The 72,089-nt window shown below is 39.1% G+C and overlaps 1 protein-coding gene, 2 long non-coding RNA genes and 2 other non-coding genes across 7 annotated transcripts; 2 read left to right on the top strand and 3 right to left on the bottom strand.

The window, feature by feature from the left end:
• Nucleotides 1-7,197: 7,197 nt before the first annotated feature.
• Nucleotides 7,198-7,303, bottom strand: LOC141615754 (small nucleolar RNA R71). The gene has a single exon (XR_012530157.1). It is a non-coding gene; the product is annotated as a small nucleolar RNA R71 (small nucleolar RNA).
• Nucleotides 7,304-8,421: 1,118 nt separating this feature from the next.
• Nucleotides 8,422-9,794, top strand: LOC141613791 (uncharacterized). The gene is made up of 3 exons (XM_074432536.1): nt 8,422-8,689; nt 8,732-9,076; nt 9,217-9,794. Exons 1-3 carry the CDS (start codon nt 8,422-8,424, stop codon nt 9,792-9,794), a joined length of 1,191 nt encoding a protein of 396 aa, XP_074288637.1.
• A 20,250-nt stretch (nt 9,795-30,044) lies between these two features.
• On the top strand, nt 30,045-37,584 carry LOC141615020 (uncharacterized). Its single transcript, XR_012529553.1, has 2 exons — nt 30,045-30,356; nt 37,403-37,584. It is a non-coding gene; the product is annotated as an uncharacterized LOC141615020 (long non-coding RNA).
• On the bottom strand, nt 32,630-35,655 carry LOC141611858 (uncharacterized). 3 transcript variants are annotated; one of them, XR_012528840.1, is made up of 4 exons: nt 35,117-35,655; nt 34,252-34,358; nt 33,377-33,556; nt 32,630-32,984 (listed from the first exon to the last, which is right to left on the bottom strand). It is a non-coding gene; the product is annotated as an uncharacterized LOC141611858 (long non-coding RNA). The 3 variants fall into 3 exon arrangements; XR_012528841.1 differs by having other exon boundaries at nt 34,279-34,358; XR_012528842.1 differs by having other exon boundaries at nt 33,478-33,556; nt 35,117-35,654.
• A 4,600-nt stretch (nt 37,585-42,184) lies between the features above and the next one.
• LOC141616653 (small nucleolar RNA R71) lies at nt 42,185-42,291 on the bottom strand. Its single transcript, XR_012530985.1, has one exon. It is a non-coding gene; the product is annotated as a small nucleolar RNA R71 (small nucleolar RNA).
• Between the last annotated feature and the right edge of the window lie 29,798 nt (nt 42,292-72,089).

Raw genomic sequence — 72,089 nt, 5'->3', positions numbered from 1 at the left:
AGCTATGAGGATAAAGAGTGCTAATAATGTGTGATGAGTGAGTGTTGCATCTTGAGAGTTATGAATGGGAAACACGTGTTTTATTTGGATTAAGGCAAATTTGATTAATTGAGTTAAGTTTGAGTCAAGTAGAGAGGTACATATATGATGCCGTGAGAAGTAAGTCACGTGATGAATGAGATTCTATTGGTTGAAACCTTGAATGATGTGTTAGGGATTGAATTGGGTTTGTTTAAGTAGTAGTGTAAGTATTATGAGTGAAAGAATAGTGAATAGAAATGAGTTGTTTACGAGTATAGGTTAACAATGTAGAGTATAAAACTTAGAGTATAAGGACGTGACGTGGTTATTGGCTCTAGAGGAAGGAACCTTTCATGCTAGGGAATGGGATTATACGACCAAAGAAGTATTAGTTCGGTGATCCAAAGTTATTGGTGTGTTTTGTGGATTGAAGAGAAAAGTTGGGGTGTGACTTTGTGCATAATTTGTATTGGAAATTGGGAGTACAAGAAGGTGACTTTAGCTTGCATGAGGTGTCTTGAATTGAGTAAGAGGATTGCGCGAGATAATTTGTGGTTAGTGAGCGATGTGTGATCTAGGTCGAACGTTTGTTGATTGATTGAACTTATGAATAGTGAGTGAGCTTTGGGTTGCATATTGGGGGATATTGTTGTTGGAAATAACTTGGAATATTGGGTGGTAAATAAATGAGATTTGAATTGTGGAATAGTGAGAAACTAATTGAGGTACCTAAGGGTAGAATAAAGTGATAACTTGGGTTGTTCATAGTTGTGGGAATATGTAAATTTAATTCAAGGATTGATGAGAATTGAAAGATGGTAACAAGAATTTATGAAATAGGCATATAAGAGAGTATTATATGGAACTTGAGGTGATTAATGAGATTTGAGGGTACAAGGTGTCTAGTAAAAGTCGTTGTAAGAAACGAATGGCGAAACTAACCGAAAGTTATTGTACACGTGTTACATGGTAATTGATGGTTATACTACTATACCGATGTCGGTTGTTCGGGGGATGTTATCTTGTGAGATAAAGAGACGAGGTTGCCCTTTGAAAGTCGAGTTTTCCAAAAATGTTATTTTGTGATATAAAGTTGTAGATGTAGTATCACCAAGTTGATCTCCACGGGTATGAGTGTGAAAATTTTAGGGTGAAATTTTGGCATATGAGCGGTAGTATAAATATTGTTTGTAAAGTTGCCTCCCACTCATCACATGGAACGCCAACGGTGTACATCGTGACTTTGTTGTAGTGCCTAATTGAGTGATGAAATAGGAAAGCTTGAAAACGAGTTTGAGAATTAAAACATTCTGCCCAGGTGACACTCGACCGAGTGCACTATGCAATCGACCGAGTGGTCACCTGCTCGGTCGAGTGGCCTCCTATACTCGACCGAGTGATCTACTTTGACCCTTGTTTTGTCAATACTCGACCTAATATTAGGTGTACCCTTATCTCGCGGTTGATGTTAGTTGAGTTGTGTTTAGATTAACATGTTGACCTTACATGAGTGATATTTTGGAATTGTTTATGTTTGACCAGATTGGGTAGCTTTTGCTATTTAAGAGCGAAATTCAAATGAAAGTTGTGAATTGACATATGTAATTGGATTACAAGAATGATGTGATAACCTTGTTTGATGTGTGTTAATTGAGGTTATTTTATTTTATTTTGTACAAGTACGATGAAAATGCAAGTTATGTGTCGCATAGTGGTCATTACATGATAGTGATTGTGGCCTTATTTATGAGCGGAAGTATTGATGATGAATGGGGAAGGATATGGAAACACATGTATGATCATGTGGTGGATTGGACGCGGTATATGCGTGGCATGATGTCCGGAAATGGGAATGTGGAATATGGCCGAGTCACACAATGAGAAATTTTACATTAATTGATTATTTTCTAGAGTCCGCATAATTGGTGTTTTGATGTGCATACATGTGAAGGTATGAGATTTGACGTGACATAGATACTTAGTAATAATCGAGTTATACCCCGTGATGGATACACATTCCTATAACCAACACGAGTTGGGAGTTATTTGTGGGATTTGAGTTTCGAACTGTGGGTTGGACCTTGTGCTTTGACGTTTGGGAGGCTTCTAGAGTGGGATTATGGCAATGGCATAAGACGATATGGGATTTGATAATGGAATCGCAATAGGTAAGAGAGAGTGTTGAACCTGGAACATAAGCATTTTTGGAATTTAGTAGTGAACGTATAAGAGCACACAATGAGGATTGATAGTTGAACTTTGGGACGAAGTTCTCTTTTAGGGGGAGTGAATGTAACAATTCGGAATTAAGGAAAGAGGAAGTACGGAATGTGAGAAACCAATGAGAATGGAACAAAAAACTTTGATGTGAGAATGATAATAAGAAAGAGCGTATACAGTTGACAAGCACGTGAGGCGAGAGAGAGTGCATGAGAATCAGTGATGAGATTTGAGGAAAGGAGAGAGTGGGGCGAACTTCGGGGACGAAGTTCATTTTAAGGGGGAAGATTGTAATACCCCATATTTTATAATTATATAAATAATATTATTGTATTTTATACGAATCATGTATGAGACGAAATAAGAAAATAATAATAATAAAAATTATAGGATGGTAATTAATGATAATAATAATAACAAGTTGTAATAATAATAATAATATGTGATACGATACATGTATACATATTCGTATACTACCTTATATATATATATATATATATATATATATATATATATATATATATATATATATATATATATATATATATATATATATATATATATATATATATATATATATATATATATATATATACCGTCACCTTATCTACTCAACCCTTATCCAAACACAATCTCACAACATTATAATTTCCACCACACAAAAGAGAGAAGAGAGAAAGAGAGGAAAAGGAGATTCCGTCACCTCGCCTCGAGATCACAAGGTAATACCGTCTTTCATCTTAATTAATTTATACCATAAACCCGCCTTGACCTTGTCCCACCGAGTGACCACTTTGACTGACCCTGAACCCACCGTTGACCACCATAGGGGCGGTTTGACCGAGTTTATTAAAGGGATTTTGGGGCGTTTTGGTGAGTCGGGTTAGGGCTGCGAGTTTCACCTTATTGTGGGTCGACTTAGACCGGGTGTGGGGTGGTTTGGGTCGAGGGTTGAGGGGTGGTTATGGGTGGTGGTTAGGGCGGTCGTGGTGGTGGGAAATAGGTGGTAAAAGAGGGTGTAAGGATAGATAGTCGAGGTTGTTGTTGTTGTATGTTGTTGTACGGTGTTGTTGTTGGTCATTGTGGCTGCCGACGAGGGAGACGTGTGGTTGTCGGCAGGAGGCTGTGAATATCGTGGCCAGGTGGGGCAACGGTGGTGCGGTGGTGGTGGATAAGAAATTGTTCAAGTGTGGAGTCGGGTGTGTGTTGTTGTTGAGGGTGTTGTTGGTCGTGTGTCGGGGTCGTGCTGTCGTGGTTGTGGGCTGCTGGACGTGGGCCACCATGGACGATGGTGTTGGTCCATGATGGCAGCGGAGGCGGTGGTTGTCGGGGCTAGGAGGAGTTCGAGTGTGGGTAATGAAGACGGGATTTGAATAGCTTTAAGACGGGTTTATATTTAATTTATTAATTCGTATTTAATTTAATTAGATTAGATTAGTTAGTAATTAAATATATTTGATTATCGTATTTAGGTGACGGTTTTATCGAGCGGTGTTTGTTGTTATGGGATCGCTTATGGAGCTTGCTAAAAGGTAGGTTTATCCTACTCAGTTTAATATTATGTCTACTTGTTAAATGAGTCATTTGTCGTTCATTTGCATTGAATGAGTCGATAATTGGCATGTTATACGGTATCTTGCATTTATTGTATTGTCTTGTATGTCAGAGGACTTGGTTGATTACTTTTTGTTATGCAGATGTGAGACGGTTAGGAGACTGTCTCACGCTCGGGTTGCCTCTTGGAGTTTCCCACTCCAAGAGGGATGTGCACATTAATGGCTTGAGTTATAGAGGGACTCGTGTGGTTGAGACACGATGTTTGGCAGGGGATCCGATTGGCTTTTGGAACCTGTATGTTTGGGCGTGTCCCGGTACCTGTTTGTGGTTGTTGGTATGTCTGGGCGTGTCCCGGTACTAGTGTGGTTGTCGGTATATCTGGGCGTGTCCCGGTACCATGGTGGTGGTTGTTTGATAGCATGTCATTCATATCGTAGTCATTAATGTGACTCATATTTACTCACATTTAGTCCCCTAACTAGCCTAGTTCCTATGCCTTTTTGTGTGTATTAGGGTCGTTTTTTGTCTTTAGCTTCCTATTATGCATGTTCTATGAGGTTGGGAGTCCTTGGTAGGAGAGGAACACTAACCTTGCCTAAACGGAGTAAAACGGAGCTAAATTGATAAACATATAACGACCAAGCACCAAAGAGGAGACTAGCATTAAAGGCCTAAGTCAATAAAGCAACGAATGGCCAATAACAAAGAAACCCCACGACCCCTTGATGATCCCCACGGATCACAAGGCAGCAAAGCAAAGACAAGAAGAGAAGCCCTTTATGACGGGCGTCCCAAGGTCGGCCCAGACCAGGACGGGCGTCCCCAAGCCAGGACGAGCGAATTGTTATGCAGCAAGCTTTTCTTTGCAATGGGAAGGCGTGCATGGCCTTGCGGGACTTGCAAGACACCAATCTTCTCCTAAGGACTTGATATGTGGTTAGTTTATGCCATTTCACTTCCCGTTTCTCATGCATTTTTTCCTTCTTTAGCACGTTTTTAGCTCACTCTCGCTCATGTTTTGCCCTTTGTTCCATGCACCTCGATATTATGACTCCCCGTACTCTTTTGTAGGGAATTGGCCTTGAAAAAGGCAAGATGGAATGAAGACCGAGTGAAGGAGCTAGCTCGTGTTAGCTTGAGAAGAAAAGGAGTTGAAAAAGGCTGAGAAGTGTGTTCTGCCGGCATACCGGCAGCCGGTCCTGCCACCGGCAGAACACTCCCACTGACATTGCCAAGAGGAACGAAAAGAAGCTGAAGACTGTGTTCTGCCGGTAGCCCGGCAGCCGGTCCATCGGCAGAGCACAACATCACACTTGGAATTAGAATTGAAGAAGAATTAATCAATTGGTCTCGCTAGCGGCAGAAGAGCCGGCAGCCGGCCAACCGGTAGAAGACTCAATCACGAAGACTTGAAAGTACTGAAGAATGTGTTCTGCCGGCAGGCCGGCAGCCAGTCCACCGGCAGAACACACATGCTAGTTATTTTCCCAAAATTCCATCAAGTTTTCAATGGCCTCGCTACCGGTAGGCTAACCGGTAGCCGGTCCACCGGTAGAACGCAGCTGCTGCGGATTTGGGCTTCATTTTCTCTTCTTTTCTAAATCCAATGAAAGACTATAAATACCCCCTCCCTTAACCATTTGTACACACAACCCTAGATCTGAAAACTTTCCCTAATTTATGCAATCTTTCCTTAATCAAAGCACTAATCTTTCGATAATTAATATTAATCATTTAGTAAAATTAGCTTAGTAGTAGTTATTGTCAATTGTTTACATTTTGTTTTTGGGTTGTATTGGAAGATATTGAAGGATTCTCTTCATTTCTTCAATCAAAGCAACCATCTTTACTCATAGTTGGTATATTTCTCCTCTTATTTACTTGTTTAACCAATTGTTTACATTTCGAGTTGCCTTTTATAGTTGTTTGAATCTATATCATGTCATCTCTTTTGATTACTTGTTTTTATACCTTTGTTTGTATGAACAATTTGAACATGAGTGAGTATAAATCCTTCTAGGGTTTAGGAGGAGTCTAAATGGAATTAATGGGCATGATTTTATGATTATTTGGGTCTTGGGTGAATTGTTTGTCTTTCTTATTCATGCACACAAGGTGTTTGATGAATTGTGTGAGTGAAAGCTTATGCTTTTTTTCATTATTGCTTATATTCCCTCATTGAATGAAAGTTTGTGGTGGTCTTGTTGTATGTTTAAGAGAAGTGTGATGCTTAATGAAAGTTAGTGGTCATCTTTAGGATAATCAAGACATTGATTTTTCATCCTAGGATAACCTCTCATCATAGACTCCTTAAATCATCATGTTTGCCCTTAAACCATTTAGATGAACCCCAAATCCCTAGCCTTTAGTCAATCGTATACATTTCCTCTCAATTTTTTGTTTTAGTTACATCTAGTAGTTAAAATCAACTCCTTTCCTTTCATTTTTGACTAGACTAGACTCCCAATTAAGCTAAGTAGAAACCCCTCCATCCTCGTGGTTCAACCCCGATTTATACTACTAAATTGGGTTAAAATTATTGTTGGTGATAAGAGACTCGACCCTACCTACATCTTACTCATCAAATGGCGCCGTTGCCGGGGATGGCATTAGGTTATATTTAGTTTATTAAGAGTCTTTGATTTAGTTATATCTCACTTGTTAGTTTGTTTTAGTAGTTGTGTGCTTCATTGTAGAGTGTGTGATTTCTTGCCCTCCCCTAGTGTGTAAAGACACTAGGAGACTAACAGTTTTTCGAGTGCAAGCCTAGAAGGAACCATCAAGCTCTACTCTTCAATTCCGACCCCGAAAGGCTTTTTAAGACGTTGAGGACAAGGACCCTTGATAGAGTTCGGAACCTTACTCAAGTAAACATAGACCAACCAAACCCACACACCCTACCAATCATTGATACCACAACCCCACTTCAACCAAACAACGCAATTGAGATCCCTATAGAAAATCCCTTTCACAACTTTCCACTTCCAAGTCCACCTCAATCACCACCCCCTCATATACCAAATCCACCACCACAAATGGCTCTATGAGATCACAACCGGCCTAACCATAATGATTCATGTAACCCTATTAATTTTAGCACTTTGGCTCCCAACAACTTTGAGATGCATCCCGCCCAAGTTGGGTTACTCGAGAAGGATTTGTTTTGGGGGCATATTGAAGAAGATGCGCATGCTCACCTACGAAAGTTCAAGAGAAAGGTCTCAATGATGAAGAAGAACGGGGTATCCGAGGACACTCTAAGGATGATGTTGTTCCCATTCTCTTTGACGGGTAAGGCGGACCGGTGGTTGAATATTCACCCTGCAAATACATTCACAACATGGGATGCTTTGGCTAAGGCGTTCAGGGCCAAGTACTATCCGTCATCCAAGACCGCCATGCTTCATAATGAAATTCATACTTTCTAACAAGAAGATGGGGAATCCTTGGGTGAAGCTTGGGATCGATATCAAGACCTTATTGCAAGTTGTCCTCACCATGAGATCCCGGAGTGGTACATCACCCAAACCTCCTTTCAAACATTGTTGCCTAGAACTAAAGAGATGGTAAATGCCTCCGCTGGGGGAGAATTTGATCATTTAGGTGATGAAGAAGGGACGGCACTAATCAAGAAGATGGTAGACTCGGAAGCAAATTATGGCTCAAGAGGAAACATGCTTAGGAGAAATGGCAAATTCCCTAAGGAGAACTCTTCTAATGCAAATGTCGAGACAAATGCCAAGCTTGATTTTCTCACCAAGCAACTCGAGAAATTGCAAAGAAACCAAGTTCACCAAAGCCACCACCTCACATGGTCCACCCATGGAAGAGGTAGCTCAAGTTTTACCTTGCGAGCTTTGTGGAGGGAATGGTCACACTTTTGACATGTGTACCAACAACTATAATGGTGGGTATGAGGAGAATGTCCAAGATGTTAATGCTTTCCAAAGCTATAACAACTATACAAGACCACCAAGACCACCCTACAACAATCCCAATGTCTACAACCCAAACACTAACTTCTACCATCCGGGTTTGAAGAACCATCCCAATTTTAGCTACAAGAGTACCAATGTTCGAAACCCACAACATCTCCAACCTCAAGCCCCAAATAATCCACCCGGATTCTCTCAACCAAGGGGAGGATACTCCAACCAAATAAATAAGCCCAGAAATCTAAACCAATTGCCAAACAACAATCAAAACCAAAACTACGGCAACCAACCTCAAGGTTACCAAGATTTTGGAGGCAATCAAAACAACCAAGGGTTCTATCAAGGGAATTAAGTGAATCAAGCTAATCAAGGATTTGGGCAAGGGTATACTCAAGGGTTTCAAGATCAAGGGCAAGGGCCAAATTTCAACAACAATGGTCCTAGAGAAAATTTTCAAGGGGGGCAAAACAACAACCAAGGTCCCAACACTCGGTATGACTATGGGTTCCCTTTACCCATAGCCAACCAACCTTATCAAGAACCCCAAAGTGAACCCTCCCAAAATGAACTTTTGAAGATGATAAAGAACATGCAAATGCAACATAGCCAAGAGATGGCTAATCTAGAAAAGGCAAACCAACAAGAACAAGCAAACTTAAGGGCTACCTTCCTTAAAGATATGAGGTAAATGGAATCTAGGATGGCCTCTCATGCTATGGCTAACCCTCAAAGGCTGACCGGTGGTCTATTAGCCCAAGGACAAAGTTCCAAGGACGCCTCAAATAGCCACCATGCTCATGTGGTAGTTTTGAGTAGCGGTGTAGAGCTTGAGGACCCCTACAAAGATCTTGAGGTAGAAGTTGATGGGGATCCCAAGAGGGATAGGATGGAAATGAGTGGTGAAAAAGATAACCCGTCCATAACATCGTCGACTAGAGTGAGTGAAGCCAAGAAGGGTAAGAAAGCTTGTGAAGAGTCTTCAAGTGGGGGAATTTAAGTGGAAAAAGATGTTGATGGATATGTGGAAGACCTTCCTTATGAGGAAGAAGCAATTGAAGAAGTACCTTTGCAACACACCAAAAAGGTAACAAAGAATTCGGTTCCTCCAAAGATATCTTCTAAATCTCAACTTGTGTCTAATATTCCTTATCCCTCAAGAGCCATTAAGAGTAGGGAAAACTTTAAGTATGCCAAGTTTTGTGACATGCTTGAAAAACTTGAAGTCACCCTACCCTTTACGGAAGTGATTAGGAACATGCCAACCTACTCAAAAGTTTTAAAAGACATCTTGACCAAGAAAAGGGTCTTGGGTGACCAAGATATAGTGGCTATGGAAGAGTCATGTAGTGCTCATATCCTAACAAAATGCCCACTAAACTTGGTGACCCGGGAAGCTTTTCAATTCCATGTGTAGTTGGTGGTGTTCCTATATCAAGAGCTCTTTGTGACTTGGGAGCAAGTGTGAGTGTCATTCCTTTAAAAGTTGCAAAGAAAATTGGCATTCAAAATCTTGCTCCTACTACCATGACTCTTCAATTGGCGAATAGGACCATCAAGCGTCCTTTGGGGGTGCTTGAAGACGTACCCATCAAAGTTGGAAAGCTTTTAATCCGCGCCGATTTTGTTGTCCTTGATATCCTAGAGGATAGCCATACCCCCATCATCCTAGGGAGGCCATTTTTGGCTACCGGAGGAGTTCTTATTGATGTCAAGAATGGGCGGCTAACCTTCCAAATTGAGGGCAACAATGTCAAATTTAACCTCCCACATTTGATGAAAGGGCCAAGAGTTGAGAGGTTAAGCACTACTGAGGTGATTGATGAGGTAGTGCATGAAGTAGCCCGACAAGAGGCGGAAATGGAAGAGGTTTTTCAAATCTCCTTGCATGATGAAGCTATGAAAGAAGATCATGATGTGGATGAAGAACTTTTGAAGAAAGTGGAGGGCTTTCTCCCTTCAAAGGTACAACTCAAACCTTTACCTCCCTCACTCATGTATGCTTTCCTTGGTGAGGGGGAGACTTACCCCGTGATCATAAATACTAATCTAAGTGAGTTGTAAGAAATGAAACTTTTGTAAACCTTGAGAACTCATAGAAGCTCACTTGGGTATAGCATTGATGACATCAAGGGGTTAAGCCCGAGTTTGTGCATGCATATAATTGTCTTAGAAGAGGGGAGTCAACCCAAGGTAGATGGTCTTAGGAGGATAAACCCTAAAATGGCCGAGGTAGTTAAAAATGAAGTTTTGAAATTACTTGAGGCCGGGATTATCTATCAAAAAATGGATAGCAAATGGGTAAGTCCGGTTCATGTGGTACCAAAGAAGGGAGGGGTGACCATGGTTGAGCAAGAAGACAGGACCACCCAACCCACTAGACCGGTGACGGGATGGCAAATGTGTATCGACTATAGGAAACTTAATGCCGCCACCCTTAAAGACCATTTCCCAATCCCCTTTATAGACCAAATGCTCGAGAGACTTGCGGGTCATGCATATTATTGCTTTCTAGATTGCTACTCCGGGTTCTTCCAAATCCCCATTCACGCGGAGGACCAAGAAAAGACAACCTTCACTTGTCCCATATGGGTCTATGCATATCGTACGATGCCATTCGGGCTTTGCAATGCGCCCGGCACCTTCCAAAGGTGCATGATGGCAATCTTTTCGGATTTTTAGAGAAAAGCATGGAGGTTTTCATGGACGATTTTAGCGTCCATGGAGACTCATTTGATCATGGTCTAGTTAATTTGACTAATGTGTTGAAGAGATGTAAGGAGCACAACCTTGTCCTAAATTGGGAAAAATGCCATTTTATGGTAGAGGAGGGGGTTGTACTCGGTCACATTGTCTCTAGAAGGGGTATTGAGGTTGATGGTGCTAAGGTTGCCATCATAGAAAACTTGTCACCTCCTTCCAATGTGAAGGGAGTGAGGAGTTTTCTAGGCCACGCCGGATTCTATAGGCGTTTTATTAAAGATTTTTCAAAGATAGCAAAACCATTAACTTCATTACTCCTCCAAGATGCCCCTTTTGTATTTGATGAACCTTGTCTTGAGGCTTTCCATAGGTTGAAGGAAGCATTGGTCACGGGTCCAATAATCCGGGCTCCGGATTGGAACCTCCCTTTCGTGATCATGTGCGATGCATCGGATTTCGCGGTTGGTGCAGTCCTTCGGCAAGTGGTTGACAAGAAGCATCATGCCATTTATTACACAAGCAAGACCCTTGACCAAACGCAATGTGGCTATTCTACGACCGAAAAGGAAATGTTGGCAATTGTGCATGCCGTTGAAAAGTTTCGGCAATATCTAGTTGGGTCTAAGGTGGTGGTTTACTCCGATCACACCGCCTTGAGAAAATTAATGATGAAGAAGGATGCAAAGCCCCGACTCTTGAGGTGGGTCTTATTACTCCAAGAATTCGATTTGGAGATTAGGGATAAGGCCGGGTCGGAAAACGTTGTGACCGACCATTTATCAAGATTGACCATTGAGGATCATGGAATTCAAGACAAGAGTGGACCAATGAATGAGTGGCTAAAGGATGATGGGCTCAAAGTTAGCTCCAAAACTCCTTGGTTTGCGGATCTTGCAAATTACATTGTGAGTGGTTTCATACCGGATGAGATGGAACCAAGGGAAAGGAGGAAATTGCGACATGATGGCAAGCGGTAATTTTGGAATGATCCCCACTTGTTTTGCAAGTGTGGGGATGGAATGTTCCGAAGATGTGTTTCTAGAGAGGAGGGCTTGGAGATTGTTGACCGGGTTCACAATTTCGCTTATGGGGGACACTTGGCCACCTCAAGAACCATTGCCAAGATCCTCCAAGGTGGATTTTATTGGCCCTCCATATTCAAGGACATCCACTATTTGGTGAAATCGTGCGATGCATGCCAAAGGGTTGGGAACATTGGGAAAAGAAATGAAATGCCCCTCACCAACATATTGGAGATTGAGCTCTTTGATTGTTGGGGAATCGACTTAATGGGACCGTTTCCCAACTCTTGTGGGAATGAATACATCTTGGTAGCAGTGGACTACGTGTCCAAATGGATTGAAGCGGTGGCCTCTCCCACATTGGGAAAAGAAATGAAATGCCCCTCACCAACATATTGGAGATTGAGCTCTTTGATTGTTGGGGAATCGACTTAATGGGACCGTTTCCCAACTCTTGTGGGAATGAATACATCTTGGTAGCAGTGGACTACGTGTCCAAATGGATTGAAGCGGTGGCCTCTCCCACCAATGATAAAGTTGTGATGAAGCTTTTAAAGGGCACGATCTTTCCAAGGTTTGGGACCCCAAGAGTGGTCATAAGTGATGGCGGATCACACTTCCACAAAAGTACTTTCAAAGCTCTACTTGAATCACATGGAGTGCGGCATAAAACCGCCCTTGCCTACCACCCTCAAACTAGTGGGCAAGTGGAGGTTTCTAACCGTCAAATCAAGGCCATATTGGAAAAAGTCACAAACAAGAGCCGGAAGGATTGGTCACAAAAGCTTCCGGATGTGCTATGGGCATTGAGAACCGCCTACAAAACACCCCTTGGTACCACACCCTATAAGCTTGTGTACGGGAAAGCTTATCATTTGCCCGTTGAACTAGAACACAAGGCTTGGTGGGCTCTCAAGGAGATGAACTTTGACTTTGATGCCGCCGGAGAGGTGCGATTTCTCCAAATGAGTGAGCTTGAAGAATTAAGGATGGAAGCTTATGAGAGTTCTAAAATCTATAAGGACCAAACGAAGAAATGGCATGATGGCAAGATCATGAAGAAAGATATTAGTGTGGGAGACCTTGTTCTCCTTTTCAACTCCAATGTTAAGGTGTTCCCGGGCAAGCTTAAATCAAGGTGTCAAGGTGGTCGGGACCCTTCAAGGTGATGCAAAGTTTCCCTTATGGCGCATTTGAACTTTGGAGTGAAGAAGGTGGAACCTTTAGGGTCAATGGTCAACGCGTCAAGCGTTATTATGATGGTGACAACAAAGGACCGATTGAGGTGCTCTACCTCGGGGAACCCCTCCCCGAGGAGAGGGAAAATTGAAATTTTTGAACAAGAATTGGTTTGGTGGAGTTCCACAAGAACCACTATTTGTAAATAGCATGCATTATTAGGTAGATAATGAGAGATTTGGGAAGCACATTTTGTCGGCTTTGGATTGGTGATGGAAGTCATTTTTGAGGAAAACAAGTCTTAATTTCGTTTGGCCCGAAATCCCGACATGATGCGTTGGCTTGATAGTGGAAAACACGAGTCCCGATAAACGGTTAAAACAAAATCAACCACAATTTTTTTCCATCATACGACACTTTCTTCTTCGTTCTTCTTCATTTCTCCATCATTTCCCCTCAAAACTCCCCCTAACTCCCTTAAATCTCAACCAATCTTCAATCAAACATCACCAAATCCCCTTTAACCTTCAATATGGCGGAAAGGAGAACACGAGCTGATGTTACACGGGCACAAGCGTAGCTTATTGCACGCGCCGCCAACGACACCAACCCGGATCCGGATTTCCCATCGGTGGAATTTGCCACCCAAACTCAGAAAGGTAAGTTTATCCTTTTCAAGAATCGTCCCCTTACCCCTACCAAGTTTTTACATCTTCCGTCTTTATCGGCCCTCGGGTTAGCTAGGGAGACGGAAGCTCTTTTCACCGGAGTCGGGATGAGGGGGATGTACCATATGCATGAGTATACTTACCCAGTATACTTACCCTCGGCTTACATGGGAATTTATGAGTAGCTTGAGAATTAGGAAACACCGTCAGACGAATTTGGTGGCTACCCTCAGCTTTCGTCTTATGAACCGGGACTACACCATTTCTTTGGGCCGGTTAGCTAATATTTTTTGGTTAGAAAATGCCCCCTCCCACAACCCTCCCGATACAATTCATTACTCCCGGGTTTGGAAGGCCATATCCGGTCTTGATGATGCCGTTGGGGTCAAACGGGCAGCAATTTCTTGCCACAACCCCGTCATTCGGGTTTGGCATAGGTGTATGGGGTGCACTCTTCTTGCGGTGGATGAGCCGTGGGTTTTTAGGACCAATGAACTCGAAATTTTGGGGTCCTACTTGTTTACTAAACCCACCGCCTACAAGATAAATGTGGCTCACCACCTTGACACTCACTTGTCCAAAATTGCTAACTCTCCGGGACAAAGGGTCCCAATTTATGTGGGTGGCATCATCACCCGAATTGATCGATCAATGGACCGTCCGGTGGACCTTTACACCATGAATTGGGTACCCAGGGAAACCTTTTTGACCAAACATTACATGACTACCAAGCTTGAATGGCTTAAGGTTAACCCCCTTGACGGGCGTGAGTATTGGCAAATCAATCACCGAAATTCGATCCCGCTCCCCAATGCCACCGCCATAAAAATTGAACAAGACAAAGATGACTAACTCCTCCCGCTTGAAGCGGAGGTATCCGCCGATCACCTCCCCCTATCCCTTCACGTGTGTATTCGAGGGATAGTCGAGCGGCCACTGCTTCCTCACTCCAATACACTATGCCGCAGACCCACCAACCCCCACCATGGCAATTCCAACCCGGTGAGGGGTCTTCTTCTGGTCAACCTTCCTACCCTCCCTTACCACCTACCCTTACCGAGTGCATGGAGAGGATGGACATTGCGACGGCTAAGGCCGCGAGTGAGAGAGATGTGTTGGGGCGGAATTTGGACCGCATCTACTACGACCAGTCCACCAGCTCCTACCCGATCTACGACGATTTTTGTAGGCGGGATTACGTCCCCTATGATGCCCCGCACCCTTCCTACTTTTCATGGCCCGACGGGAACTACCAGAGTGCGGACGGGAAGATCGTTCACGGGGGTCTTAACCTCCAACCGGACTACTTCTCCGCCTCCATTTTTCCTCCTAGGCCTGAGTATCGACCGGAGGGGCATGACGCCCATTGGGTGGGGGGCATCCGCCCTTACTTTGCTGGTGACGTGGGAGCTTCGAGGCCTGGTGGCCCTTTTATGGGGGATCCTTTGACGGGAGGTGGCGGCGGAGCGATGATGATGAGTGGAGACTTCACGGGAGGTCTCATGGCTACCGGCGGAAGTGGAGGTGACTACACCTTCAACCCCGATTATTTGATTCAAGGCTCCGAGTATGGAACCGGAGAGAATGATGATGATGATATGGACTCCGAGTCTTGAGGGCCGAGTTGGTGGCCCACCTTACTCCCGATTCAATCCAAAAGACAAGTATGTCTCCCTCATATCCAAACTCTCATTCATATTTCATTTCCGCATGCATTTAGTGTACTTGTATCATATGTAGATTAGCCATGTTAGATGCATTCATATACTTTGCATTAGATTTTATTTCTTGTACAAATCGTCACATGTAGCTTGCATTCATATAATTTTGTTGCATTGTTATTTATTTCTTGCATTTAGATTAACTCATGCATTACATCCCCATTTAAAACACAAAAAAAAATCGAAAAATTGAAAAATCACAAAAACACGCACTTTAATTTCCGAATCTCCTCCACACATTATGTACATAGATAAGTATGGGGAGGAGATTCCTTAAAAAAAAATCTTTAAAAACATGTTCTTTTATTTCTCCACTTGCCCTCCCACGTTTATAAATAAGTGTGGGGAGGGCCTAAAAAAAACAAAGCAAAAACTTTCAAAATTCCCAAAAACATGCATTTTAATTTTTATTTTCCTCGACACATTTATTTCCATTTGGAAGTAATGTAAATAAATAAGTGTGAGGAGGAAATTCATATACTGCAAAATACCAAAAACATGTCCTTTTCATTTTCAAAAACAAAAAAAACCAAAAATATGTTATTTTCTTTTCAAAAAAAAAAAAAATACAAAAATATGTTCATTTCTTTTCTCTAATTCACTCCCTATGCTGTTGTCCATTGAGGACAATGTACATTTCAAGTGTGGGGAGGGAAATATCCACTCTTGTGAATATTTGTATATATTTGTAAATACTTGTAAATTTGATAAAATTTCAAGAAAATGCCTAAAAATTGAAAAATTTCAGAAAAATGACAAAAATATTTGCATTGTATATATATGTTTTGTCTAACCTTTGGCATAGCGCATTGACCACTTGAGGCAAAAAGGAGCTAGAAGACCGCTTGGTATAATCCTTCATATCTCTTATTCCTTTTACTATTCTTTCTTTTTGGTATCTTGGATATTTTGAAGGAGAATGGGAATTTTGTTGCCTTGGGTGTCTTCTTGGGAGACCTGTGGATTGTTTGGTGTTGATGTGTGCTGCTAGGATTAGACATTGGTTGCACGTTTATTTTCATGTTCTTTTGATTTCCGCATGCATTTTGTCACATGTGCATATGTGTTGTTGTTAGACTTAGTTGCACTTAGTTTGTAAATGTTTTGCATAAGCATGGTCGAGGAAGGGAACCAAGTACCCCCATGATGAGCTATATTTCCAATTGTGCCTTTCCCCTCCTCGTGACTTGCACCCGTGACCTCTTAGTTAGCCGGGGGAGGTGGGCTTGACCAATGAGTTTAAACCGATCTTGTGAGACCTAGGACCGTAGACTAGACCTATGGCTCGACTTAGCCACTCAAAGGTAAAGGTAGAGCCTCCTAGGGTGGGTACATTCATACCCCACCGTCATCTAGGTTTGAGAGTAGGCCTCCTCCCGAGGCGTGTCACATCAAGACGCATAAGTGTGTCATTTCGTCCTTAGACCGTGAATTGCATTTCTTTTTGTGCACATGTAATGAAACAAAATTTGTTCGTATGAACCTCACATAGCCAAATTAGCTTAGTTTCGTCCCTTGTATTGATTTCCTCTATTGATTCACCCCTCTGAGCCTTAGCCTATTCCTTTTGGCATACCCACTAAAAGAGCTACATCCCAAAAACACCCCTCCTTGATCAAGAATGGGTCATGATTTGTAGAAGTGTCTAGGTGGTGAAGTCGGAATTTGGTGATGGATGAAGTACAAGTCCATTGGGTCAAAATTTAGTCTACATTTGGTGTTATATATAAATAAGAGGTTGAAGAATTGTAATGAAAAACGAAAGAGAAAAATGAAAAAGTTCGGAAAAATCCAAAAACTGAGTTACTTGTGTTGTGCATATATATTGTCAAGAAAAGAAAAAGGCAAGCAACACCCCTCCTCATCATTAAAATGGGTAGAAAAAGCCGTTGCTAAATAAAGGGGCAATTTGATGTTTTTCCAAAATGAGTCGGGTTTACACAATTTTTGCATGACTTGGGAAACCGAGTCTTTGTTAGGGTGTAGACGTTACCATTTGTTGAAATAAGAGGAGTACTTTCAAATTTTTCCAATTTGAGTTGGGTTTATGCAATTTTTGCATAGCTTTGTTGATCCATGCTATGTTAGGGCATAGACGTGTCTCATGTGTTGCAATAATAGATGGGTTACGATGTGTCGGGAGTTCTTGATTTGAACTCCACATATCCAAACGGTGCTTGCACCAATCCCGTTTTGTCCTACTCCCTAGCCCCGTTACAACCCCTATTTCATATTTTGTGCATTGTACCATTGTTTGCATTTCATTGGACATAGGACGGTCTTACACATTAGATTGCGGGCACGTTTTCGCTAGTCGAGTTAGGAGAGTGACTTTGGTTACTATTTGTCACAAAAATCACCTTGTTCTTTCATTGAGTGACGAGTGAAAACCGTGAGGATGTCGTTGCCTAGGTCCCCTTAGTCATGGGTCTTTTGGTTGAATCTCGTGTCGGTTTTGTAATTCTCGGCGGACTTGCCTATTTTCCCTTACCCCGCTCTTGAATGTGTTTCTTGAGTATTGGTCACGCTAGGGTCGCTTGAGCCATGCTTAGGGGGTTGGCACTTCCGTTGGAACTTCTGAGACGGTACTCCCGATGAAGACCATGTTTGGTTGCATGAAAATCCGGCCACTTAGATGAGGAAAGTGGACCATTTTTTGATGCATTCTATAGCTTGATTATGTGCTTTCATGATGGATGCATCGCAATTTTGTAGCAAGACCCAACTTGCCTTGCAATAGGGCACTTTTCCCTCATGAGTGTCAAATTGTGAGTTGAAGGGGCGTTGAGTGCGCTAATACTCGATCGGCTATTAATTTAGAATAATTGAGTGATGCTTATATTGTGCACACACTCTAGATGGTTATAATAGTAGTCTCTTGTGCATTGGTTTTGGACTTACTCGAGGACGAGTAAGGCTTTAGTGTGGGGAGATTTGATATGTGGTTACTTTACGCCATTTCACTTCCCGTTTCTCATGCATTTTTGCCTTCTTTAGCGCGTTTTTAGCTCACTCTTGCTCATGTTTTGCCCTTTGTTCAATGTACCTCGATATTATGACTCCCCGTACTCTTTTGTAGGGAATTGGCCTTGAAAAAGGCAAGATGGAATGAAGACCGAGTGAAGGAGCTAGCTCGTGTTAGCTTGAGAAGAAAATGAGTCGAAAAAGGCTGAGAAGTATGTTCTGTCGGCACACCGGCAGCCGGTCCTGCCACCGGCAGAACACTCCCACTGACATTGCCAAGAGAAAAGAAAAGAAGCTGAAGACTGTGTTCTGCCGGTAGGCCGGCAGCCGGTCCACCGGCAGAGCACAACACCACACTTTGAATTAGAATTGAAGAAGAATTAATCAATTGGTCTCGCTACCGGCAGACGAGCCGGCAGCCGGCCAACCGGTGGAAGACTCAATCACGAAGACTTGGAAGTACTGAAGATTGTGTTCTGCCGGCAGGCCGGCAGCCGGTCCACCGGCAGAACACACATGCCAATTATTTTCCCAAAATTCCATCAAGTTTTCAGTGGCCTCGCTACCGGTAGGCTGACCGGTAGCCGGTCCACGGTAGAACGCAGCTGCGGATTTGGGCTTCATTTTCTCTTCTTTTCTAAATCCAATGAAAGACTATAAATACCCCCTCCCTTAACCATTTGTACACACAATCCTAGATCTGAAAACTTTCCCTAATTTATGCAATCTTTCCTTAATTAAAGCATTAATCTTTTGATAATTAATATTAATCACTTAGTAAAATTAGCTTAGTAGTAGTTATTGTCAATTGTTTACATTTTGTTTTTGGGTTGTATTGGAAGATATTGAAGGATTATCTTCATTTATTCAATCAAAGCAACCATCTTTACTCATTGTTGGTACATTTCTCCTCTTATTTACTTGTTTAATCAATTGTTTACATTTCGAGTTGCCTTTTATAGTTGTTTGAATCTATATCATGTCATCTCTTTTGATTACTTGTTTTTATACCATTGTTTGTATGAACAATTTGAACATGAGTGAGTAGAAATCCTTCTAAGGTTTAGGGGGAGTCTAAATGGAATTTAAGGGCATGATTGTATGATTATTTGGGTATTGGGTGAATTGTTTGTCTTTCTTATTCATGCACACAAGGTGTTTGATGAATTATGTGAGTGAAAGCTTATGCTTTTTTTCATTATTGCTTAAATTCCCCCATTGAATGAAAGTTTGTGGTGGTCTTGTTGTATGTTTAAGAGAAGTGTAATGCTTAATGAAAGTTGGTGGTCACCTTTTGGATAATCAAGACATTGATTTTTCATCCTAGGATAATCTCTCATCATAGACTCCTTAAATCATCATGTTTGCCCTTAAACCATTTAGATGAACCCGAAAGCCCTAGCCTTTAATCAATCGTATACATTTCCTCTCAATTGTTTGTTTTAGTTACATCTAGTAGTTCAAATCAACTCCTTTCCTTTCATTTTTGACTAGACTAGACTTCCAATTAAGCTAAGTAGAAACCCCTACATCCTCGTGGTTGACCCCGATTTATACTACTAAATTGGGTTAAAATTATTGTTCGTGATAAGAGACTCGACCCTACCTACATCTTACTTATCAGGACTTAATCGTCATTTAAGCCCTTTGTAACCCTAATTCTTGTACTTAATTTTTAGTATAAATACCCCATTCTATTACCTAGCTAACAACGAAGTTTTCTTAGATTAAACCAAGCTTCCTTAGTTTAATTAGATTAAGCTCTCTTAGATTAGATTAGGAGTAGATTAGAATAGATTATCCTTTAATCTTTCCACCAAATTACACATTAATCTTTCCTTAATTATTGTTCAAGGATTCTTATTAATTATTGGGTAATTGAAGATTAATTGGGTTATTATTGGAGAATTGACAACTCTTCATCAATCAATCAAGTTTTCTTCTATTATTCTTTCCTTTCCATTTATTCATCTTAAGTTTGGTATAATTCTTTTACTCTTTACTCTTTATTGCTTATTTCTTCACTCTTTTATCATGTTTATACTTGTTGTGATGATTGACTCCATTGATAACATGTCTTCCATGATAATGAGTGAATAGTTACTTAACTAGGATTAGTGGGGGATTAAGGGAGTTAATCATGGGATAGATTTATGTTTAATGGGTTCTTATGAATGCTTGCTTATTGTTCTTCAACTTATGCACATGTCATGTTTGATGAAATGCTTGATTGACAACCTAGCATGTTTCTCTTATCCTTTCAACAAGACTTGTAAGATATAAACCAACTCAAGCCTTGTTAGACCTTGCATAGAGTTGAATAGGGAAAACCGAAATCGACTTGTAGGTGTTGTAAAGTCTTAACCGACTCGGCTCCGAGAAGTAAGTTTCCTTAGGAATTGGTTTGTTAGACCATGCATGTAGTTTAATGGGAAGAACTAAGTCAATTGTTGGTGTTGTAAAGTCGTGAACGACTCAGCTCCGTGACCAAAATCTTCCTATGAATTATAAGACATGAACTAACTTAATTCCAACAATAATAATTGCTTGCATCCACATAACTCATTTATGCTATCTTACCATGATTCCCTTATGATCCCATGACATCCTAGTATCTTTATTAATTTTTTACATCTCTTAATTTATTTCTTGTTTTACTTTATTGCTTCTATTAGTTTAGACTCACCAACTCTAACCCAACCAATTGTGACAACCCTAAGTGCAACTATAATTATATTGAACAATTTGAGTACCCCCGTGTAACACCCGCGAATTTCCCATTTTGACAATTATAATTAATTAAATCGTTTGATTACTTTATTTTATATTTTTGAATTATTCAACTTAATTCATTTTATTTCAAACACGATTTTTATAAAAGTAATATATAAAAGCTCTTTTATATAAAAATACGTATCATTAAATTATATTCTTAAGGCGTAATTTATATAAGGATATATTTATATATATTTTTGGTCGGACAATAGTGACAGTAGTGATAATAGTTTTATGTCTTAAGTTGATATAAATTTGAGACTTTTTCCCGTTTAGCATAAGACCGTCACATTTTCACATGTGAGGCTAATTTATTCTCGACCTATCCCGTATCGACAACACACTCACCGACCTCTCTTACACTCTACATTTATAAAATCCTTTTATTATTATTATTATTATTATTATTATTATTTATTTATTTTTTTTTAATAAAAGGATGCGCGCAGCTTTCATTAATAGAAAAACAAAAGTTTACATGAAATTGGTGGGGAGCCGAGAAACAAGCTGGGCTCCCACACCCTTAGCAACAGCAAAGCTAAGTCTAGTAAAAATGTAAGCGGCCACCCGAGCCCCCGCATCCTGAGATACCGAGAATTTCGGATCCGCTTGAGCAAGGCAACAAAGATCCGAACCCAACTCCCCAAGTGATGAGAAAGAGAAAGGAAGGAAACCATAGCCCCGCCGCGCACAAATCCCCATACTTAGCACACTTCCGCCGAGCAAAGATCGAACAACCCGGCCAGGCACAAAATTCGTCATCCCGCCCGAGTCAAAGGAGAGGACCCGGTCAAGTCAACGCACACATCACGCCCCCTGTCCCAAGAATAAAGCAGCAAATCCGCAGGACGAAGAGAACCCCCATGCCCGTCAACCAAACCAACATCAACCTCCTTTCCCGCAGAAATACCAGATCTATAGCAGATGTCGAAAAGAGTGTCACGGACGAGGTTATGCCGATGTTTAACGCCCACAGTACCAGTACAAGAAACAGCGTGGTCCCCAAAAACATCATCAAGAAAAATCCCGAGAGCAAGCCGGGATGCGCTAGAGACCGTGAATAACGGAACACCCAGACGATACCCAAGCACACTACGGTACGTCCTCCCGTTCATAGTCTGACCCAACCCCGAGATAGGAACCGCACGCAACCAATCAGAAGAGTGGGAACCCTGCTGAGATTGCCACAAAGCAAGCTGGCGAGGTGTCAAAGAGAAAACAGACCCTGAGGCAGCAGCAACCGTCGCGAAATAAATGTCTGCCAATTTCTTCATAAGTTTGGGGGCAGCAATTTCACTAGGGTTACCTAAGATACCAGAGCCTGTAGTCGCAGTAAAACCTCTCGCGGCATCATCAAAAGCAGGGCCAGCAGCTACAATACCAGAGGGTCCGAGGAGCTTAGCCTGCAAATCAGCAGACTGCAAACGGGACGCAATAAAAGCATAATGTAAAACATCCCCCGCCGCATAGACACCAAGACCACCAAGATGAAAAGGGAAAGTAGCAAGGCGCCACTGCCAATCCCCAAAACCCGGGCCAGACGCGGTGACGATGCGTTCCAAGCTGGAACGAAGAGCAGCATCAAAAGGAAGATGGACGGACCCAAAAACACTAGGGGAGCAAGTACGAAGGGAGAAATAGAGCTTAGAAATACCAGTACAAGCTCGAAGTAGAAGCAACTCACATTGCGGGTCCTCAATCCTCGCAACCAAGTCCATTAGCTCAATGGTCTTAGTTACTCTCCTCGCCACAACCTCACTGCTAAAACCAGGGCAAGTACTGACAGGTCCACCCAAAACTGTAACACCCCTCGCGGGCCGAGCAATGGAGGGGGGGAAAACCCCAGGGAGCCGACTCTGAGGATCCTCAACAGGCCAAAAGACCTCCGTCTTGGAGACATTAAGGTGTAGTCCAAAACGGGGGCCATCCGCCATAATCAAATCCAAGACCTTCCCCACCTCCAAAGTATCCCCCACAATGGTGCCATCATCGAAGTACCATGCCTGCAAAGAGAGGTCAAAAGTGTCCCGGATTTTGCATACTAAGGGATGCAAAACCAACGCGAAAAGCAACGGTCCCAAAGGATCACCCCTTGGACTCCCCGACAACACCACAAGCAATGCTCCCCATAAAAAAGACGGCAGGGGAATAACAAAACTCCACCCAACGGGAGAGAACAGGGCAACGTCGGCGGACTTCCTCAAGCATGGTCGTACGATTAACAAGGTTGAAAGCATTCTGAAATCAACCAAGAACATGGAAAGCCCCACCTCAAAGACCCCGAGCCTCAATGAGCTTGTTCAAGGCATGCAAGATAGCCTCTTCTCCACCGGACACACCTACCCCAAATCAGAAACCAAAAAATAAGAGGACAAAGAAGGACCCACCATAAAAGCACCAACCTTAGAGACAAGCCGTCTCCAGACGTACCAACAAGAATAGGACGTACCCCACCACCGGCTTCACAAGCGGCGTGAGAGAGGGCGCCGGCAATGTACTCTCCCAAAGCAAGAGGGCACCGACCCTCAAGAAAGAGATTAACCACCCTAGTAATAGAAGTGACCAACTCATCGAAATAGCCACAAAGCGCCGCCACTCAAACAATCCATAAGGTGTCAAGGCACGAAACCATCCCTCCCACAAGAAGTACCACGAGGGAAACTCCGGATCATATCCAAAACCACTGACTCAGAGGCAACCAGATGGTGATGATCCCTAGACAAAGTAGGCAAAGAAGGAGGTGGGGCAACAGGATGCTTCTCACGCAGGGCCACAAGAGTGGCATCGGAGTAGGGGGCGACCCCAGAGGAAGAAAGCACCCGAACATCAGCAGTATAGTGACCATCAGAAATCTTCCGCCGACACTGACGGAGGTTATGGTCACCCAAATCCAGATCCTCCTCCACACTAAACAAAGAAGGACCCTCATCAAAACACTCCTGCAACAGCTGCAAACCTCCCCCAGGAACCCCCCAAGCAAGGATAGCCCTAGCAATACTCTCCTCCTGATGCTGGCGCCGAATTGTCGTCCTACACTCAACATTACTCCGAGGAGAGAATGTCTTAAGCAGACACAGCGGTAAAACAAACAACCGAATCCAGCGGGAGAGATCACTAGGGGAATCGGCCACATCATCCAGAGCTCCTTTCAAAGCCCGAGCAAACCCAAGACGACACTTAGGAGGAATAGATTTGACGGTGCGGAGGCCCAAAGACAATAAACGATCAAGGGAAGATATAGACCACTGAACAAGCTCAACACCACCATCAGAAGAAACCGAAGTAGAGGGAGCCAAAGGTCTCGGAATACCATAAATGTGAAAACTGTAGAGGCCATCAACACGCTCCGGAGCCTGCACAATATCACCCCGACTATGTCGACATCTAGCTCGAGTGGTACGAGTCATAAAACACACCCCACACAACCAGAGCCCCATCCGTCTCAAAACACTCTCGGCATTGGAATAAACCGTCAAACTATCAGTATTATTATTATTATTTTATTCCCTCCCCAACCCGTCATTTCTTTCTTCTTTTCCAATTACCAAACTCAGTGAACAACAACATACAAACACAGGAGCTGCAAACACCATTTTTCGACCATTCAAACCCCGATTTCTCTCTCATTTCTCAACCAAATTCGATAAATTTTACACCAATAGCTTCCTCATCTCGTCCTCCTTCTCTGTATGTAAGAAAGAGCCAGACTTTCATCATGTTTCATTTCGTCCGTCTTTCAAAGGATGCGGTTTTTGAGCTATTCTGTGCCATTTTTGGGTTTAAGATCATCCTAGGGCGATTTCTTGGACGTTTAGGAGAGCAAAAAGGTAACGGTGATAGGTTACTCGACAAAATGTCAAAATTCCATCTTATATGTCGATTTATGTGCTCTTGTTGATAAAGTTTGATCCTTTATGTTTTTTTTTTCTCATTTGTTTGATAGTTTTCGTCTCAAAATAATGTTTGAACTAGGTTTTTTTTATGCGCTCTTCATTTAGACTAGTTTGGAACGATATTTGTGTTTTTCGAGTGCTGAAATCGAGTAGTCTTAGGACGGTATTGTGCAGTAAATTGGGACTGTTTTTGAGTCCGCTTTGCAGGTACTTTGGGACATTTTTGGGACTGTTAAAATGTGTTGAGTAGGCTGCTTTAGGACTGTTTTAGTTGGGACAGTTTTGCTGTGTATGTTGGGGCCGTTTTTAGTCGGAAAATGGATTGTTCTTGAGTCATTTTGTGCAGGTCGTTTATGGTTGTTCATGGGCTGGTTTACACGGGGCTTTTGAGGGCTGATTATAGGCCGTTTGGTCAGCCATGGTAGAGTGGTTGTGAGGGCAGAATGCAAGCTGGGTGTGGATTGTTTGAACCCCGTCTGTTTTGAGCTCTGTCTGCTTGAGCTCTGTCTACTCGAGCTCTGTTTAGGACTCGCTTAGACGGGTGGATGTCTATTTTGGGACGAGTAGATTAGGCTTTTGGGACTATTTTTGTGCTTGCCTCGTTACATGATAAGTTCATCCTGTGTATGCCTTGAAATCTCGTGTCAGAGTGCTCGACATGGTCGTGTTCAGCACAGTTGTCGTGACTGTTTTGCGGACTGTTGGCAGCCGCGTAAAAGTGACTGGGTGGACTGCTTTGGGCTGTCATGGGTGGCTAAGGTAGTGTGCGTAAGTGGTTGATTTGAGTCGTATTTATGGGTTCCTTGGCGCAAAGTTCGGGTTATTTGAAATAATTAAATTTCCGTCTCATACACATTTGAACACATGTGCTTTTACCTAGTTATTCACCTTTGATGTTGCTAGTTAGAGGAGTTGTGGCGGTAGTGTGTGGGCGGTGGGGCTGAGCTGGGGCTGGTCGTGGGCTGTTGGTGTTAGCCATGGCCCATGGTTGGTACGAGAGGTTGGTGACTCGAGTTCATGCAAGCGGTTGCACACCTTGTGACCCCTTATGCTTTCATCCTAGTTGTTTTAGCAAAACTTTGATGAATTAAATTTCGGGCTCACCACAAAGCATTAGTTGGGCTCACTTTGTCTTTCTTGTTGGACTATGTGATTAAATGATTTGGGCTAACCTTATGCTTAGTAGTAGGCTCATGAAAAGTTACTTGTGTGGATTCTCTTTTTAATCCGTAAATTTTATATAACGTAAATTATTCATTCTCGCTCGTTATATTTTATTTGAATGACATGTTTCCATTTTAATATGAGTCCAACGTAATTATCCATGCCTCGTGAGTAGTAAATGGTTTATCTTATAATTGAGTCACTTATAATTGAATGCTTGTTTTGCTTATTATAAATGGTTCATTTCCGTTTGTTTACATTTTTATTCAAGTGACAATTATTGAAGAAATGGGTTACTCATTCATATTCATGATTATGATTTGGCATGAAATGTCTTACTTGGATTATCATTGGTTCATTACATGTAGTAGTCTCTTTCCAAGTTGATTCGCATCGCTTGGTTGAGTCGTGTTCGTTTGATAATGCCTTTATGCTATACCGTATTGCTTGACTTATCTTTACGCCTCTTTCGGACTGTCCTGCCGATTGTGGGTTTAGCTCATATCTTCCGCCTCTTTCGGACTGTCTTGCCGATTGTGGGTTCTCGATTTCCGATTTAGGGTTCGGGTCTTGGATGCGGACTGTCCTGCCGCATGTCGAATCGGGAATTGTGCTGTCCCGAAAGTCTGGCCAGATTTAGACTAGGACTGAGTCTTGGGAGTACCATTGTCGTCCTACCAGGGGAATTATATATTGATATATGAGTAGTAAAGGTCTTGCTTGGTTATAGATATTGGTATTTGTCTGTTGTTTGTCTTGGTCCTATCGGACACTAGGGGTGAGCTATAAGCCCTCTAGTTGCGATATGATCGTCGGGATTGATGTTCCCATCCGTTCTTATGGTGAGATGCAAGCCATAAGTATGAATGTGACATTAGTAGCCACGTCCCGTGCAATGTTTGCTAAGTGGTTTTCCAAGTAATGGCTACAGTTTCTATTTTTTAATTTGCATTGATTGATCCCTACTTAACCGCTTCACATGATTCAGATTCTAGTCTCATATCTATGTTGTAATTCCTTGAAATGTGTGTTTTTGCATAAATGACCGTATCCTTGTCTTTCACATTATTTAGTTGTCTCACATTAATAGTTGAATCTTTATTATGCTAATGTTGGTCTATCTTGTTCCATCTCATTTAACTGCCATGTTTACATATAAACTTGATATTCTTATCTTTTTTAAGTATCTGATATGACTTACTTGTTTTAGTTCTTTGTTATGTTCGTTTCGACATTTTGTGGCTGGGAGAACCTTGAGTTACTCCCCACTGACTGTGGCGTTCATGTTTACATGAATGTCAGGTATTAGCTGGTGCATTTATGGGGTGAAGACATGTGTGATCTAGCGAGCACTTTGGCCTAGTAGTTGGTTTATTAGGATTGTTTAGACTCACCTTTTATTGTATTGTCATTCGAGGGATATATTTTTCCTCACCTTTGACTATCACGTTTGTATAATTTAATCTTTATTTCCGCATTCTTTATTTGTGTTTTAGATTTTAATGAACCCGTGCTTTAAACTTTAAAAGTTTCAAAAATTCTCCAAATTTCCGCTTAAATTTTATAAGTTATATTTTCCGCTTTATCGCGGGGTGTCACAGTTGGTATCAGAGCCTTTGTTGCTCCCGACGCACATACGTGTACCCCAAATTTAAACTTGAACTTGACCTTGAATAATGAATGAGAGATGGGTAGACTGAAGGACCTAAGGTGGTAGTATGTAGTGTGTTTGCTCTTTGTTAGGTTCTAACATGTTTGTTGATTGTCATTTAATAATTGTTGTACCCTTGGATCATGACCATGAACTTACCTACATGAAGATCAAGATTTGGTGCCTATTGCCGGGAATTGAAGATTCGTTCAACCTTTGAAGAATGCTTCTACTTCCTCGAAGATGTTTCCCATTCTTTGTGTACCTTGCCTTATTCTTTATCTCTTGATGCTTATTCCTCCTTCTAAATCCTCTTTTCTTTTTCCTTGGAAGTCACTCTTGTATTCCCTAACTTGTCCTTTGTTACTTTCTTATCCTCCCTTAACACCTTTTTATAGTTCTCCTTCTTTTATGGGATGTTAACCTTGGTTGAAGAATTTGGCTTTGTGGAGTTTGTTTATGGTTGACCCATAACCCTGGTTTTGAGAGGTTGTGATGTTGGAAAGACTTAGGTAGTGTGGTGAGACATACTTAGTAATTCCTATACCTAGTTCCTTGATAAAGTGAGTATAATTGATTGGTGGATTCGGTGTGTTAAGAGTGAGTTTCCTATGCTACTAAAGTTATAGAACTTGGCTTTGTTGTTTATGTTTGGGATTTGAAAGCTTAGTAGGTTGAGCGTTGTTACCTTAGGAGTAAACATGGAGTAAGGTTTATGATCTGATTTTGGAAAGAGATACCTTTAAGATGTTGATAGTCGTACATAAATTGGTGTTACCTTTTGACGTTGTTGGGTATGAGTATAGCCTTGTTAGTAGTTTCGATCTTGTTTTGTGGAAGTCATTGTGAATGATTGGTGATTGGGAATTGTTGAATCACAAGTGTGATGAAGTACCTTGTTTCATGGAATAAATTAGATGTAGAGTGGCGTATGTTATCTTGAGGAGTCCTTGGAAGTAATATGGTTGTGAGATTTATTTTATTAGGAAGCTTTAGAAACCGTTTAAGATTGTTGTGTTATTTGAGATTTGACTATCTGGCGTTTCCTTGTTGTTTAATTCCCTTCCTTCTTTCACCATAAATGTTATCGTTCATACCTCTCTTCCTCGCTTCATTATGCTCCTCCTTTAAGTTTGATACTCGAAACCTGTGAAACTCTATCTTTGACATCTTTGTTGACCTGGCTACGATTCTCACCCCTAGGAAGTTCATCATAGCTCTCTTGTTGCTTAAGTTTGAATCGTCTTAGCGTACTTTATTTTTATGATATCTAAGTTACTTTTCATTTCGTGCAATTTCTAAACGTTTCAAGCTATCATTTTTGGTTCATTGTTGAGAATTTATATTACTCTTACAAAACTATACCTATTTTAAAAGGGTTGAAAATGAAAATTTGATTTAGTTCCCTATTTGTTCCTTGAGTATAGACTCCTTTATCATAATTTTAATTGCTAAACCCAAGATTTCTTTAAATTTTATCCAATTTCTGTTAACTTTGATCTATTTATGATTTCTCTGTCAAAGTTTGATATTATATTTTCAGGAATTTGACTCCCTTTTTAGTTTAAAGGTAAAACCTTTATTTCTATTTTGGCTTTTGCAAAAGCAAATTTGAGTGTATTAGCTTTTCTTTTGATTTTAACGTTGATCGGATGTTAGAACTCGTTATTAGAGACGTTTAATAAATTGTTCTACGCTTGTCGGCGAGTGATTTTTGATTTAAATTTGTCTTTGACTTGGAAAGTTAGCGTTCTTGTGTGCACAACTAGAGCAATTTCGTTCCATGAATGAGACCTATACTTTTGAAAACTCTTCATAAATGTTTTGAAAGCATTTTGATTTTCGATTTATACAAATGATTTGCCTTTTGACCTTATCTTTGATTTGGAATGTGATGTTCTTGAATAAGTAACGAGAACACTTCCGTTCCTTTGATGAGAATCTGGTTCTGTCGGAAAATTTTATTTGAAACTTTTGAAAGAATTTTAATTCTTACCATAAGTAACCTTTTACATGTTTTGGTTACCGATTCAAAAATTCCAGCTTTATTTTTTATAACCTTTCATTTATATTTTCAAGTTTCGAGGACGAAACTTTTTAAAAAGATGGGGTGATTGTAACACCCGCGAATTTCCCATTTTGACAATTATAATTATTTAAACCGTTTGATTACTTGATTTTATATTTTTGAATTATTCAACTTAATTCATTTTATTTCAAACACGATTTTTATAAAAGTAATATATAAAAGCTCTTTTATATAAAAATACGTATCATTAAATTATATTCTTAAGGCGTAATTTATATAAGGATATATGTATATATATTTTTGGTCGAACAATAGTGACAGTCGTGATAATAGTTTTCCGTCTTAAGTTGATATAGATTTGAGACTTTTTCCCGTTTAGCATAAGACCGTCACATTTTCACATGTGAGGCTAATTTATTTTCGACCTATCCCGTATCGACAACACACTCACCTACCTCTCTTACACTCTACATTTATAAAATCCTTTTATTATTATTATTATTATTATTATTATTATTATTATTATTATTATATTCCCTCCCCAACCCGTCATTTCTTTCTTCTTTTCCAATTACCAAACTCAGTGAACAACAACATACAAACACATGAGCTGCAAACACCATTTTTCGACCATTCAAACCCCGATTTCTCTCTCATTTCTCAACCAAATTCGATAAATTTTACACTGATAGCTTCCTCATCTCGTCCTCCTTCTCTGTATGTAAGAAAGAGCCAGACTTTCGTCATGTTTCATTTCGTCCGTCTGTCAAAGGATGCGGTTTTTGAGCTAGTCTGTGCCATTTTTGGGTTTAAGATCATCCTAGGGCGATTTCTTGGACGTTTAGGAGAGGAAAAAGGTAAGGGTGATAGGTTACTCGACAAAATGTCGAAATTCCATCTTATATGTCGATTTATGTGCTCTTGTTGATAAAGTTTGATCCTTTATGTTTTTTTTCTCATTTGTTTGATAATTTCCGTCTCAAAATAATGTTTGAACTAGGTTGTTTTTATGCGCTCTTCATTTAGACTAGTTTGGAACGAAATTTGTGTTTTTCGAGTGCTGAAATCGAGTAGTCTTAGGACGGTATTGTGCAGTAAATTGGGACTGTTTTTGAGTCCGCTTTGCAGGTACTTTGGGACATTTTTGGGACTGTTAAAATGTGTTGAGCAGGCTGCTTTAGGACTGTTTTAGTTGGGACAGTTTTGCTGTGTATTTTGGGGCCGTTTTTAGTCGAAAAATGGATTGTTCTTGAGTCATTTTGTGCAGGTCGTTTATGGTTGTTCATGGGCTGGTTTACACGGGGCTTTTGGGGGCTGATTATAGGCCGTTTGGTCAGCCATGGTAGAGTGGTTGTGAGTACAGAATGCAAGCTGGGTGTGGACTGTTTGAACCCCGTCTGTTTTGAGCTCTGTCTGCTTGAGCTCTGTCTACTCGAGCTCTGTTTAGGACTCGCTTAGACAGGTGGATGTCTATTTTGGGACGAGTAGATTAGGCTTTTGAGACTATTTTTGTGCTTGCCTCGTTACATGATAAGTTCATCCTGTGTATGCCTTGAAATCTCGTGTCAGAGTGCTCGACATGGTCGTGTTCAGCACAGTTGTCGTGACTGTTTTGCGGACTGTTAGCAGCCGCGTAAAAGTGACTGGGTGGACTGTTTTGGGCTGTCATGGGTGGCTAAGATAGTGTGCGTAAGTGGTTGATTTGAGTCGTATTTATGGGTTCCTTGGCGCAAAGTTCGGGTTATTTAAAATAATTAAATTTCCGTCTCATACACATTTGAACACATGTTCTTTTACCTAGTTATTCACCTTTGATGTTGCTAGTTAGAGGAGTTGTGGCGGCAGTGTGTGGGCGGTGGGGCTGAGCTGGGGCTGGTTGTGGGCTGTTGGTGTTAGCCACGGCCCATGGTTGGTACGAGAGGTTGGTGACTCGAGTTCATGGAAGCGGTTGCACACCTTGTGACCCCTTATGCTTTCATCCTAGTTGTTTTAGCAAACTTTGATGAATTAAATTTTGGGATCACCAGAAAGCATTAGTTGGGCTCACTTTGTCTTTCTTGTTAGACTATGTGATTAAATGATTTGGGCCAACCTTAAGCTTAGTAGTAGGCTCATGAAAAGTTACTTGTGTGGATTCTCTTTTTAATCCGTAAATTTTATATAACGTAAATTATTCATTCTCGCTCGTTATATTTTATTTGAATGACATGTTTCCATTTTAATATGAGTCCAACGTAATTAGCCATGCCTTGTGAGTAGTAAATGGTTTATCTTACAATTGAGTCACTTATAATTGAATGCTTATTTTGCTTATTATAAATGGTTCATTTCCGTTTGTTTACATTTTTATTCAAGTGACAATTATTGAAGAAATGGGTTACTCATTCATATTCAGGATTATGATTTGGCATGAAATGTCTTACTTGGATTATCATCGGTTCATTACATGTAGTGGTCTCTTTCGAAGTTAATTCGCATCGCTTGGTTGAGTCGTGTTCGTTTGATAATGCCTTTATGCTATACCGTATTGCTTGACTTCTCTTTACGCCTCTTTCGGACTGTCCTGCCGATTGTGGGTTCTCGATTTCCGATTTAGGGTTCGGGTCTTGGATGCGGACTGTCCTGCCGCATGTCGAATCGGGAACTATGCTGTCCCGATAGTCTGGCCAGATTTAGACTAGGACTGAGTCTTGGGAGTGCCATTGTCGTCCTACCAGGGGAATTATATATTGATATATGAGTAGTAAAGGTCTTGCTTGGTTATAGATATTGGTATTTGTCTGTTGTTTGTCTTGGTCCTCACTAGTAGAAAAAAGGCAAATTGAGGCGTCAAAAAAGGCCTTATTTGAGGCGTTTTAGCAGTAGCAGCAAATGGGGGGGCAGCAAATAGAAATCCTATATGAGGCGTTTAGAAAACGCAGCAAATACAAACTCATTTGAGGCATTTTTTCAAAAAAAACGCAGCAAATAGCACACTAATTTGAGGCGTTTTTTCCATAAAAACGCAGCAAATAACACTTCTATTTGAGGCGTTTTCTCAAAAAAACGCAGCAAATAGTTTTTTTTTTAATAAAAAAAAATATTTTGTGGCTTTTTTGGTATTATTAAAAGCCTCACAATAAATAAAAAATTAAGTAATTAATGATTTTTTTTTGAAAGAAAGTAATTAATGATTTTGAACAATAAATACTACTCCATAAAATACAATTTCATTACAATTTTACTTGATTTAAAGAGAAATACTTGAAAATCTACATATTAATTAATTACAAACAAGTATCTAAAAGACTAAATTTGAATCTGGAAATTTGTATCTATAAGACTAAACTTGAATCCGGACATTTGTATCATCATTAATTGTTCTTGAACAATCATTCAATTTTCTTGGTTTGAAGTCTGGCTTCAGCTCAAGAGCTTCTTCAATCTCTTTTCTCTGACAGTGGCAACTTTGTTCTCAGGCAAGAGAACAAGAGCATGGTTGAAATCTGAAATTACAATTACCATCATAAGCATTCAAGTTACTCTTGGCTCAATTCGAAGTGTAAATATCAGAAGATGATCAAGACAAACAATAGTAGGTTAGGGATATAGAATGTTAGGAGTCGGACATAGTACTCAATACGTAATTTGGAACACTCAAAAGTTTTTCTAGTTAAAACAGGAGCCTTCCTACGAATTGATTCCAATAGGCTCGAGCATATACATAAAAGCACAAAAGGGCCTCAACGCACGCTTTCAAAGAATTAGAACATTAATTATTCATGGGTGTCAGTAAAATGAGAGGAGCAACGGCTATGCTAGATGTATCAATAATCAAGGAGCAACGGCTCTGCTAGATGTATCAATAATCAAAAGGATAATGGGCATGAATTATTACCTTAAGCGATCCAGCATACAATAATAAAGCCTATAGGCTTAACCATAGAAAGGCATCCAAACATTAGCATTTAATAGCCAATGAATAAGAGACTGAAGTACCCGAAATTGAAATGAACCATATGCAGAGAAGCAACAACATGAACTAAGACTTCCTCATCCTGAGATTGAGCCTTGTAGACTGTCAAGTGATTTAAGCAAAAGAAAATTGTTAAAGTTCTGAACAATGCAGCTAACTGTCAAGAAGTAAACAACCACAAATATAAGAACAAAAAGAACACGAATAAAATCACCTAGGTGCCTTAAGCGCAGCATAAGAATTTAAAAAAAAAATGGTGTACCTAGCCTAGGAAATGTCAAAAAAATGTTGGATGTAAGGCTAAACCGCAAACATAAACTATCAGCTTCAGGCTAAACCACTTATTCAAATGTATCAAAAAAATGTCAGATGGAAACTTAAAGTGAGTAGCAGGTCTATCTCACTTGTCTTCTTAACTACCACGGAGAAATCCTTCAACTTTACAGCTGCTGATGATGGCGATGGTCTCTTTTTATTTATACTCTTGTTATCAGACTTATCCTCCAGGGTCAGGTGTTCGTTTTCTAGTGGAATCCATGTGAGCTGAGATTCCAGGTATCTCAAAACTATTACTTAGATATTGCTTTTGATAGTCTGATTGCATCATATATTTTGAGAATGAACGAATAAAATGGATGTGTGTGCAAAGAACTATTACCCAAATGGCAATTCAAAGGGATATGACAATATTCAGATAGATCAAATTTGCAATGACCACAAGCTACATGACAAAAGTAAGCAACACATGATCTTTTGGGTTGTAATTTGAATGTAGGTAAAAAATAAAGGCTATGGACCTGAACAAGAGTAAATGCCAAACTCGCCTGAATAAGAGTAAATGCAAGCTGAAAGTCAAGCCTTGAGGTAGTGCCACTTCATCAATATTGCTTCTAGTTAGTTAGATCTGGTCAACAGCAATAAGGAGATATTAGAACCTAGCCTAGGAAATTAAGTCACTGCATTTCAGAATATGGAATGAAGATGTGTACGAAATACAAAAAACAACATCTCAGTATAGATTCGAAATAATTTCTGGATTACACACCCAAAACCATCATCTATTTAACTTCATAAACACCATAATAGCATAATTATGCAATAAAATACCAAAGTTTTAAATTTAAAATACGCAAAACTATTCCTTAGGAAATGAGATCCCTGGTGGTGACCAGACTATTGGTGGTGGTGTCATGATGGTAGATTGGTACATGCTTCCTTTATTGGAGCTTATACAACTCTTACCTATACACATTATCATCAACAAAATCATTACCTAATTCCTTTCAGGTCGGATTTTAAGAGGAGGTGATTCGATAACGAAAAACTTAATTCAAGATCCAATTCATAGATTTTCTTGAAATGTAGAGATAACCTAGATAACATATTAACATCACAATATCAAAGACTGAAATTTTTTATGAGTTTACAACAAGTCTTACCAGATATTCAAAAAACCCCAATTTCAGTTATCATATTCATGAAAGCAAATCAATTTAGGATAGTACATAAAGCACGATAGCAAATAAATATTTATCATCAACAACATCAATAAGTCCATTCAACAACCTGAAGCAAATAATCGGACATGAATTTGAATATAGAAAACGATTACAAAGAAACCCTAAATAACTAAAATCAAATTACTCAACAGAGAAATAATACCTTTTTAAAACAAAATAGACTGAGGAAAGGAAGACGAATAGAAGAGGAACAGTTGTATTTGCGTTCGTTTTAGTGGTGGCGTGCGGCGAGGGATGTAATACCATGCACGGCCGCCAAACCGATAACAAGAAAAAAACAAATATCATATCAGATCTATAGCTTGATTGAATCAATCGAAACAAATAACAAAACCCTAAACCCCAATTCGTATCAACTTAATCAAATACTGCATCAATTAATCCTAAATTAGAAGATCTTACTCGAAACTGAAATGCAGCCATGTTCATCATCAACGCCACTTTCCTTTTTGCACAAATCGAACCAATTGCGAATTAAATTTTGTTCCTGGCTTTTTTGTGCGGTCGTGTGGTGGTGACAGAGATGTGAGGTGAGGAAGTCGCTCGCATGGTGGTGACGGATATAGAGAGTAGCTATGAGATGTGAGAGAGTGACTAGAGAGGGTTGGTGTAGCGAAATCTGAGTGTGAACAGATAAGGTTGGTGCATGTATGTATTAGCGATTCAGTGTGTGAGGCGTTTATTAAGTCAAACGCCGCATATGTTTTATTAGAGGCGTTTAATATTAAAAACGCCTTAAATGATCTCAATATTTTTTAAAAATTAAATAAATTGGGTTTTTATGAGATTTGCTATATTACGCCTCCTGTTTTACTTGTTACGCCCCCTATTTTTTCATTTATTCCTATTTTGCCCTTAAACTATGTATTTAGTTATGTAAAATATTTCTAGTTTTTTATTTTATGATTTTTTGAGACGGTTTTTTACAAAATTAAATTGTACTCATTCATTCAAGACGATATTAAATCGTTACAAAAAATCGTCTAGAATGAATGAATGAAAAAATTATATCGTTTCAAGAATAATGATTACAAGATTTAAAAAATAAAATAAAATTTAGCGGCACACATAACACGATTTAAAAAAAATACGAAAATTGGCCTCGTCATGTAGCTTACAAGACACAGCCAAGGACCCGTCATGTGGATTACAAGACATGGCCAAGGACATGTCGTGTGAATTACAAGACACGGCCATGACACTGTCATGTGGCTTACAAGACATGGTCATTGACCTGTCATGTAAACCACATGACACACCAATGGTTCTGTCGTGTAAACCACACGACATGGCCATGGCACCGTCTTGTAATTCACATGACACCACCATGGCCGCGTCTTGTAATTCACATGACACCACCATGGCCGCGTCTTGTAATTCACAAGACAAGGCCACTTTTTTTTTTTTTTTTTTTTTTTTTTAAATAGTGAAATTTTAAGTAAATGCAATAGTTGGTGGAAAATCCGTCTTTTTAACACCGGGTACATATTAAATTAATTACTCTAAAAATTGCCCCAAACTCAGTTACGACAAAGCGATAATTAAATCAAAAATGAAAAGTTCAACAAAAATCATTTACTATAATACAATTATTAGTTATTGTAAAAGATATTACCAAAATCAAATAATTATAAAACAATAATTTAAAAAACGTCTCCGATTATAATTTTGTAAAACCCCTCTCCGAAAATCATAAACTAAAAAACGAGAAATATTTTTTTACTTTAATTAGTTACATACTCCAAGGGTAAAATAGGAATAAATGAAAAAGTAGGGGGCGTAACAAGTAAAACAGGGGGCGTGATATAGCAATTTTGGTTTTTATTTGCGGCATGTGAGCTAAAACGCCTCAAATAGAGAGCCGCAATTAGCCTTTTTTCTACTAGTGCCTATCGGACACTAGGGGTGAGCTATAAGCCCTCTAGTTGCGATATGATCGTCGGGATTGATGTTCCCATCCGTTCTTATGGTGAGATGCAAGCCATAAGTATGAATGTGACATTAGTAGCCACGTCCCGTGCAATGTTTGTTAAGTGGTTTTCCAAGTAATGGCTACAGTTTCTATTTTGTAATTTGCATCGATTGATCCCTACTTAACCGCTTCACATGATTCAGATTCTAGTCTCATATCTATGTTGTAATTCCTTGAAATGTGTGTTTTTGCATAAATGACCGTATCCTTGTCTTTCACATTATTTAATTGTCTCACATTAATAGTTGAATCTTTATTATGCTAATGTTGGTCTATCTTGTTCCATCTCATTTAACTGCCATGTTTACATATAAACTAGATTTCTTATCTTTTGTAAGTATCTGATATGACTTACTTGTTTTAGTTCTTTATTATGTTCGTTTCGACATTTTGTGGTTGGGAGAACCTTGAGTTACTCCCCACTGACTGTGGCGTTCATGTTTACATGAATGACAGGTATTAGCTGGTGCATTTATCGGGTGAAGACATGTGTGAGCTAGCGAGCACTTTGGCCTAGTAGTTGGTTTATTAGGATTGTTTAGACTCACCTTTTATTGTATTGTCATTCGAGGGATATATTTTTCCTCACCTTTGACTATCACGTTTGTATAATTTAATCTTTATTTCCGCATTCTTTATTTGTGTTTTAGATTTTAATGAACCCGTGCTTTAAAGTTTAAAAGTTTCAAAAATTCTCCAAATTTCTGCTTGAATTTTATAAGTTATATTTTCCGCTTTATCGCGGGGTGTCACACCCCGTCTTTTGGGTTCGACCCCGACTTGCTTGCTATGCTAGTAGTTGGGTATAAATGTGTTTGAGACACGCTCATTAAAATGGTGTCGTTGCCGGTGACGGTGTTGTGTATTTGAATAGTTCTTTTGTCTAGTTCTAGTTGTGCTTCTTCTTGAGGAGCCTTGGTTCCTTGGGAATTTCGTTTTTTGTATTTAGTTTAATTGTGCTTTAACCTTGAGGAACTTGTTCCTCAAGGTTCGTTCTTACCATTTTATTGTAGTTCCCATGTTTGTAGTTGTATCTTTGTCTTGGCTATGATGAGGACCCAAGACTTGGTACATGATGTTTGTGGTGGATCTTTTGAGTATGACTATGGGTATGAGGAGTTTGAGGAGCAAGTCAACACAAACCTACCTTACTACTCATACAATGAAAGTTCTAACTACTACCCCAACATTTCCCACCAAAACCCGCACATCCAATATCCACAACAACTACCTTCCCAATACCCACTTTACAATGAATTCCAAATGCCACAATACAACCACTCTCACACCCACCCACAACAAGAAGATAAGCATGAACTTGACATTCAAAATGTGGTTCTCCAAATGATGGGAGATCAACAAAATTTCTTCAAACAAGTTTTAAAGGAGAGCCAAAATAGGGACAATGTTCTTCAAAGCATTGTTACCCATGGCGAGGAGTTGGCAATTCAAATTGCCCAAATGAAGGAAGCCCAAGTAACTACTCATCACCATTCCTTTGACATTGATCATGAATGCGAGTTTGAAGGAGTTACCTTTGATGAGAAGCGAGAGGAGCCAATCTCCTTGAGCTCTTGTGAGTATGAAAGTGTGGTGTTTGATGAAGAAGATATGAGGTTGAGTAAGCCAAATACTCTTAGCCTTTGTGAGTATGAGGGTGTGTCATTTGATGTGAATGTTGAGGTGTTGGAGAAAGAATTATTGAGGAGAACTAAAGCCCCTATTTATGATTCATATGGAGAAAGCGATGATGACGCATCTATGGAAGAAGATGATGAGGGAAAGATGGACTCAAATGATGAATGGAGTTATGGGATTAGCTTTCTTGGGGAACCCATCCTTGAGAAATTTGAAGTTTATTTCAATGAAGAGGAAGAATGCCTCTTCCTTATTGAACATGAGGACCTTCTCACACCCACTATGGAGCTCATGATAGTTGGAGATGACATTATGGATCTTCTCAAGAACGTCAAATCATCATACAAGAATTACTTAGTGGAGAAGCTCAAAGATAAAACTAACAAGGAGTCTACATGTGGAAATTTGGCACCCACTATCCCAGCTCCTAAGACACCCCATCATCAATGCCATGAAAGTTCACCTTCTATCCTTGGAGGATTGACTAGTCCAAGTATTTTCGTCATCAACTTTGGAAGAAATAGGAGCAACCGGAAAACCCCCTATGACAAGAATCTCAAGTTTTTTAGTTATAAGAGCCGGGAAGGCTATCATGATGAAGCAAAGGAGAAAAAGAAGAAGCTCGAAAGGAAGTCCGCCTTGGATTGGCCCCACTTTATCTCAAAATGGTTCAAAACTTATTCATGCTTACGCGAGGACCATTCACAAGCTTTTGACCAACTTTTAAGAACCTTGAGCTCTAAGGACAATAGATTTCAACATTTCAAACTAGTTTGGTGGAGTCCTATCTCAAACCACCATGTGTAACATATACGTTTCTAAAACTTCGCATTGTATAATACCAAACATACTTTTAGATTATTACATGAGAGTTGTGAGGGAGAGTTCTTTATCTACTCTTTGAGGAAAATTTCAGAAAATGGTGAAAAGAAGGAATTACAAAGGGTGCAAGGTAAAGGATTAGCATGAAACGATTGAAAGTTTGACAAGGAGCAGATCAGGACGCCCGTCTCGGCAGTAGCCCGCTCGACCCGAGCTGTGCTTCAGACAAAATAATTCACTGACATAAGATCTGCGCGATTTACAGTGAGGCCGTTCATCTCAGCTACTGATGTGACCATAATTAGAGGATATTTAGTCCCCGAATTAGCCTTGTTCCCATGCTTTTTAGTGCACATTTGGGTCATTTATTGTCTTTAGTTCTTTGTTTTGCATATTCTTTGAGGTTTTGATCCCTTGGTAGGAAAGGAGTGCAAACCTTGCATTTTCATGGCAAAACGAGACTAAATTGATTGAATTCAATGACCAAGCATCAAGGAGAGACAAGATTAGAAGGCCTTTGTACATACTATAGTAGATGGGCAATGATGAGAAAAGATCCTTGAATCCCCGAGGAAATCCCCAAGGATCTTATGAAGAAAAAGGAAGAAAAGAAGAAGAAACGAGACTGCTCAACAATCCGTGCGTCTTCCCCTGAAGACGCCCGTCCACCACTCCACAAGACGTGCGTCTTCACCCCAAGACGCCCGGGCACAAACTCCGGAAGACGTGCGTCTTAACCCCAAGACGCCCGGGCAGAAACCACCAAATCCGCCCGTCCCGTGCTAAAGACGCCCGGATTCCCAGGCAGACCCATTTCGTCTTCTTCAAGCTTCAAGGAAGGATGCACATCTTTTTCTAGAGACCGGAGTCTCCCTAGAGACCGGAGTCTTTCCAAAAAGACCGGCGTTTCCTTAAGTAGGGACTTAATCGTCATTTAAGCCCTTAGTTAACCCTAATTCATCCACCTAATCCCCATTATAAATACCCCATTAGTCTAATTAGAAGAGCATGTTCTTCTTAGCAATCGTTAGAGTAGTTAATATCAATCAAATCTCTCTTTAATTTTGTAATCAACAATTAATCAAGTTTTAATACAAGTTTTATTTCCTTAATCTCTCTCTTGTTCATCCTTTATTTTGGGTAATTGAAGATTATTTGGGTTATTATTGGGAGATTGACAACCTCTCAATCAAGCATCAAGTACTTCTTTATTCTTTGCTTTGTTATTGGAATCATTAGTAGGTATAATTCTCTTAATCTCTTTTTAATAATTGTTAATTACTTTCATTTATTCATCATGTTTCACTTTGTTGGTATGATTGACAACCTTGCTAGCATGTTCAACATGATAATGAGTGAGTAGTCACTTAGCTAGGGTTAACGGGTAATTAGGGGAAACCAACATGGGGAATGATTCATGCTTAAATTAATATGCTTTCATGGTTTATTTGCTTGCTTGTTATGATCTCAACTCATGCACATGTTATGTTTGATGAAATGCGAGCCTATGAATCCTTGCATTTTTTACCCATCACCTATCTTTTCAATGAGACTTGTAGGACATAAACCAACTCGAGTCTCATTAGACCATGCATGTTGTTGAGTAGGGAAGCCTAAGTCGACTTGTAGGTGTTGTACAATCTAATCGATTCGGCTCCGGGACCCAAACTTTCCTAGGATTGTAAGATATAAACCAACTCGATCCATCACAACAATAATTGCTTGCTTATAATTTGAGAACATGTTTGTATGATCAATTCCCATGAATCCCCTATGACCCCATGACACCCTAGTGCTTTTTATCAATTGTTTACACCCCTTTTAATTCATCTTGCTTGTTTACTTTCATTGCTATTTAGTTTAGTGATCTTCTATTCAAACCCCAATTGTGACACCCTTAAGACACCACTAGTTGCAATAGAAATCTCATCTCAATTCCCGTCCCTTGGGATCCGACCTTTACTTGCCTCTTTACTAATTGTAGAGTTGTTTGTGAAGTTATAAATTGTGTTTTGGTCTAGGTGCTCCTAACGACAAGTAACCGAAAGAGATAGAATTCCGACCAAAAATGGCGCCGTTGCCGGGGACGGTGTTAACTTGATTTAGATTTTCTTATATTGTTATTAGTTGTGTCTTTCTTTGCCTTGGGGAAGTAAAACTCCTCAAGGTTTGTTCTAATTGTTTTCGAGTTGTTTGATATTTTGCATGTCTAGAAGGTCACAAGGTGACTTGTTACCTTTTGATCGCGAAATTGAAAGAACTTTGACAACCAATAGAAGACTTGCTAGGAGAACTTTGAGAGGTGTTAGTGAGGTTATTCAACCAAATACTATTGAGTTCATCAACCCTTTTGCAAGAGAAGGTGAGGAAAACCCAACACAAAATCCAACACAAAATCAACCCACAATGCCTAAGTTTTCATCACATTCCGTACCCACCGAGGAGAATCTACCCAATGGTACTCTAACACCACAACATCTAACCGGAAATTTGATTGCCAAATCCGCATTTATCCAATTAGTCGAAAGAAGCCAATTTGGAGGGATGCCTAGTGAAGACCCTCATTCTCATATGGAGGCTTTTTGCGTTTATTGTGATGCGATTTCTCAAACCGGTGTAACTCAAGACCAAATTCGATGGGTCTTATTTCCTTTTTCTCTAATTGGCACCGCGAAACAATGGTTGAAAAGCCTTGATAAAGCTACTCTCGGAATTGATTCTTGGAAGAAGTTGGCTTTAGCTTTCTACAAAAAGTTCTATCCACCGGAAAAGACTAACATGCTAAGAGCTCAAATCACGGGCTTTAAGCAAAGGGATGAAGAATCTTTGTATGAAGCTTGGGAGCGATTCAAGGTAATTTGTCGCTCATGTCCTCACCATGGACTTAGCGAGTGGTTCTTGGTACAACAATTTTGGAACGGTCTATATGAAGATTCAAGGAACATTCTCAACATGGGATCAAATGGAATGTTCACCGAAGTTGATGACAATCAAACTTGGAACAAAATTGAGGAAATGGCGGTCCATAACTCACAATATAGTAGACCTCGCAAGGCTACTAGAGGAGGAAAGCATGAAGTGGACTCCGTTACTCAATTGGGTGCTCAACTTAGTGCTCACATTGATACCATCAATTTGAAGTTTGAAAAAGCTATGGCTAGACTTGAAGAAGCCTCAAAATCACCAAAGCATCATGTTAATGCCATGACGGCATCTTCATCAATCCCAAGTGGGATATGTGAGAATTGTGGAACTTTGGGACATGACCAAAGTGAATGTAGGGGAACAAATGAACAAGTGAATGCTTTCCAAGCATACAAGAGTGGTACCCCTTATTCAAACTATTACAATGAAAACACCAAATTCTATCCAAATCTCCCATACAAAAGCCAAAATGTTCAAAACCCTCAAACAACATACACCCCACCTCCCATGAGAAACCAAAATCAAAGACCCTTTTACAACGAAAACCAAGGTTACCAAAATCAATCTCCATACAATCAACAAAATGACCAAGGTTTTGATGTTCAAAAAGCGGTCCTTCAAATGCAAAAGAATCAACAAGAGTTTTTCACTCAAATGCAAAAGGATAGTCAAGCAAAGGAAACCACCATCAACAACATTCTAGCTCACACCAAAATGTTGGAAACCCAATTGACTCAACTAGCATCTTCAAGCTCACAATGACAAAAGGGGCAATTACCACCTCAAAGTAATCCCCCAAGACATGAAACGGTTAGTGCCATTCACTTGAGAAGTGGTACAAGGTATGAAGCACCGAAGAAGCAAGTTGAGGATGAAGTTGTAGAAGCTAGTGACAAAAAAGAAATTGTGCAAAACTCCAAGGATGGAGAACCATCACAAGAAGAAATTTTAAGGAAAAATGAAGACAAGGTCAAGGAGAAGGAGCCCATTGTGATTAGACTTCCTTTTCCAAGTCGTCAAGCCAAGCCCAAATTTGATGACCAACTTGGAAAATTTATGGAAATTGTGAAAAATTTAGAAGTCTCAATTCCTTTCACGGAATTAATCAATCACGTGCCGGCCTATGAAAAATACATGAAAGACATCCTCACAAAGAAGAAGTCGATCCGGAAGCTTGAGACTATCGCCTTCACTAAGGTGAGTAGTGCAATACTTCAAGGGAGTTCACCTCCAAAACTCAAAGATCCGGGAAGCTTCTCAATACCGTGTACCATTGGCGACACCACGATCAACAAAGCCTTATGTGATCTAGGGGCTAGTGTAAGTGTTATGCCGTACTCGGTGAGTAAAAGGTTGGGGATGGGAGAGCTTAAAAGCACCAATATCACACTCCAAATGGCCGATAGATCGACGAAGACACCATTAGGGATATGGGAAGATGTTCCCGTAAGAATTGGGAAATTTTTCATCCCGGTGGACTTTGTCATTGTTGACATGGAAGAAGACTCCAACATTCCAATCATTCTAGGAAGACCTTTCTTACACACCGCGGGTGCGGTGATTGATGTGAAGCATGGAGAGCTTACTCTAGAAGTGGGAGATGAGAGCATAACTTTCAATCTTGACAAGACCATGAGAGCTCCCCGTTTGCATGAACCATGTTTTATGGTTGATCATTATAGCCGGAAGGATGATAGGAAGAAGTCGGAATTCAAATGGAAGAAGAAAATTGAAGATGCTCCATTCAAAGAGCAAGTGAATTGTAACAAAGAGAGCTTGAAAAGCTCACCAAAGTCAAGCAATGAAGAGGATGGCCTCATTGGCCAAAACAAGAAATTGGGAGAGTTGTCTCCGTCAACTCAAGAGATCTTTAGTGATCAAGTAGATGAAGTTTGTGGTCTTTGGGACGATGAGTTTGAAGGGATTTTCAATCCCTATATTGGTAATGCTATCGATCAAGACCGACAACAAGGGCAAAGGTCTATTGAAGATCTTTATCATGATAATGAACAAGCTTTTGATTACTTCTTCAAGGTGTTGAGCAACATCAACAACACCTTGGACATGCCCCCATGACATCTCACTAAGGATGAGAGTTTGGTAGAGTCCTCCCTAAACCACCATTTGTAAATATTTCTAACTCCCTAACTCACATTTTAATTCTTACATTGCATTTTTGTCATTTTTGGATTTTTATGCTTTGATCAAGATAATTATCATTTTTGAGAGAAGTGAGGGAGGGACTAATGATTCAATTGATGTGTAGTGCTTTAGCTTAGTGTGGGGATAGCAATTGCCTAGGCTATTCATGCCTTAGTAGTGCCCCCACAATGAAGAACACGGGATTTGAAGAATGAAAAATGACAAGGGATATGCAAGAGCACGGAAGAAGCTGAATCCGGGTAAAAGAGGCAGAATCCGAGCGTCTTTGAGGGAATCTGCCCGTCTTCAGGCAATCCGGGCATTTTTGTCAGAATCCGCCCGTCCATCTGTGCTGAGAATTTGAAATTTTGGGACTGTTGGTAAATCCGAGCGTCCTGGTAGGGAATCCGCCCGTCCTCAGAAAGACGCCCGTCCTGAAAGGAAAGACGCCCGTCTTTTTGGCTGGGAAAAACAAGAAAATCCACTGGAAGAGAATCCGTCCGTCTTCAGCAGAAGACGCCCGTTTCGCAGTTGATGAATCCGAGCGTCTTTGCTGAAAGACGCCCGTGTTTAGGCGAGAATTCTGAAGCCAAAACAGGCAGAATCCGAGCGTCCCGAAGGAAAGACTCCCGTCTTCCCCTGCAATTCAAAATTTTTCGGGTCTTTTATAAACCCCATCCCTCATTCATTTCTTCATTCCTTCATTCAAAACACTACCCATGAACCCCAAAACTCAAAACCCTCATCCTCTCCATCACCAAAACAAGATTTCCTCAACCACATTCATCAAAATCAAATCAAAACATCCTTCTAACAACAATTAATCACTCCTCTTTCAACAAAAATCAAACCAAGCACCAAAATCTTCAACCTTTGAGTCGATTTTTGAAATTATAAAGGCAAAGCCTTTCACCTTGAAATCGATTTGGGTATACTTGGAAATTGAAGATTTTCACTCTTTTCTTGGTTCAATCATCAATGGCAAGGACAAAAGGAGCAACAAAGGCACCTAAGGCAAATGCACTCTCAACAAGACAAAAGAGTCTTCAAGCAAAGAAAGCCTCATTGGCTATGGTGGTAGCTAGCTCAAACTTGGAAGTGCAACAACAACAACCTCCCTTGGAAGCAACAACATCGACAACTCCGGAAATTGCTCAACTTTCGAACTATCCGGAGGTAATTTTCATTTCTAACTCCCATAGGGAAACATTTGCCAAGTATGCTAGAAAATCCTTTCTATCCACCAAGTTTATATGTGAAGATGCCTTGAATAAAGTTGGGTGTCCTTGAACAAACCAAAGCCTTCTTTAAAGCCATGGGGTTGGAAAAATTGTTTGCTACAAAAGAATTGACATACCCCTCCCTTACCTTAGAATTCTTGAGTTCTTTGAAAGTTACTAAGGTAGACACTAGAGAAAACATCGAGTTCCGCCTTGCTAATGCTAGTAGGCGCATCACCTTTGAGAAATTGGGAAAAGTATTGGGTCTTAGTGATTCACCTAGTTTTTTCAAGAATTTCGGAAAGTATGACCCCGCTCCTCTTTGGGAGGCGATTTCCGGAAGGAAATTTGAGAACTATCATGCTAGTCGCGCTCTATTAGTCCACCATCCGGGCATTAGAGTGTGGCACAAGGTCATCGGAAATACCATCATTGCAAGAAAAGACACCAACCACTTTACCAAGCTCGATTGTATTCTTCTTGAGTCGGCCTTAAATATTGGAAGGGAATTCACCAAGCCTTACATTTCTCTAAGGCTTTTGGTGAAAAGATGGCTAAATGTTGATTGTGGAAAGCAAGGCACTACCGTTATCATAAATGGAGGTCTAGTCACTCTTTTGGCTAAGTTCTTTGATCCAAATTTCAACAAGGATGGCAAGTATGTGGCAAAGAAAGGTGGTCATCTCATTGACATGGATGCTATGATTAACAAGTACAAGTGGGTCACTCATAACCCTCTTGACACCAAATATGGGTGGCTCACCAATGAGGCTAGATCTTTTACTTTGCCTTCCAAGATTTGTCGTTTGAGTGTCCATCGGACCAACTACCTCCTTCTCCTCTCAAAAGAAGCCGAATACATCATCCGACAACAAAGGGATGAAATTGAAATGCCCTCCTCTTCCATTGTCACACCACCCTATCCTTTCAAGTACCAAGAGTTCAAAGCCGAAGGTGTTGAAGCAAGCAATGATTATGTGACTCTACTTATGCAAGAGATGCACAAACAAGCTTTCAAGGATCTGGAAGATGCGTACTTAGCCCAATATCCACCCCTCCTTCATTTAGCTAGGCAAGGACTACTTGATCCTTCATGTGCTTTGCCTAGTTGGGCGGATAGGGAGATCTTCTTTCCGAGTGCATCTAGGGGTATTCCGGGTGACAATGAGGTTGTCGGTGATGAGGTTGTTGATGATAACATTGAAGAAGAGGCTAGTGATGAAGAAGAGGAGGATGGTGAAGAAAGTGAACAAGAAAGTGAAGAGGGAAGTGGTGATGAGTCCACTTCTATTGAGGAAGACGATGATAATGATGATATGGTGGAAGATTAGCAAGCTTTGGAGGCTCCTACCCTCTTGAGGTTTGTCTACTTCTTTCTTTGTTTTATTTACTTTATCTTGATCATGGTTGGAGTAGTCCTAGCAACATAGAGGACTAACACCTCGGCCCCATTGAGGTGTTCTTATTTTATTGTTCCCACTTTTGAAAATCCAAAATGACAAATTTAGTTTCATGCATTGCATTTGTGTGCATGAACTACCCCCAACTTTAAGACATTAGAAATAATGTCTAACTCGGTTTGGGGAAGTACATGCATACGCAACGGGAGGTAATCTAAATTATGCTCTCCGTCATAAACAAAAACCCATGCATCATGTAGTATAGATTAGTGTAGCTTGCATTTAGTGTAGAATTCATGCATCATGCTTGCATGATTTCCCATCATTTTGGCCATTGAGGACAATGCCCATATTAATGTGGGGATGGGGAATTCTAACTTAACTTTTATTCAAAAAATCGAAAAATTTGAAAAACCATAAAAATTGAAAAACAAAAAAAAAACAAGTTCATTTCCTTTGTAGTGTAGTCATGTATATATTGTGTTTGTTTTATCCTTGTTCACATTGATCGACTACGCCACATCCGAGACATGAGGATATTGAAGACCGCATGGTATGATCTTTCCAATCTCCTTTTTCCTCTTTATGTTAATGACTATGTGGCTTTATTTTGATTGATGCGGTATAACAATGTGAACTTAGGACTTGCATTTAGTTTATATGTCATATTAGTTGATAGAAACATTTGCATTAGGATGTTTATATGCTAGTTGCATCATGGCATGTAGTTGCATGTTAGAAAAATTTTGCGAAACCGTCTACTTGGGAAGTTTGACAAGTGTATATAGGCCCTAGTAGATGCTTTTTCTTCTTAAGACTTTGCTTGTTAGAATACTTGTAAAACACCCTAGGATATGTCATGCTAGTATCCTTTGACCCATGGATTACGGCCTAGTCAAGAGTACCTTGTGGTGTGATAACTCCTTGGCTACCGTTTATTCCAAGGTGACCCTTGAAACCATGCATGCATCCATCATCCATGTTCTACCACATTTTTGTCATCAAAGGGAATGGGCACAAAAAGAAGTCAATTTGAGTTCAATGAAATGAAAAGTGAAAGAAAGTTTGCAAAAATTCATCAAATGAAAAGAGGAGCAAAAATAGAACTCCTAAAGCTTCAAATATAAGCCACCCTCACTACATATGGGGTGACTTTGAAAATGTTCAAAAAGAAATGCAAAAGTTGAAAAGTTGTCAAGTGTTGAAATGCCAAAAATAAAAAAGAAATGGCAAGAAAGTGTTCTCAAATGTCAAATGCCACAAGAAATTGGGGGGAAAGACAAAAACAAAAGCAAACTCCCAAAGTGAAACTCGAATATCTATCGATCCCTTTATCCATCGTATCCATTTTTGTGCATGGTAGAGAGGGGACGACCCTTCTTCTTGTCTAGGCAAGAGGGGGAATTCCGCGATCCTCCAGTGTTTCTAACACCATAGGGAGTCTATTCTTGACAAAAGCATTTAACGATTGAGGACAAAGGTACCCTAGCTTGACACAACTTGGAGGTGATTTATTGGTATCCTTCTAGGCTTAGTAGTTTGAAGAAATTACATCTATGAAGGAGTGTGTACCCTTGAATTGATTCCCTTGTAGATAATTTCCGCCACTTAGATGAGGAAAGTGGCTATTCTTTTGTAGATGCATCCATTACTCGTTTTGTGTGCTTAATGTTTGGATGTGTCGCCATTTTGGCAAGACCCACCTTGCCTTGCAAGAAGGCATCCTACCTCATGGTTGTCTTGTTGTGAGTTGAAGGGGCGGAGTGAGACCCGCTAATTGTCTCATATCGGCTATGTTATTAGGTTAGTTTAAATAATGGTCCTAGTCTTTGTCACCTCTTTACTCGGGACGAGCAAAGGTTCGGTTTGGGGATATTTGATGTGACCATAATTAGAGCATATTTAGTCCCCGAATTAGCCTTGTTCCCATGCTTTTTAGTGCACATTTGGGTCATTTATTGTCTTTAGTTCTTTGTTTTGCATATTCTTTGAGGTTTTGATCCCTTGGTAGGAAAGGAGTGCAAACCTTGCATTTTCATGGCAAAACGAGACTAAATTGATTGAATTCAATGACCAAGCATCAAGGAGAGACAAGATTAGAAGGCCTTTGTACATACTATAGTAGATGGGCAATGATGAGAAAAGATCCTTGCATCCCCGAGGAAATCCCCAAGGATCTTATGAAGAAAAAAGGAAGAAAAGAAGAAGAAACGAGACTGCTCAGCAATCCGTGCGTCTTACCCTGAAGACGCCCGTCCACCACTCCACAAGACGTGCGTCTTCACCCCAAGATGCCCGGGCACAAACTCCAGAAGACGTGCGTCTTAACCCCAAGACGCCCGGGCAGAAACCACCAAATCCGCCCGTCCCGTGCTAAAGACGCCCGGATTCCCAGGCAGACCCATTTCGTCTTCTTCAAGCTTCAAGGAAGGATGCACATCTTTTTCTAGAGACTGGAGTCTCCCTAGAGACCGGAGTCTTTCCAAAAAGACCGGCGTTTCCTTAAGTAGGGACTTAATCATCATTTAAGCCCTTAGTTAACCCTAATTCATCCACCTAATCGCTACTATAAATACCCCATTAGTCTAATTAGAAGAGCATGTTCTTCTTAGCAATCTTTAGAGTAGTAAATATCAATCAAATCTCTCTTTAATTTTGTAATCAACAATTAATCAAGTTTTAATACAAGTTTTATTTCCTTAATCTCTCTCTTGTGCATCCTTTATTTTGGGTAATTGAAGATTATTTGGGTTATTATTGGGAGATTGACAACCTCTCAATCAAGCATCAAGTACTTCTTTATTCTTTGCTTTATTATTGGAATCATTAGTAGGTATAATTCTCTTAATACCTTTTTAATTATTGTTAATTACTTTCATTTATTCATCATGTTTCACTTTGTTGGTATAATTGACAACCTTGCTAGCATGTTCAACATGATAATGAGTGAGTAGTCACTTAGCTAGGGTTAATGGGTAATTAGGGGAAACCAACATGGGGAATGATTCATGCTTAAATTAATATGCTTTCATGGTTTATTTGCTTGCTTGTTATGATCTCAACTCATGCACATGTTATGTTTGATGAAATGCGAGCCTATGAATCCTTGCATTTTTTACCCATCACCTATCTTTTCAATGAGACTTGTAAGACATAAACCAACTCGAGTCTCATTAGAGCATGCATGTTGTTGAGTAGGGAAGACTAAGTCGACTTGTAGGTATTGTACAATCTAATCGATTCGGCTCCGGGACCCAAACTTTCCTAGGATTGTAAGATATAAACCAACTCGATCCATCACAACAATAATTGCTTGCTTATAATTTGAGAACATGTTTGTATGATCAATTCCCATGAATCCCCTATGACCCCATGACACCCTAGTGCTTTTTATCAATTGTTTACACCCCTTTTAATTCATCTTGCTTATTTACTTTCATTGCTATTTAGTTTAGTGATCTTATATTCAAACCCCAATTGTGACACCCTTAAGACACCACTAGTTGCAATAGAAATCTCATCTCAATTCCCGTCCCTTGGGATCCGACCTTTACTTGCCTCTTTATTAATTGTAGAGTTGTTTGTGAAGTTATAAATTGTGTTTTGGTCTAGGTGCTCCTAACGACAAGTAACCGAAAGAGATAGAATCCCGACCAGATACTGATCCGCTCGTGCCAAATTTAGGACGCTTGTCCTGAACGGTGCGTGAAGCAAAAAATTTCCCTTGTTGAAAATATGGGCAGATTATTCAGTGGACGCCCGACCCCGTTTCTGAGCCACTCGATCTGACCTCAAATCGCTCGACCTGAGCTGTACTCAAAACAAGGAGGATCTGCTGGAATAGAATCCGCGCGTTTCCTTGACACGACGCCCGTGCAGCAACTTCAGGATGCTCGACTCGACGTCAAGACGCCCGGACAGCAGAGGATGAATGCTGGGCTGCAGTTTTGTACGCCCGAACCCAACCCCTAGCCCGCTCGTCCCAGCACCTTTCTTTGATATAAACGCCTCCCTCACCATCCATATTCCCTTATCTTATCAACATCAAAACCACATCTCATCATCCTCCTTACAATCTCCATCACCAAAACCCCATCACAATCACTAATCCAAGCTTTTTGAACAAGTCCCTACCAACCACATCAAGCAAGAATGAATCTAAGGATCAAGAGTAAGAAGGCCGCCGAGACCGCGCCCAAGCGTCGCAAGTGTGCTACTTCAACCGCTTCACGAGAGGCAAGGGGCCAAGAGAATGTAATGATACCGGATGTTGCACAACTTGAGTATTTCCCGGAGGTACACTTTACCAATAATGAACACCGCCAACGATTTGACCAATTGCTAGGTAAGAACTATGAACCTACTCAATTCATCGATCTTGATGTGTTAGAAATACTTGGCATAAGGCGTCAAAAGGAGGTATTCTTCAATGGCTTGGGTCTTGAGATGATGTTCTATGTCCACGAGGACACTTACTTGAGTCTCACACTAGAGTTTTTGTGTAATCTCCATGTTGTCAATAATCGGCGAAAAGATATCGGTATGGACTTCCGTCTTTGCAATAGAGACCATAGGTTGACGGTAGACCAATTTGCAAGTATCTTTGGTCTTTAAGTACCAAGGAATGACACCGATAAGCCCTCCGACTTTATTGTTAACCACCTATGGAGGGCCATTTCTGGGAGAGAACTTCATTCCTACAAGCAATGTTATACTTTTGCTATCCACCATCTGGTGATTAGGATTAGTGAGCGGTTTGTGGCCGGAACTATAAATGGAAGGCTAGAGTAAGACAGGTGCACCCTTCTCGACTTCACCTTTCTAGAGTCTTACTTGAATGTGCAAGGGACAAGGCCCTACAACTTCAACACACCCCTTGAGATAGTTACAAGATTCAATGACTTTGCACAAGGGAATTCTCCAATCAAAACGTTTGTGATGGGGGCGTAATTACAATTTTGGCCAATGAACTTTGCCCCGGGTTCAACTTTGATGGAAAATATGAAAAGCTCAAGGGAAACACCTTGATAGATGAGGATGCTATCTTCAACCACCATCGTTGGTGTAGATACAATCAAGCCGGAAGTGTAGAGTGGTTCACCAAGGGATGCACACCACTTATTCTCATGGGGTGGAACATACCACCCACCGAGCCCCGCTTGAGCCGGTACTCGCCAAGGCCAAGCTACCTTCTCCCCAATGAGATCCTTGACCACCTACCACCAAGAGAAGAAGCGCCCCATCGACCTCGCGAGTTGCCGGAATGGGGTGACACACCACCATCATATGTACCCATTCTACCCTACCCAACACCACATGTACCATTCACTCCTCAAGATCCGAGAGCTCCATCCATGAGTGAATTGATGAAGCTCATGCAAAATGTTGATCTTCAAGTGCACGATGGGAGGGTTGACAACTACTGGGCCCAATACCCCTCCTACTACAACATGGCTCAACAAGGATACATCAACCATAGAGGCCCTCATCCATCTTTAGCTCAACCACATCTCTTGTTCCCTAACTATGACAACCAAGGAGGGAACTTTGGCGACCGAAGTGGGGGATTCTTTAGCCAAGGAGGAGGCTATGACCAAGGAGGATCTAGCGGACATGGAAACCGCAATGATGACGATGATGATGAGTAAGATGGCTAAAGGTGGTTAACCACACCACATCCATTTGTATGATACCTTTTCCCTATCTCTCAAGTATTGTTGCATTGTAATATATCTCACATGATTCATATAGTTAGTTGCATATAGACTTGAATTCATGCATAGTCACTAATGACCAAACCTATTCCTTTATACACTAGAAATAGTGCTTAATTCGGTTTGGAGAGGTTTGATCATAGGTGACCATAGTTTAAATAGAAAACATGCATCATCTAGTGTAGTTTAGATTGCATTAATTTCTTATATATGTCATATAGAATTGCATTTACTTAAAGCATGCATTCATGCATTTGCATTTGTACTTCAATTTCCATAAAACTTTAAAAATCCAAAAACATGTATTTCTTTTTTATTCCTACTCCTACATGTACATTGAGGACAATGTCCAAAATAAAGTGGGGGATGAGAATTTATATTCCAAAATACATAAAAATTTGAAAAATCCCAAAAATATGTTCTTTATTTTCATAAAAGTAAAATCCATAAAAATTTGAAAATTTCAAATTCCAAAAACATGTTCTTTCCTTTGTAGTGTAGAATTGTATATATTGTATATATTTGTTTGTTTGTCACTCTTATCACATTGGGTCGACTACACCACATTTGAGGCATGAAGGAAATAGAAGACCGCATGGTATGATCTTTCCAAATCTCCTTCCTCCTTTTTGTATGTTAATGACAATGTGGCTATATTTTGATTGATGCGGTATGAACCAATGTGTTGGTAAGAGTTTGCGTGGCATAATAGTTGATAGAAGCATATGCATTAGGTTGTATATATAATAGTTGCATCATGGAATGTAGTTGCATGGTTAGAAAATTTTGTGAAAATGTCTATTTGGGAATCTTGACAAGTGTATATAAGGCCCTTGTAGATAATTTTTCTCCTTGAGACTTTGTTTGATAGAATACCCTCAAGACACCCTAGGATGTGTCATACTAGTATGTTCTGAACCATGGACTAAGGCCTAGTCAAGAGTACCTTGTGGTGTGATAACTCCTTGGCTTCCGTTTATTCCAAGGTGAGCTTTGAAGCCATGCAACCGTTCTTTCACTTCTATCATCAATTTTTGTCAACAAAAGGGAATGGGCATAAAAATCACCAAATTGAGTTTAAGTACCAAATCAAAGTCAAAAGTTTGCAATTGCATCAAATGAAATGAGGAGCAAAAATAGACTCCTATGCTTCAAATAAAAGTACCCTTGCTACAAAATGGGTTTACTTTGAAAAATGTTCAAAAATGCAAAGATTGAAAAATTTGCCAAGTATCAAAATGCCAAACATCAAAAAAATGGCACATAAATGTTCTCAAAAAGTCTAATGCCACAACAATTTGGGGGGAAACACAAATCAAAAGCAAACTACCATTATGAAACTCATGCATCTTGAAATCCTTTTTATCCTTTGATGATCCTACTTTGTTGCATGGTGGAGAGGGGACGACCTTTTTTCTTGTTTAGACAAGAGGGGGAATTCCGCGATCCTACAGTGTTTCTAACACCATAAGGAGTCTACTCTTGACGAAAACATTTAGCGATTATGGACAAAGGTACCCTAGTTTGACACAATTTGGAGGTGATTTGTTGGTATCCTTTTAGACTTAGTAGCTTGGAAAAATGATATTTACAATGGAGTGTGTACCATTAGATTGCTTCCCCTTTAGACGATTTCCGCCACTTAGATGAGGAAAGTGGCTATTCTTTTGTAGATTCATCCATTACTTATTTTGAGTACTTAATGCTTGGATGTATCGCCATTTTGGCAAACCCCACCTTGCCTTACAAGAAGGCATCTTACCTCATGGATGTCTTGTTGTGAGTTGAAGAGACGGAGTGAGACCCGCTAATTGTCTCACATCGGTTATATTATTAGGATAGTTTAAATAATGGTCTAGCTCTAGTCACCTCTTTACCCGGGACGAGCAAAGGTTTGGTTTGGGGATGTTTGATGTGACTCATATTTACGCACATTTAGTCCCCTAACTAGCCTAGTTCCTATGCTTTTTAGTGTGTATTAGGGTCATTTCTTGTCTTTAGCTTCCTATTATGCATGTTCTATGAGGTTGGGTGTCCGTGGTAGAAGAGGAGCACTAACCTTGCCTAAACGGAGTCAAACGGAGCTAAATTGATAAACATATAACGACCAAGCCCCAAAGAGGAGACTAGCATTAAAGGCCTAAGTCAATAAAGCAAGGAATGGGCAATAACAAAGAAACCCCACGACCCCTTGATGATCCCCACGGATCACAAGGCAACAAAGCTAAGACAAGAAGAGAAGCCCTTTAGAACGGGCGTCCCAAGGTCGGCCCGGATGTCCCAGACTCAGGACGGGCGTCCCCAAGCCAAGACGAGCGGATTGTTATACAGCAAGATTTTCTATGCAATGGGAAGACGTGCATGGCCGTGCGGGACTAGCAAGACACCACTCTTCTCTTAAGGACTTAATCGTCATTTAAGCCCTTTGTAACCCTAATTCTTGTACTTAATTTTTAGTATAAATATCCCATTGTATTACCTAGCTAACAACGAAGTTTTTTTAGATTAAAGCAAAGTTTTCTTAGATTAAACCAAGCTTCCTTAGTTTAATTAGATTAAGCTCTCTTAGATTAGATTAGGAGTAGATTAGTGACAGGGCAGTCGTATACCTATCAAAAATAACCAACTGGCTCTAACTAATATAGCTAGGGAAGTCGGGTCGATCTCCACAGGGAGATGGGAAAATGTCAGCTTTGCCTAAGTTCGTCACGGTAACCAAATTGGGGGGTTGTATTTGATCGTTTTAAACTAAAAAGACTAAGAAAGAGAGGAAAAGCAAGAGAATAAAGATTAAGCAAAAATGGAGAAAGCAGCTAAGACAGTCGGTTCACCATGATCATTCAGTCAAGCAATCTAGGTCTCAGGTCAATGCAAGTATGGTCCGAGGAGCAGTGAATATCTCCTTCCGGTCTCAATTCGCCCTAAAGCACAAATAGCTTAGCTTCCGCCCTCACTACGGTGCCCTAATGTTCGCTACAAGTCTCGCCCTTTCCAACCTTCCGGTCCAGGTCAAGGTTTACTATGATAAAATGACTAATTGCGTCGACTCAATTAGACAGAAACATTTAAATGCAGCGATTAACAACAGAGACCACACAAGCACAAGACCTAATATGACAATTACTATTCCTTCATAATCATGGATTCCCTAGTCTTAGCAAAAGGGAATTAGCTACACATTACTATCGATTCAACAACAATAACATATAAATAATAGGAATCAAACATAATAATAATGAAAATGAAGAATCAAATAAACCGTAATAAAAGAGATGAGAGGAAGATAGAAACAAAATGATAATTGCGATTAAGAAATAAAAGGAGAAATAATACCGAATACAAATCCGAATCCGAGTAGAAAGGAGTAGAAGAAGAGTAAAATGAAGAAGCAGTAGAAAAAGATAAAGTAGAAGTGAATAATCAATCCAGAAGAGTTACGCAGTCTACTCTATTTAGTAGCATACGAAAATCTCCCCCTTAGACCTAATCCAAAGCTTAATTACAAAAGCCCATACGGAATTAGGCGGAAAAACTCTTATACGGGCCAAACCACTCGATCGAGTGGAAATAAACCACTCGATCGAGCAACTAAGCGACAAACCCTTCGATCGAGTGGCAATAAACCACTCGATCGAGTAACTCCTTGTATTGCCTTCTCGATTGGATACTGGAACTGCTCGATCGAGTAACCTTCAGTATATAAAGCATTTGATCAACTAGAAAAGTAGTTGATCGAGCTATTTTGGCACGTTAGACACTATGACACCTTCCGAAACCAGCTTACGCGTCTTCAAAGTGATAGATTCCAAGCTCCGGCTCCTTGTTCTCCATAAATGCATGCAAATGGGACGAATTTAGGCTCGATTTATCTCCTCTTTGGTTTATTCCTGCAATTTACACAAAACGAACCAAAGTAGAATATTCGGGGGTATTTGTAGCCGGATGCCACGTAAATAGTACAGAAATGCGTGTAAAAATGAGGTAAAAACCTTATATAAAATAAACGCATCAAATCTCCCCAAACCAAACCTTTGCTTGTCCCCAAGCAAACTATGAATGCAACTAAGAATAAACAGTGGAACGGGACAAACGCATCAACTACAAATCATCCACCAAAACCAGTTTAATGCAAAAACTAACACAGTGGCAAATAATAAGTGCAAACGAGTTAAATCAATGTTTCAAACTTACTGAACCGTCGACCTTGCAAGACTCAAAAGTATCGGACTCTCACGGGTCGCTCATCACTCAAATTTAGGCACGAGGTGAGTGTATATGTGAAAGATTGAAAGAAGTAAAGACACTCACCTAACTCGACTTATAAGAACATGCATGCAGTTAACATGAATAAAGTTTCTACAACCGTACATACGCATTCCAACCATACTAGTGACCAAGACATATGTCGAGGACTTACATTTGGGTAAGTGAGTTAATGGGTAAGAAGGGGCTAAGATGAATTTAGATATGTGGAGTTAATAGCCAGGCTAGGAACAACGAATCCAAATATTGAACTGCATCCCAACTTCGTACTCAATATAACAAAACAAAATGGTGCAAATTCAATGCACTTAACTCACAATACGCCATAAACTTGTCAACTCCCCATAAAATATAAGTAAAACATGGGAGTGAAAATCATCCATACAATTTCTCATTTCTCTGCACATGATTTTTTTTCTTTTTCTTTTTCGTATTTCCAATCTTTTTCTTTTCATTTTTTTTCTTCTTTTTTTTTTTTTTTTTTTCATTTTCATTCATCATTTTTTCTTTTCATTCCCTTCTATTCTTCCACCAACTTCTGAAATCAGATAAAAAATAACCAAACTGCAGTAAAGCATTCAAAACAACTACACATCACTAGCTTGGCTAGGGTAGGAAAAATTATAGAATGTAGCTAATATGACAAAAGGGCAATTTGGCTATGTGGGGTTCGTGGGTAGAATGAAGTAAAAGGGAACAGCCTCTCCTAACATGTGTCACCATCCACAGACCAAATGCAAACAGGTATTAAGAAGACTAGACTCATGCTTATGCAAATTGATGTTACATGCCTTACAGAGAGTACTACTCACATCCTAAATGAAACCGGTCATGAATGTCACCAGTTTATAAAGCTCTAATCTCAGAATGTAATGTAGCTTGCCAATATATGAGTCAAGTCTATTCGTTCAGGTAAGAGAGAAACAAAAACTCGTAGATCATGCACATTATCATGCCAACTAAATGTCAAGAAAATGCAGGGCTAAGGTAAGGATTCAATGTAGCGTCAAAGTTCAAACGTTCCGACTTAAATTAAACGTGAAAATTTTTGAAGACTCAAATTAAACGTGAAATTTTTTGAAATTTATGTGATTTTTGAATTAAAAACAACAATGCATGCGAAAATAAATAAACGTGCAAACGAAAATGCAAGAAACATGCAGACACAGATATGGATGCATACCTCCCCAAACCAAACCGTACAATGCCCTCATTGGACCAGAAATAGGGAAAGAAATGCAAACTGAGGAGAAAAGGATAACTCGAGTCAGAATACTTACAAAACGTCGTGAAGAGGGACCTCCCCAAACCGACCATGAACATGGGAGGTCAAAGGAAGTCAAGCAGTAGCTCAACAGACGAAAAGTAGCAGCTGGAAGACGAAACTACTCGATCGAGTGACCTAAAACAGGTCGATCGAGTGATTTGGTGTCAGAGGGACTCGATCGAATGAAATAATCACTCGATCGAGTGATAGCGGAATTGCAGCTTGTCGATCGAGTAAATAAATTACTCGATCGAGTGAATCTCTTGGCAAAAGTTCTCGATCGAGTAGAAAAACCTCTCGATCGAGTAACTGCACCTGCAAAACACGTATAAGAAGCATAGGGAATGTAGAAAAAGCATAGTTTTGTGTTCTAAACTTCAACAAAAAGCTAAAGGCAAAGAAATAGTTCAACAAAATTACAACAAAACAGTCCGGGTTGCCTCCCGGAGAGCGCATGTTTAAGAGGTCCCGCACGACCTTTCTGGCATCAATTAACTGGCGCATCAAGCTCGTCGAAGTACCGGACTTCAACACGATTGTCTGCTTCATTTGCCTCGTGATAATGCTTCACATATTGCCCATTCACCTTGAACCGGTTTCCCTCGGGGCTTTCTAGCTCAGCGGATCCAAATTTAGTAACAGCTGCCACCGTATAAGGACCACTCCACCTGGACTTCAGCTTGCCAGGAAATAGTCGCAGTCGGGCATTAAATAGAAGCAACTTTTGCTTAACATGAAATTCCCGAGGTAAAATTCTTTTGTCATGCCATCTCTTCGTCTTTTCCTTATAAATGCGCGAGCTATCATAGGCATTAAGCCTAAATTCTCCTAACTCATCTAGCTGCAAAAGACGATTCTGACCACACAACTTAGGATCAAAGTTAAGCTCACGAATTGCCCACCAAGCCTTACATTCCAACTCAACAGGTAAATGACATGATTTCCCATAAACTAACCTATAAGGTGATGCACCAATTGGTGTCTTAAAGGCAGTTCTGTAGGCCCATAATGTGTCTTCTAATTTAAGACTCTAGTCCTTCAGTGATTTACAAACTACCTTAGACAAGATCTTTTTAAGCTCGCGATTAGAGACCTCAACCTGACCACTAGTTTGGGGATGATACCCCAAACCACGCCGGTGTTGAACACTAACTTTAGACGAATGAAAGTTAATTTCTTTTCTTTAAAGTGCATTCCCCCATCACTAATGACGACCCTAGGGACACCAAATTGGGGAAATATGACCTTTTTAAACATTTTTATCACGGTCTTGGCATCATAATGAGGTGAGGCAATTGCCTCAACCCACTTCGACACATAATCTGCAGCTACTAAAATGTATCTGTTACCTTTACTAGACGGGAACGGTCCTTGGAAATCAATGCCCCAGACATCGAAAACCTCAACCTCTAAGATACCGTTTTGTGGCATCTCATGTCTCTTTGAAATGTTCCCTGATCTTTGGCAGGCATCACAAGCTGAAACAAAAGACTTAGCATTAGCAAACAAAGAAGGCCAGTAAAAACCAGACTGAAGTACCTTAGCCACGGTGCGCGATGGACCGTGGTGACCACCATAGGAAGAGGAGTGACAGCCTTCCAGGACTACTTTGGTCTCCCACTGCGGAATACACCGTCTGTAGAGACCGTCTGCACATTTCTTAAATAAGTAAGGATCATCCCAAAAATACTGCTTAGCGTTATACAGAAAACGCTTCCTCTGCTGATGAGAAAGGTCAGGCGGCAGCTTGCCACCAACAACGTAATTTGCTATATCTGCATACCAAGGCTCTTGATTAACAATAGAGGATAATATAGCAAATAAAGAATCATCAGGAAAAGACTCATCAATAGGTAAAGAATCTTCCCCTTCTTGTCGCGACAGTCGCGACAGATGATCAGCTACAACGTTCTCAGCTCCCTTCTTATCTTTAATCTGCAAATCAAACTTCTGAAGAAGGAGTATCCATCTCAATAGCCGTGGTTTATGTTGGAGTAAGTGTCCCCGACAATAATGCGATAACAATTGTCGATCATATTGATCACATATTTAAATCTCATAACAAGAATACGAAAGGGATGATACATTACATATATAGTCAATTGGTCCACACATATCGGTAATGATTGGCTGGCTAGAGTTTGACATTACTGTCGTGCGACGGTGGTGATCAGTTGCTCCCTTGAGGTCACACCTAAAGGACGATTCCCTTAATTGAAAAAAGGTTAATTAATTGTATGTCGATACAGATTAATTAATTCCTTAAAATTGAACAAATTATTATCATAAGAGAGAAAATGACATCTTATTATAATGTGATTAAATAAGATTTTATTTAGTAATTTAAGAAGTTATATTACTAAAATTAATCGGTGTTTGCGAAACACGCGAGATGAGAATGATAAGGTAGTTATAATTACAAGATGTTGTGAATTATACTAACTAGTATTTAAATGACCATTTTATGTGAAAGTAATTTTGAGTTATTAGTCAATTTGTTAAATGTGATTTATTTAATTTGTAAATGATATTTAATTTGTTAAATATGCATTTTAAATTAAAACATGACATAAGACATGTCACATGTCACATGACATACAATTGTACAATTGACAAAAATAAAATGGATTCCATATTACACATGATAACCGAATAATTGGTGGGCAATTTTAGAAGTTTTGTCTTATTCATTTGTCTATGACATTTGATAGTGACTTGACTATGACAAAGGCTTACACAAATTAGTCTTGTGAAGACAAAAAGGAAAAATAAAAAGGGTCCTAAAACCACCCACACCCACCGGTTTTTACTAGTACAATTGAGAGATTTTTCTCAATTTTTCATTCTCTCATGTTTTTATGAAAAACACAACACTCTCTCTCTCTTGTTCTTCATAAAAATTATTTTTATGAATCTAATTTGTACAAATCAATTACTAATAATACTAGTAGTAGTATATGAGTATTAGTAATCGATTTTAAGGTAAACCACATTACAAATATCTAGTACATATTATTTTGTGGGATTTTGGGATAGTCTTGGGTGCTACTTATTGGAGGGCTTCTATTTGAAGTCATGGATGATCATCCTAATGTATTTTCTAGCTCAAGAACAAATGAAGGTAGGAGATCTTCATTTGTGCCCATTTGGCCGAATTTTTGATGGTGAGAAAACGATTTTCTCATCTCTTGTTATTTAGTTTGCATGCATAAGATCTAGCTTTTATTTTATGACTAAATAAATCTTTTCATATATGAATATGTAAATTAATGAGATTAATGAATTCTAACAAGTGGTATCAGAGCCTTAGGTTGTTTGCATGCAAATCGGTTTATAGTTTTTCCGAGTTATATGATTAACATACAAAACTAATTAATTTAGTTTTATAAAGATTAACCTAAAAATAACCTTTCATGTTAAAAGTTTCTGGTCCTAAGTGATTTTTAGGACATTTTGGTTTATTTATGCATTTTATTGTTCATTTTATATAATATTGGCATTAAAATGTGATTTTTATGATAAAAATGTCATTTTTGGACGAAAAATAGCTAAACTTCGAATTTTTCAGTAGTTTTTGGATATGTTTTCACATATATTATCTATTGATGGCCTGTAAATTTTCATCATAAAATGAGTTGTTTTGCTCGAAATATGGATTTTTTAAGTTAAAATCGTATTTAAATGGGTAAATAGGTTAATATGAGTTATATTTCGAATCTGGTCATGTAAATTTAGTATGTTGTCACATGCAATTTTACAAGATGTGTGTAAAATATTTGGCTATAATGAAGTCTTTATGCATGATTTATGAATTTTTGATAAATCACATAAATAGTGACTAAAATTAGTAATAATGCTAAACCATACTTCATGACTAAAGGAAAAACGTCACATGTTACATTTTATCATATATTTCAGATCTAAAAGTGAAAAGTTGGTGAATATAACTTTTCTCATATTTTTAGGGTCAAAATTGTTAAAACCGATAAACAGCAACATTGTTTTTCTCGATAATTTTTCGAAATTTTTAACCTAAGTTTTGAACATTATGAGTATCATGGTAATTTTTCCAGAATGTTCATGAGTTTAAATTTCAAATTTTGAATTTATTTGAAATTTTTTATAATTTAATTTGAAGTTTGTAGCATAAATTTTGTATTTTTAGGTCCATTTATGAACAATATTAAGAAATCAAGTTTAATTATTGTCAAAATGTTAGTGGAGACTAATTTTTGAGTCCTAAGATGGTTAGGGTAACTAACTTGTATATAAATATGAATTTATGTAATTATTGTGATTTTAACAAGTTAAATCACGCAAATCCGTAAAAACCGATTAATATACGATATTGGCTCTTTAAAGGCGATTTAGCATAAAATCTAGCATGTTCATACATATTATAATGCTGCATTTTATTTATGATTGTCATATTTTAATTTTATGTAATTTTTGAATTATGTAATTTTTACTTAGTATGGCCTTAGTTTTAATTGGTATTACCCAAAATGTATGGGAATATCGATTCGCTTGTAATTATTGTGATCTCGTATCACCGTTTTGTAATTTAATAGATTTGTTTTTAATTACAAATGTATAATAGGAATTATGTAATTCATTTTGTAATTTAATTATTCCGGAGTTCCTTGAAGACGGTGCCACTCGAGAAGGCGGTCCATCAAAGAAAGTGTTGCCTTGAAATGCGTGCCAAGACCGAAGTTCAAGGGACCAAAGTAGCTTGTTTCCGAATTTTTAATAGTTTATTAGATTTACTATTTTAGGAAGGCCATACTAGGTTTTTATTTTTATGCTTTGCATTTTATTTATATGTTGCATGCATCGCTAAATCGCCATAACTAAACATGCATTTTAAATCGAGTTTATCGACCGTGTCAATTACAATTATCGTAGTTCACCGCTTTAGTTCACTTAAAACGTGATAGATAATAAATTGACATGACCTCTCGCTAAAATAAACAATTGAGACTTAGCCTTACCAAAAAGTAGAAACCATGAAAACCTATTTCATGAGGGAGTGCACTCGGCCCTACCGGGGTACAAACCTTGTTACGTAGGGGAAGTGGGTGATAAATGTCTACCCACCGAATTTATAAAGTTAAGGGTTGTATTCGGCTTTACCGATGCCCAAGTTGATGTAAATTTGGATCATGGACACATTTATTCGAAATTTGGGTTGAACTCAACGAAAGTATTCTCGACGGTTGCCGGATGTGTTTCGGGCTAAAGATAAATATTAATGTAATTTTATCGACCAAGAGTTCTAAAAGTAGAATCGATTAAAGAGTTAATCCACCGAGTTATATTGATGAGGGTTGTATTCGGCTTTACCGATGCCCAAGTTAATATGAATTTGGATCTTGGAATCATTTATCATAGTTGGGTAGAGGTCACTATGTAAATGCTTTACTTGTTATTATATTTACAAGTATTATTATAACGATAAATGTTTTTGTTTTCATTATCCCGTTATCATATTGTTCTATTTCTTTACCTCAATTTATATACGATATCATTTCGATTTTAGTTCAAATCTCCATTAAAACATCGTAACTAAAGACAAAATTTGAATGTTCTTCTCAAAACCTCGTATTATCCATTGTAAGGATCTCTTGTGAAGAATATAGATAAAAGTTATTCATGAGCAAACGGGTTTTTGATTCTTGACTAACATATCTACTTACAATGAATTGTTTCTAATATGCTTAATTGAGTTAAGTACTTTGAAACGTTAAATCATTTTGGTAACTAGATTTGTAGGAAATCAAAATTGACCAAAATACCGCAACCACTTCAATGAAAGTTTTAAGACTAAACGAATGAATTGAAGAGTAGTCTTCATGAAATTCAATTTTGCTTCTCTAAGCAAAGACTCATTGAAATAAGTGGGAGCATTCTCTTAACCGTTAAGAAAAGGATGAGGTTTTAAGAAGTAAAATTATAATGGAATTGATACAAGGTAATGTTAAAAGTAAAGTTATTGAGAATAACAATACTAAACCTATCAATCCCGATCGATAAAGTTTCCATTGTCTTAATTGTTGGACGCTAGAAAGGAAACTACCCCAAATTATGGAAGAATCAACAAGTTAGTTGTGGGACATCTAATGGGACCTTCTTCTTTAAATGTTTATTTGATTAACATAAATTTTGCTAGTACTACTTCGTCAATATTAGAAACCAGTGGAGGTTTTCATCATTGTATTCGATACATAAGTTGATTATAATATGACGACTAGCATCAAATAATGTCGAGAGATAGAGTCATTGTGTAATCAATCTAGTTTAGGGTTTATAGTTGTACTTAATTATGACTATTAAGTGCATAAACTCTAAATAAGAATATAAACTTGTTAAGATACAAAAGAGGTTTCACTTTTGTGACCCTATACACCATGATTTGATGTATGGCTAGCCCATTATCAAGGTGAATATATTCTAAACCAAACTAGAATGATATATCATGTAGATGATGCAAGACTCAAGTTGGTAACCCAAGATTGAACCTTAGATTCTGGAATGATGAACGCAAAGAGTTATCGAGTACTCTGGAAACCATTAGATCTTATGGTATATGCGTATCTTCTATTCAAAGCAAGATGTCCGTGCCTTTTGGTTGAAAAGGAGATCGAGGTTGTAAATCATTGATCCAAAATAGGTTGATCATTTTCTTTTACCAACAATTTAAGTTGACGCTAATGTGTTCACTTAATAAGGTAAATAGAGAAATTTTTGAAGAAGTTCAAAGAGTTCAAGGAATCACGATTTAGTCGTGATGGGATTATCAAAGTGAAGAGTTTGATATAAGCCAAATAAAATGTGATATAGTATCACAAGTTAATCTCTCTTAACACACATTATCATTTTGTCTAAATGAAATGTGGGATAATGTGTGGTTGGATAAGAAATCAAACGCTATTCGATATGGTTTGGACTTCAATCAAGTTACTTTGAGTTACTTGATCCTTTTGGGGATTTTATCATTTTGTCTAAATTATTTTTCCACTAAATCTAAAACGAATCATATGAGATATGAAATGGTAGGGTACCATGTTTGTAAGTTTTCAAAAGAAACAAATGCTCATTTTTCCTTACTATAATCACGAGTACAACGGGATTGTGGCTCGTGAAGCTGTCTTTCTAGAATACAAGTTTATTTCTAGAAGACAGAGTGGGAGAAATTAGTCAAGAGCCACAAAGAATGTTATGTCGCAAGAAACTGGTCTTTCTTGGCTACATGAGACGTAAAAGAGCCATAAAGAATGTTATGTCGCAAGAAACTGGTCTTTCTTGGCTACATGAGACGTTTTGTGTAAGACGTTGTTTCTTCAAAACCTAGGAGGTTAAAGTCATCACTTGTTGAAGATGATGAATTAGTGTTACTTTTAGAAAGTAAATAGCTTGTAACTTAGAAAGAAATTGTTTGATTCAAGTTGATTACTTCTGGAAAGTAATGAACATATGACTTACATGAGAGTGTTTAAGTCACAACTCAATACAAGGCTTAAAGCCATGAAAATCCGAAATAAATTCCAAGTGAATTATTAGATATCAAAGCTTGATTGGTAGCAAAGGGTTTTGCACTAGTTGAAATGCTTAAGTCTATTTGGATCTTCTTAGGGATAGTGCTTCATTATGAGATATATATATAGCGAGTGAATCTAAAACCTACTTCTTCAATTAGAAGGAATGTATTCAATACATGTCTTGAGTTTTGTAGATTCTTGCAATCCTACGATAATATGAAACTTAAGAGAGGGTCTTAAGTAGGACATCAATGAGTTGGAATCAATGTTTTGATCATGTTATAAAACTTTTCTCGTTAGGTCGAGAAGTTGTATTTATACATGAAGTTTAGTGGGAGTTACGGTAATTTTAATTAGTCTAATATGTGGATGACATATTGATCATTGGGAATGATTTAAGACTTGGATAAATATAATACATCTTTAATATCAAGATTTATGGAGATAAATCCACATGATATTAGCGTCAAATAAGAAGTCTTATGTTGATAAGATTCATGACTAGTTCAATCAAGTTGAACATATTTGATTGATTCCATTTGCTTCCGCTGCCGAATCAATTGAATAGGAAATGATGTATAACACTTCATATACTTTGAGTATGATGAATTGTTTCAAATCGAATTTAAGTAATATTTACTAAGTAAGCCATAAAGATTACCCTTAAGTTCTTGCAGAAGCATTAAGGATGTAAAGCAAAGTGTTTTTGATGCAATTTTGTGTAAGGGTGTTACACAAATGACAATTGACAATTGAGATTGCGCATGGTTTCCGACAAAACCATAATCAAAACACATCAGGATGGTTAAGATACCATTGTGGCTATGTTATTTAAGAAATAGATTTTCTAGAATCGTTCTAGGCAATAAAGAACAATGAGAAATATTTACAACAGAAATTGAGTACATTTGCAATCATGGGATGTGCAAGAGGGATGAGTCCCGCACACTGTGAAAACAGTGGGAGCTATTTTAAGGCAAGAAAGCCTATGTCTAGATTGGATCTAGACACGTACTTAGAAAGTTTTGTAATGCAAATGTATACATTACGAAAGGAAAACAAGTATGTAGAAAGGTTGAGCAGGGAGTTGCTAAGACCTACTTACAATGCCTATTCATAGGCTTAACATGATGAGTCATATCATTTCAATTGGATTGAGATGAACAACTACATACAAGATCAAATTAGATTATAGAATATGAAATAATAATCAGGCATTGACTATTCATATGTGATAATCGCATTTGTCGTTCGAGTTTTACTTTAAAACTCTTTTATTATAATTTGTTACATCCAAACGGGTTGTATGACGATATTGAACCCCGTTAAAGTGAACCCGGATTAACATAGTATTTGCCCATAGTCACTTGTATGAGGTGACGTCTCGAAGTGACTAGAGTGTGATGCGATTGATGGCAAGTTCAGTGCCATATAGTTATGTGAGATGACTAGTCGATCACATAGGCAGACTGTTAGGAACACTTTATCGGGCAGTGACCGCTTATAGAGTTCTGGCAAATTTATATAGCCTGGTCGTGGTGAGAGCTACTATAGTATTCTAATGAGTCGATTCTTTTGACTAAAGACTGTTCGCCTAAGATGGCACAGTTTCAGGTTAGCTTTGATTTATGTTACTATGACCTTCGTAAATGGGGTCAAATGGGCATATTTTGGGTTATGATGGCTGTGGCTAGTCGAAGGAAATAGTGCGATAGGAATTGTCCACCCCTTTGTCAGGGTTAAAACAATATCTCAGGGCCACTCGAGGAGTAATGAACTGGAAATGCGTGGCCACGCTCGGAAGGTATCTATGGTAGATAATTCCGGTCAAATCAGTTATTCTCCAGATCGAGGAAACCACTCTCAATATGATCACTTGCAAGTACGACCCGAAAGACACCTTGCATTGAGTGGGAGATAGTAATAGGACAAGAGAATTGGTGGTGCACACTTGTCGAGGACAAGTGGGAGATTGTTGGAGTAAGTGTCCCCGACAATAATGCGATCACAATTGTCGATCATATTGATCACATATTTAAATCTCATAACAAGAATACGAAAGGGATGATACATTACATATATAGTCAACTGGTCCACACATATCGGTAATGATTGGCTGGCTAGAGTTTGACATTACTGTCGTGCGACGGTGGTGATCAGTTGATCCCTTGAGGTCACACCTAAAGGATGATTCCCTTAATTGAAAAGGTTAATTAATTGTATGTCGATACAGATTAATTAATTCCTTAAAATTGAACAAATTATTATCATAAGAGAGAAAATGACATCTTATTATAATGTGATTAAATAAGATTTTATTTAGTAATTTAAGAAGTTATATTACTAAAATTAATCGGTGTTTGCGAAACACGTGAGATGAGAATGATAAGCTAGTTATAATTACAAGATGTTGTGAATTATACTAACTAGTATTTAAATGACCATTTTATGTGAAAGTAATTTTGAATTACTAGTCAATTTGTTAAATGTGATTTATTTAATTTGTAAATGATATTTAATTTGTTAAATATGCATTTTAAATTAAAACATGATATAAGACATGTCACATGTCACATGATATAAGACATGTCATACAATTGTACAATTGACAAAAATAAAATGGATTCCATATTACACATGATAACCGAAAAATTGGTGGGCAATTTTAGAAGTTTTGTCTTATTCATTTGTCTATGACATTTGATAGTGACTTGACGATGACAAAGGCTTACACTAATTAGTCTTGTGAAGACAAAAAGGAAAAATAAAAAGGGTCCTAAAACCACCCACACCCACCGGTTTTTACTAGTACAATTGAGAGATTTTTCTCAATTTTTCATTCTCTCATGTTTTTATGAAAAACACAACACTCTCTCTCTCTTGTTCTTCATAAAAATTATTTTTATGAATCTAATTTGTACAAATCAATTACTAATAATACTAGTAGTAGTATATGAGTATTAGTAATCGATTTTAAGGTAAACCACATTACAAATATCTAGTACATATTATTTTGTGGGATTTTGGGATAGTCTTGGGTGCTACTTATTGGAGGGCTTCTATTTGAAGTCATGGATGATCATCCTAATGTATTTTCTAGCTCAAGAACAAATGAAGGTAGGAGATCTTCATTTGTGCCCATTTGGCCGAATTTTTGATGGTGAGAAAACGATTTTCTCATCTCTTGTTATTTAGTTTGCATGCATAAGATCTAGCTTTTATTTTATGACTAAATAAATCTTTTCATATATGAATATGTAAATTAATGAGATTAATGAATTCTAACAGTTTAGCCTCCTTCTTAGCAAGGAGATGCCTCAAAGCTGCATGGTCACTAAAAACAGTAACTTCTGACCCAATCAAATAAGAACGAAATTTCTCTAAGGCATAAACTACAGCTAGCAGCTCTTTTTTAGTGGTGGTGTACTGTGTTGGAGCTTGTGTCCTCCACAAATTAGTGTCATAACATTTGTAAATCTCTTACAGGTTCACAAGGGTATACTTCGTATATTTAATCAGTTGATTAACGTTTACCTAATAACGGTTGGCTTGCTAGAAAGTTTGTCGTTATTATCATACAGATGTCGGTGATCAACTGGTCCCTAAAGGTCACACCTATAGGATGTGTTTGAGAAATGTGGTTATAGAAATATAATCACATTGATGCCTAATATGACTAAACAGTTAGTCAATATGTTGATGAGACAATTATTTAATGAAGACTAAATAATATTAGTTGAGACGAATTAACTGTCAATTCGTAAATTGAATATAATAAGTTATATTTAATTAAATGTATGTAATGTTAGCTTGGACGAATTAATCTGTTAATTCGTAATTAAATGTAATCAGTTATATTTAATATCAACAAGATGAATGTGTTATAGTGGTAATAGTGAGGGTACACAAACCAAGAGGTCATGGGTTCGATCCTCACTAGATGACAATTTAACACATTTTATACATTTTTGGAAAGACCAAAAATAAGGAGATTACACTCCTTATTTCGGTTATATGGGCCGAATTAGGGAAGATTATATTTCCCTAATTCACTCCCATATTTCGGTCACCATAAGAAGAAAAAGGTAGATCAGAATTCTACCCTAATTCTTTTTGACTTAGCCTCCTCTCTCATCAGAAGAAAAACACAAAACAACTAAATTTTACAGAAAATTTTAGATCGATTCTAGCATTATCAATAAGGCATATCTCATATCGTCTTGGGTGCAACTGATAGGCGAATATCTACTTTGATATTGTTCTTAGGCCGTATTTGCTAGGACCGAAGGTTATTTCTGAATCCTATATTTTGTTTATGTATTTTAATTTTATGACTAGTGATCGTCATCATTATATTCGTTATAATCCTTAATAATAAGGGAAGTATACAGATTATTTCCCACATACTCCACTTGAGCCTCATCCAGAGTTCGGCTCGCATAGTAGATTGCATTTAAAGCTTTGTCTTTCCGTTGGCTTAGCACCGCTCCTAGTGCATAGTCACTGGCATCACACATTATCTCAAACGGCAAGTCCCAGTCGGGAGGCTGTATGATCGGCGCAGAGACTAAAGCCTGCTTTAACCTGTTAAAAGCAGAAAGTCACTCATCAGTAAATACAAAAGGGGCATCCTTAAGTAGCAGCTGTGTAAGTGGTTTAGCAATTTTTGAGAAATCCTTGATAAACCGGCGATAAAAACCGGCGTGAGCAAGGAAACTTCTCACTCCTTTGACATTAACAGGAGGGGGTAATTGCTGAATCACTTCCACCTTTGCTTTATCAACTTCTATTCCCCTATCAGAAACTAAGTGCCCTAAGACAACTCCCTCGTTGACCATGAAATGGCAATTCTCCCAGTTAAGCACGAGATTAACCTCAATGCAAATACTAACACTTTATCAAGGTTAGACAGACAGTTAGAAAAATCACTTCCATAAACACTGAAATCGTCCATGAAAACTTTCATAATAGACTCAATATACTCTGAAAATATCCCCATCATACACCTTTGGAAGGTGGCAGGGGCATTACATAAACCAAAAGGCATCCTGCGATAAGCAAACACGCCCTGAGGACAAGTAAATGTAGTCTTAGCTTGATCATCTGGGTGAATAGGGATCTGAAAGAACCCTGAATACCCGTCTAAATAGAAGAATAACTTATGAGAAGCTAACCTTTCTACCATTTGATCAATAAAAGGAAGGGGAAAGTGATCTTTCTTGGTGGCGGCATTCAGCTGTCTCTAATCTATACACATCCGCTAACCAGTCACTACTCGAGTGGGTATTAACTCATTCTTGTCATTTCTAACCACGGTAGTGCCTCCTTTCTTAGGGACCACCTGCACTGGACTCGCCCACTTAGAATGACCAACAGAATAGATAATACCTGCATCTAGCAGCTTCATTACCTCGGCCATCACAACATCTTGCATCTTCTGGTTCAGCCGGCGCTGACCCTGTCTTCAAGGTTTGTGATCTTCCTCCAGCTCTATCCTGTGCATACAAATATCGGGACTAATCCCCTTGATATCGTCCAAAGAATAACCCAATGCTTTCCTGTTTTACTTAAGTACAACTAATAAAGAAGTTAGCTGATCATTATCAAGCTTAGCACTAAAAATGACTGGATATCGCTCAGTATCATCTAAGAAAGCATATTTTAGATGAGAGGGAAGAGGATTACGCTCAGGCACCTTTACCTCAATGGAGCAAAGGGTACTGATCATCTGTTCCACTTGCTCTCCCTCAGCGTCGGTGAGTTCGCGCTCATCTAAATCATCTATAAGCAAATCCAACACAGCGTCATCATCATCTGGGTTATCTGCACACTTATCCAAAAGCATAAGAGCTTCTAGTGGGTCCTTCAAAAAATAACCCGACCAGAAGTCATAAATAGACTCGTCAATAATATTAACAGAATAACATGTGTCCTCTATCATTGGCCGAGCTAAAGTGCTAGGCAGGCTAAAAGTGATCGCGTCATCCCCTACTGCAAGAGTCAAACGCCCTTGTTTGACATCAATAATGGCCCCAACTGTACAAAGGAATGGCCTTCCTAATATAATCGGGGTCCGGGTGTCCTCAGCTATGTCTAAAACAATAAAATCTATTGGTATAAAGAACTTGCCTATTTTCACAGGCACGTCCTCTAAGACACCCAAGGGTCGCCTAACAAATCGATCAGCCATCTGTAGGGTAATATTAGTCAA

Source organism: Silene latifolia, chromosome 11 (genome assembly GCF_048544455.1).
Source record: "Silene latifolia isolate original U9 population chromosome 11, ASM4854445v1, whole genome shotgun sequence".
Classification (NCBI taxonomy): Eukaryota; Viridiplantae; Streptophyta; class Magnoliopsida; order Caryophyllales; family Caryophyllaceae; genus Silene; species Silene latifolia.
This window is presented reverse-complemented; position numbering and strand designations above follow the sequence as displayed.

What these genes read in the sequence shown, in the direction of transcription:
- LOC141613791 (XM_074432536.1), top strand. Translation starts at nt 8,422, where the DNA reads ATGGAATCTAGGATGGCCTCTCATGCTATGGCTAACCCTCAAAGGCTG. An exon ending in AGTGAGTGAAGCCAAGAAGG is followed by an intron (nt 8,690 to 8,731) that starts GTAAGAAAGCTT and finishes GGGGAATTTAAG; the next exon opens with TGGAAAAAGATGTTGATGGA. An exon ending in AGTGGCTATGGAAGAGTCAT is followed by an intron (nt 9,077 to 9,216) that starts GTAGTGCTCATA and finishes TTCCTTTAAAAG; the next exon opens with TTGCAAAGAAAATTGGCATT.